The sequence below is a fragment of the Eptesicus fuscus genome, chromosome 1 (genome assembly GCF_027574615.1).
Source record: "Eptesicus fuscus isolate TK198812 chromosome 1, DD_ASM_mEF_20220401, whole genome shotgun sequence".
Classification (NCBI taxonomy): Eukaryota; Metazoa; Chordata; class Mammalia; order Chiroptera; family Vespertilionidae; genus Eptesicus; species Eptesicus fuscus.
In genome coordinates, this window is record NC_072473.1 from 2003059 (window position 1) to 2070583 (window position 67525).

Consider the following 67525-nt stretch of genomic DNA (forward strand, 5'->3'; position numbering starts at 1 on the left):
TGTTGGCAGCCGATAAATATCTGATTAATCCCGGGCCGAGGAGCCCTGGCCGAGCGTCCCATTTCGTGGGGGGATCGGCGTGCTTCCTCTCCTTATCTCCGTGCGTGCGTGCGTTCTGGGACAATTACCACGACGCCCTCATCAGCTGAACTCCATCGCACCTGCGCTTCCTGTTTTGTTAGAACGCAAATCCGAGATGAGGAGGGAACGAGAGAGCTTATCTCTTCCACCGACACCCATGGCTTCTGCGGTGAGGAGGGAGCCGCCAGCTGCGCCCGCTTACGTGCGAACCGCGCCGGGAAGCTAACGCGGGCCCGGCGTTTTAATTCCGTCTGTTGGGGGGTGGGGGTGCGAGGGACCCCAGCTTTCCCCGCGGACCTGAAGGAAGATGCTAATGTGACTGCCCCCGGAGGCGAGGAAGGGACAGCGTCAGGGGCTCTGCTGATAAATTTTGCAAAATTATCGTCGGTCACGGCACGGAATGTTCCGGAAAATTCTCCTTCCGGGGGGGGCATGGCAGGTAGGGAATTTCATTTCCCTTTGTAGACCCTCCCTTTACGCCAAAGGATATCTGTCCCCGAGATACAGAGTCTAGCGGGTTACAAGGGTCGACAGCAGTGGTTCTCGACCTCCCTAACGCCGCGTCCCTTCAATACGGTTCCCCGTGGTGGGGTGACCCCCAGCCATAAAATTATTTTCGTTGCTACCTCATAACTGTCATGTGGCTGCTGTTAATGAATCGTCATGGAAATATCTGTGCTTTCCGATGGTCTTAGGCGACCCCTGTGAAAGGGGTCGTGACCCACAGGCTGAGAACCGCTGGTCTACCTACATCGTACCTTATCGGAACCCAACACCCACCGCTGAGGACACGTTCAGCTTTCTCCCGCCCGGTTAGCGTGCGTACTGGACGTGTTCAATGGAAGAAACAGATCCCTAGGGGAGAAAGAACATGTGTGAAAACGTGTGCGGACATCTATATATATAAAAGCCCAGCGACCGGAATGGCGGAATGACCAGAACGACTGTTTTCCCCCTTAAAATGGAACCGCTCTGCCCTGGCTGGTGTGGCTCAGTGGATAGAGCGTTGGCCTTAGGATTGAAGGGTCCCGGGTTCAATTCCAGCCAAGGGCACAGGCCCGGGTTGTGGGCTCCATCCCCAGTAGGGGGCGTACAGGAGGCAGCCGATCCATGATCCAGTCACTATGACATACATTGCAGTGGCCAATCGGCCCGATCCGGCCCCTGATTGCAATCGCCCAACCTCCACAGCCTCTCTTTCCAGCTGGCCCCACCCCGATTGGACCCCCCCACCAGGATCAGGGTCGGGGCCGGCTGGCCAACTGCCTGCAGCCCCTCCCCCCTGCCTGCCACCACCCCTCCGCATAGGCCCCAATCGGGGGGCCATCAGCCAACCTCCCGGGGTCCCTCCCCCTGGCTGGCTGGCCAGCCCCCAATAGGCCTTGATCGCGGGCCAGGCCGAGGGACCCCACCTGTGCACGAATTCGTGCACCAGGCCTCTAGTCTATACTAATAAAAGGGTAACATGCTAATTAAACGGGACGTCCTTCCGGACAAAGCCACGGTGGTGGGGGCCGAGGCAGAGGCAGTTAGGGGCGATCAGGCTGGCAGGGGAGGGCAGTTAGGGGCGATCAGGCTGGTCGGGGAGGGCAGTTAGGGGCAATCAGGCCAGTGGGGGAGGGCAGTTAGAGGCAATCAGGCTGACAGGGGAGCAGTTAGGGGCGATCAGGCTGGCATGCAGAGGCAGTTAGGGGCGATCTGGCCAGCAGGGGAGAGCAGTTAGGGGCGATCAGGCTGGCAGGGGAGAGCAGTTAGGGACGATCAGGCCAGGAGGGATTAGAGCAGTTAGGGGGCGATCAGGCCGGCAGGCAGGAGAGCAGCTAGGGGGCGATCAGGCTGGTAGGCAGAGTGGTTAGGGGATGATCAGGCCGGCAGGCAGGTGAGCAGTTAGGAGCCAGCGGTCCCGGATTGTGACAGGGATGTCCGACTGCTGGTTTATGCCTGTTCCCGCAGGGACCTGGCCTACACCGGCAGTCGGACATCCCCCTGAGGGGTCCCGGATTTGAGAGGGTGCAGGCCGGGCTGAGAGACAACCCCCCCCCCCACCGCCCGCCAGTGCAACGAATTCATGCACCGGGCCTCTAGTTTAATAATAAAAGTGGAACACCTATGACACAACACGGTGAGACATTTTGCCTCCTAGGCGGTCCTTTGCTTTTACAATCTCCCCTGTACGTTATTTTGCTTGGTTCCTCACGCTGTTTAAAATTTCGCCGATATCTCTGCCGTGATCTCGCTCGGCGGTCCCCGGGATTCTGTCAGATCGACAGATCTCATGAGCGTGTCGCCACGGCAACAAACAGCGCAGGCAACGGTTCTGATGTTATACAGGTACCGACGAGCCCCTGAACATCAGAGCGGTTCCATGTCATTTATTTATTGTTTTTTTATATATATATTTCTTTATTGATTTCAGAGAGGAAGGGAGAGGGAGAGAGAGAGATAGAAACATCCATGAGGAGAGAGAATCACGGATCGGCCGCCTCCTGCACGCCCCCCGACTGGGGATGGAGCCCGCAACCCGGGCCTGTGCCCTTGGCCGGGAATCGAACCCGGGACCCTCCAGTCCGCAGGCCGACGCTCTATCCACTGAGCCACACCAGCCGGGGCAGAGCGGTTCCATTTTAAGGGAGAAAACAAACGTGACGAACGTAGGGGGTGCCGGAGACGCCACGGACAAAGTGCGGGCGCTACGTTGCCGATGTCAGCCGTGCGCCTGGAACGCCCGCACGGACAGGCCACGGCGGCCTCACCGCTTCACGTGTGGCGGGAAGGAGCCACGAAATCATGTTTCGGTGCGGAGGGGCCGACGTGGTTCCAGGTTTAGGAGTCTGCGCCGTGCGTGAGGGACAGCTCGCTTTGCAAAGAGGAGCTTCTGTGAGGCGATGGGTAACTAACCGTGCGTTCCCTCCGTCCGTCTGACCAGCAGCGAGGGGACCAGGCCGTGCAAGGGGACCAGTCCCGCCCTGGCCGGTGTGGCTCAGTGGACAGAGCGTCGGCCTGCGGACTAAAAGGTCCCGGGTTCGATTCCGGTCGGGGGCACATGCCCAGGTTGCAGGTTCGATCCCCAATAGGGGGCGTGCAGGAGGCAGCCGATCGATGATTCTCTCTCATCACTGATGTTTCTCTCTCTCTCTCTCCCTCTCTGAAACCAATAAAAATTACATTTAAAATAAAAATAAAGAGAGAAACAACAGCAAAACCAGAACCCCAAAACCCAACGACCCAATTTCAACGTGCCTTGAAATGACTGACGATTGGACCTGACGTGGAAAAAAAAAAACACGGAAAGCCGCCCGTATTTCCGGCATCTGGGAACATGGGACGCCTTCCCAGAACGCAGGAAAAATAGACGCAAATGGAGGGAGATTAAAATTATGACACGACAAAGGCGGGACTCCGCTGATAATTAAGCGTCCGTGACGGCCCTTGGAAAGCCAGCGGAGCGGGTATAATGGTCCAGGTCGGCGACAAAAGAAACGCTGACTCCAGGGGGAACGTGACGTGATCGCAGTGGGAGGGGGTTCGCGTGGGTTCCGGGGGGCGGGGCGGGGGGGAGTGAATAAACAGAGGCACACGGAGACAGGCGGTGCCCCCCCCCCCCGAGTTAGATAAAAGCGGGATGGCTCGGCAGCTGCCGGCTGGGGCCTTCCTTTGTTCCATGCTGCCCCCTGGTGGTCAGTACACAGCATAGCGAGCAGTGGAACTCCTGAGGGGACACTTTGCAGAGTGGGCTTTTATATATATATAGTCTAGAGGCCCGGTGCACGAAATTCGTGCACAGGGGGGGAGGGGGGTGTCCCTCAGCCCAGCCTGCACCCTCTCCAATCTGGGACCCCTCGGGGGATGTCCGACTGCCGGTTTAGGCCCGATCCCAGTAGGATCGGCCTAAACGGGCAGTTGGACATCCCTCTCACAATCCAGGACTGCTGGCTCCCAACCGCTCGCCTGCCTGCCTTCCTGATTGCCCCTAACCGCTTCTGCCTGCCAGCCTGATCACCCCCAACCACTCCCCTGCCAGCCTGATTGATGCCTAACTGCTCCCCTGCCAGCCTGTTTGCCCCTAACTGCCCTCCCTTGCAGGCCTGGTCACCCCCAACTTCCCTCCCCTGCTGGCCTGGTCACCCCTAACTGCCCTCCCCTGCAGGCCTGGTCACCCCTAACTGCCCCCCCCTTGCAAGCCTGGTCCCTACCAACTGCCCTCCCCTGCTGGCCATCTTGTAGTGGCCATCTTGTGTCCACATGGGGGCAGGATCTTTGACCACATGGGGGCAGCCATCTTGTGTGTTGCAGTGATGATCAATCTGCATATTGCTCTTTTATTAGATAGGATAGAGGCCTGGTGCAGGGGTGGGGGCCAGCTGGTTTGTCCTGAAGGGTGTCCGGGATCAGGGTGGGGGTTCCCTTGGGGCCTGGGGCGGCCTGAGTGAGGGGCCTGTGGTGGTTTGCAGGCCGGCCACGCCCCCTGGTAACCCAAGTGGAGGCCCCGGTATCTGGGATTTATTTTCCTTCTACAATTGAAACTTTGTAGCCTGGAGTGGAGGCCAGGGCTGGCAAGGGTGGGCGGGAAGCTTGGCTTCCTCCATCGCCAGGGCAACCCAAGCCTTCTGCAGTTTGGGGTGATCAGGCCTGCAGGCAGGGGGGCAGTTGGGGCGATCAAGCCAGCAAGGGGGGGGGCAGTTGGGAGCAAGCAGGCTGGCAGGGGGGCAGCTTGGGGTGAGACGGCCAGCATGGGGGGAAGTCGGGATGCTCAGGCTGGCAAGAGGGGGCAGTTGAGGGTGAGCCGTCCGGCAGGCAGAGTGGTTAGGGGGCGATCAGGCAGGCAGGCAGGTGAGCGGTTAGGAGCCAGCAGTCCCGGATTGCGAGCGGGATGTCCGGCTGCCGGGTTAGGCCCGACGGGAAAGGGTGCAGGCCGGGCAGAGGGACACGGCACCCGCCCCCCCTTCCCTGTGCACGAATTTCGTGCACCGGGCCAGTAGTCAGTCAATAAGACCAAACAAAAATAAAATAAAATAAACACGTCCACCCATCACAAACATTCACAGTCTGAGAAGAGGAATTAGGGAGAAAATACTGTGTTAAACGCAGGGCGACACAACAGATAAATAATTTATTTGAAAATCAATAGTGCGGCTTTTTTTTTTTTTTTTCTTTTCACTGGAGAACGCTGTAACGCAGAAAAGCACTTGACGAAAGACAGCGTGTCTATTTAAAAGGCACGGCGGGGGGATGGGGGGATTCTTCCATCTAAAAACTGTTAATCTGCCCCAACTGGTGTGGCTCAGTGGATAGAGCGTCGGCCTGAGGACTGAAGGGTCCTGGGTTCGAGTCTAGTCAAGGGCATGTATCTTCGTTGCGGGCACATCCCCAGTGGGGGGGCGTGCAGGAGGCAGCTGATGGATGTTTCTCTCTCATCGATGTTTCTGACTCTCTATCCCTCTGCCTTCCTCTCTGTAAAAAATCAATAAAATATACTAAAAATTAGAATAAAAAATAATAAATATATATATATATATATATTAACAAAACTGTTAATCCGTGGGGCTCGATCCCGAATGTCTGGGCAGCATTTGCCAAGCGGGTCCCACATTTCTCTCGTGGAGAGGGCGCCATTCCTTGAACGCGCGCGCGATACATATCTGATGTGCAATTAGTGGGCGATGATCGCGGCCGCCATGGAAGCTCTCCAAGCCGGCAGCTGCTCCGGAGGCCCAAGTGCACGGAACCACACGCCAGTGTTTTTCAGATGCCCCATCGGGGAGGCAGGGGGCTGCGCAGCTTCACGTTGGCTGATGGTCCGCCCAAGCGTGGCGGCCGGAGGGCCATGTGGTACCCACACAGCCATCCACCGGGTTTTCATGGAAATGCCGGCCTCCAGGGTCCAGAACATTCTTGCCCGAGAAGAAAGCAATATGGGGGGTAGATTTATTTTAAGTTTTTTATTGATTTCAGAGAGGAAGAGAGAGAGAGAGAGAGAGAGAGAGAGAGAGAGAGAGAGAGAGAAACATCCATGAGGAGAGAGAATCATGGATCGGCTGCCTCCTGCATGCCCCCGACTGGGGATGGAGCCCTGAACCCGGGCATGTGCCCTGATCGGGAATCGAACCCAGGACCCTTTCGTCTGCAGGCCGACGCTCTATCCACTGAGCCAAACCAGCTAGGGCTGGGTTTATGTTTGTAAACCTATTTTTAAAAAATAAGTGTTTTTGTTTTTTTAAATATATTTTTAGTGATTTCAGAGAGATAGGGAGTCGGAGAGAGAGAGATAGAAACATCCATGATGAGAGAGAATCATGGTCGGCTGCATCCTGCACGCCCCCTACTGGGTTTCGGGCACATCCCCGGTAGGGGGCGTGCAGGAGGCAGCTGATCGATGTTTCTCTCTCATCGATGTTTCTGACTCTCTATCCCTCTCCCTTCCTCTCTGTAAAAAAAATAATAATAATTAAAAAAAATAAAAATAAAAAATAAGTGTGTTTTTAAAATATATTTTTATTGATTTCAGAGAGGAAGGGAGAGAGAGAGAAACATCCATGATGAGAGAGAATCATGGACCGGCTGCCTCCTGCACGCCCCCTACTGGGGATCGAGCCCACAACCCAGGCCTGTGCCCTTGACCGGGAATCGAACTGTGACCCCCTGGTTCATAGGTCGTCGACGCTGAACCACTGAGCCATCCTGGCCGGCCCACACTATTCTTCCGATGCAGTCAAGTGGCTCTCCAATGAGCTGTGTTGAAAAATCACTGCTCCAGAAAATAATCCACAAGAAATGCCTTTTCCCTCTTAGCTCCCAGGGTTACCATGATGAGGAAGAAACGTACTCGCCTCCGAGGGAGACAGCGACGGCCGGCGGCACCGCTGTCTGGCGTGCGTGGCATGTGTCGCTGTTGGGGAGACCTCTTCTCCTTCTTTTTAAAAATATATTTTATTGATTTTTTTACAAGAGAGGAAGGGAGAGGGATAGAGAGTCAGAAACATCGATGAGAGAGAAACATCGATCAGCTGCCTCCTGCACACCCCCCACTGGGGATGTGCCCGCCACCAAGGTACATGCCCTCGACCGGAATCGAACCCGGGACCCTTCAGTCCGCAGGCCGATGCTCTAATCCACTGAGCCACACCGGTCAGGGCTCAAAAATATTTTTATTGTTTTCAGAGAGGAAGGGAGAGGGAGAGAGAGAGAGAAACATCCATGATGAGAGAGAATCATGGGCCGGCCGCCTCGTGCACAGCCCCGACTGGGGATGGAGCCCGCAACCCGGGTATGTGCCCTTGACCGGGAATCGAACCCGGGACCCTTCAGTCCGCAGGCCGACGCTCTAACCACTGAGCCACACTGGCCAGGGCTCTACAATTTTTTAAAACATATTTATTTTTTTAAATAGATTTGTATTGATTTCAGGAAGGATGGGAGAGGGAGAGAGAGAGATAGAAACACCCATGATGAGTGAGAACCGGTGATCGGCTGCCTCCTGCACGCCCCCTACTGGGGATCGAGGCCCGTCACCCACGCACGTGCCCTTGACCGGGAATCGAACCCGAGACCTTTCAGTCTGCAGACCGACGCTCTATCCACTGAGCCACACTGGCCAGGGCCAAACACACTTGCCAGGGCCAAAATATATCTTTTTTAAAAAATGAGAAGATGCCCTGACCGGTGTGGCTCAGTGGATAGAGCGTCGGCCTGCGGACTGAAGGGTCCCGGGTTCGATTCAGGTCAAGGGCATGCACCTTGGATGCGGGCACATCCCCAGGTGGGGGGCGTGCAGGAGGCAGCTGATGGACGTTTCTCTCTCATCGATGTTTCTGACTCTCTGTCCCTCTCCCTTCCTCTCTGTAAAAAACCAGTAAAATATATTTTAAAAAATAAAAAAAAATAAAAAAGGGTGAAGAATGAGCGTTCTGTCCTCCGCCCCCCAGGACGGAGGCCCTTTGTCATTGGTGTCCGTGAACCGACGCCGAGGGCCACGGCGTTCCTGTCCATGAACGTGTCCCCCTGGCCGTGGTTCCCGTGGCCTGATTCTGTCCGCCACGGGAGGACGCTCCTTTCAAGATTCTCGGATGCTCTGCCACCGCCTCATGCATATGCAGCAAGCGGTCCCGCCGCTGACATTTCCTCTTAATTGGCGAGCGCTTCCGAACGGCCCTCTTGACACCTCTCGGCATCGAGGGTTTGAGCAAATCAGACTCCCGTCCCTCCAAAGGTCACGGTCGTTCCGTGTGGTTTTTTAACTTCTCTTTGAGCCATTCCATCGGGTCAGGACTCGGGAACATTTGTTTTTCTTGAATATGTTTGTATTGATCTCAGAGAGGAAGGGAGGGGGAGAGACGGACGGAAAACATCCCTGAGGAGAGAGAATCACGGACCGGCTGCCTCCTGCATGCCCCCTGCTGGGGATGGAGCCCACAACCCGGGCCTGTGCCCTTGACCGGGAATCGAACCCGGGATCCTTCAATTCACAGGCTGATGCTCTATCCACTGAGCAACACCAGCTAGGGCTCTTTCTTTTTTAGAAAAATATATTTTTTTATTGATTTCAGAGAGAGAGAGAAGTGTCCATGATGAGAGAGAATCATGGGTCGGCTGCCTCTTGCACGCCCCCTGCTGGGGATCGAGCCTGCAACCCGGGCGTGTTCCCTTGACCGGGAATCGAACCCGGGACCCTTCAGTCCACAGGCCGACGCTCCATCCACTGAGCCACACCAGCCAGGGCTCTTTCTTTTTAAATATATATATTTTTATTGATTTTAGAGAGAGAGAGAGAGACGTCTATGATGAGAGAAAATCATGGGTCGGCTGCCTCCTGCACGCCCCCTGCTGGAGCCTTGACCGGGAATCGAACCCTTACCTCCTGGTTCACAGGTTGACGTTCAACCACGGAGCCACGCCGGCCGGGCCGTTGGCCCGTTTTCACCGGGAGCCGGCATCCAGCTCGAGGCCAGGAGCACAGCGGGAAATGGGTGGCGTTCTCCCCCTGGTTCACGATCATTGCCGGCTGCAAGGCGGGCCTCGACCGGGCGGCCACCATGTGGCTGAGAGGGCCTTCATTATGTGGCTGCGATCTTCCTCCTTCCCCTTCGATAGCAGGTGGGGGGGGGTGGGGGAGGCCACGTCGGCAGGTGGCTGAGAGGCTGCCCGTAATGACCTCCTTTTGGCAAAACTGCACTTCCTCCTTGAGTCAATAATTTCATTATTCGGCGGGGGGCTTTGCAAAATCCCCGTGCGTGTGTGTATGTGTGTGTGTGTGTGTTCAGTCTCCTTTTAACACGCCAGTTCCTGCCCGGCCGGCGTGACTCAGGGGTTGCGCGTCGACCTAGGAACCAGGAGGTCAGGGTTCGATTCCCCGTCGGGGCACATGCCCGGGGGTTGTGGGCTCCATCCCCAGTGGGGGGCGTGCAGGAGGCAGCCGATCCGTGATTCTCTCTTATCATTGACTAGAGGCCCGATGCATGAAATTCGGGGTCCCTCAGCCCGGATTCCGAGAGGGTGCAGGCCAGGCCGAGGGACCCCACCGGTGCACGATCGGGGCCGGGGAGGGACGCGGGAGGTTGGCCAGCCGGGGAGGGACCGCGGGAGGGCTCCAGGGCGTGTCCGGCCCGTCTCGCTCAGTCCCGATCAGCCGGACCCCAGCAGCAAGCTCACCTACCGGTCGGAGTGTCTGCCCCCTGGTGGTCAGTGCACGTCATAGCGATGGTTGAGCGGCCTTCGCATATCATTAGCATATGACGCTTTGATTGGTTGAATGGCCGACCAGAGGACCAGACACTTAGCATATTAGGCTTTTATTCTATAGGATGTTTCTCTGTCTCTCTCTCTCTCTCCCTCTGTGAAATAAATAAATAAAAACATATTTTTTTAAAATGCCAGTCCCTCTCAAAACTATTTATAAAATTTTAGAATAGTAGAAGCCTCCGCGGTGTCTCTCCTCCCAGCATGCCATGCTGCCCACATGATGGGAGATCATTCGTTAGAGCCAGAATTTTGACAAATGAGCCCTGCAGACCGATGGATTCCCCCCCACACACTGCATTGTGGGAAAAAGTCTTTAAAGACGGCAGGGCCGCTGAGCTCCAAAGCGGGGTCCCTTCCAGCGGAAGACAAGTCCCGCTGTTTCCTTGCCTCTGCGTCAGCTCGTATTTAATGTGCCGCTCGGGGGGCGGCAGAGGGAGAGCAAACACCAGGGGGATGTGACGGGGACGTGACTCGCCACGTGTGGCTGGTACCCACCTCCTGTAATGAGAGGAAACGCACAGAGAGTATGGAATCTATCTCCACGTGTGCAATGCAGTGACTTATTTATTTTATACACGGAGGGGCCAGATGGTGATGATCTCTGAATGCATAATCATCGGGCCACTCAGTGTGTATATATGTAGATTAGAGGCCCAGTGCATGAATTCGTGCATGGGTGGGGTCCGGCCAGCCTGGCCAGGGGGAGGGGACATGGGCGGTTGGCCGGCCTGCCTGCTGGTCGAACTCCTGGTCGAGGGGACCATTTGCATATTAGTCTTTTATTCTATAGAATAGACACGGAGTGGCCAGATGACTGTGCGTTCAGAGATCACCATCATCTGGCCACTCAGTGTGTGTGTATATATATATATATATATTAGAGGCCCGGTGCATGAATCCGTGCATGGGTGGGGTCCGGCCAGCCTGGCCAGGGGGAGGGGACGTGGGCGGTTGCCCGGCCTGCCTGCTGGTCGAACTCCCGGTCGAGGGGGCCATTTGCATACTAGCCTTTTATTCTATAGGATCGACACGGAGTGGCCAGATGATTATGCGTTCAGAGATCATCATCATCTGGCCACTCAGTGTGTATATATGTAGATTAGAGGCCCGGTGCATGAATTCGTGCATGGGTGGGGTCCAGCCAGCCTGGCCAGGGGGAGGGGACGTGGGCGGTTGCCCGGTCTGCCTGCTGGTCGAACTCCCGATCGAGGGGACCATTTGCATATTAGCCTTTTATTCTATAGGATCGACACGGAGTGGCCAGATGATTATGCGTTCGGAGATCATCATCATCTGGCCACTCAGTGTGTATATATGTAGATTAGAGGCCCGGTGCATGAATTCGTGCACGGGTGGGGTCCGGCCAGCCTGGCCAGGGCGAGGGGACGTGGGCGGTTGGCCGGCCTGCCTGCTGGTCGAACTCCTGGTTAAGGGGACCATTTGCATATTAGCCTTTTATTCTATAGGACAGACACGGAGCGGCCAGATGATGATGCATTCAGAGATCACCATCATCTAGCCACTCCGTGTATGTTTTTATTGGGCTCAGACAGGAAGGGAGAAGGGGAGAGAGAGAGAGACATCGGACGCACACATACCAACCGCCCACTAGATTTCAGCAGTAGCTCACCTTCCGGTACGGCACCAACTACTGCAGACACTGGCAATGCCCCCCACAGGCCAACCGGGCCCCCGTGCGATGGAATTGTCCTAAGCGAGATGCGATGGTTCCTCACAGCCGTGCTGTCAGGGAGGTTTGTTCCTCCTCTCTCTCTCTCTCTCTCTCTCTCTCTCTCTCTCTCTCTCTCTCATCATCATCTGAGAGCTTCTTACGCTCCCACCCAGAGAGTGTGAGCCCCGGGGCGGGCAGCGCGGATCCTGCCCGTCTTGGCGAGCGTGCCCACAGCCCGGCAGTGTTAATAAAGGCGTCTGGAATAAATGAATAGAGATGGAATGAAAATAAATCGGCCCGCGCTTCCGGCGGGTAACAGACGGTGCGATTCCAGTGCTAATATATTTAAATCTATGTGGGCTCCGCTTGGGCGCCACGCTCGAAGGAATTTTCATTGACCTTGGGATGGCGAGTTTCACGCATAAAATCTTTTCCGTTGTGCTGTCTCTTCTTGGGTCAAAAACTTAATGAATAATCATGGCATGCAAGGTCGTATAGGAAGAAGAAGGACATTAGAGCTCGGCCGGCGTGGCTCAGTGGTTGAGCATCGACCCGTGAACCAGGAGGTCAGGGTTCGATTCCCGGTCAAGGGCACATGCCTGGGTTGCAGGCTCGATCCCCAGTCGGGGGGCGTGCAGGAGGCAGCCGGTCCGTGATTCTCTCTCATCATGGATGTTTCTCTCTCTCTCTCTCTCTACCTTCCTCTCTGAAATCAATAAAAATATATTTTAAAAATCACCTTGATTTGGCCCTAACCGGTGTGTCCCAGTGGATAGAGCGTCGGCCTGCAGACTGAAGGGTCCCGGGTTCGATTCCCGGTCAAGGGCACAGGCCCGGGTTGCAGGCTCGATCCCCAGTCGGGGGCGTGCAGGAGGCGGCCGGTCCAGGATTCTCTCTCATCCTTCATGTTTCTCTCTCTCTTTCTCCCTCTCCCTTCCTTTCTGAAATCCATAAAAGAATTTAAAGAAAAATACGTTATTAACAGGACTCATCCCTAAGTTAATTTGCTTTTCTTATTATTAAAAAAAATAATAATCAGCCCTAACCGGTGTGGCTCAGTGGATAGAGCGTCGGCCTGCGGACTGGAGGGTCCCGGGTTCGATTCCGGTCAAGGGCATGTGCCTTGGTGGCGGGCACATCCCCAGTAGGAGGCATGCAGGAGGCAGCTGATCGATGTTTCTCTCCCATCGATGTTTCTGACTCTCTCTCCCTCTCCTTTCCTCTCTGTAAAAAAATCAATAAAATATATATATTTTTAAAACATAATAATCAATGTCGCCCTAACCGGTGTGGCTCAGTGGATAGAGCATTGGCCCAGGGACTGAAGGGTCCCGGGTTCGATTCTGGTCAAGGGCATTTACCTTGGTTGCGGGCCCAACCCAGGTGCTGGTTGGGGTTCATGTGGGAGGCAACCAACCCCTACCTCTCTCTCTCTCTCTCTCTCTCTCTCTCTGTCTGTCTCTCTCTCTCCCCCCCCCCCAGACCCTCCGACCCCTTCCTCCCTCTCCTCCACTCTCTCTACAATAAAATCCATGGAAAACAATACCTTCTGGTCCAGCCCCCAGCCCACGGCAGGTCACAGACAGCACAGGGCTTGTCTCCCACACTTTTCTGCGAGACTTTCTCCTTCCTCCCCGGGCCCCGCGGCCAACGTCGGGGTAAAATATGCGTTTCCCCGGGCAGCCCACCTGCCGGGCCATCTGGACGGAGGCCCGCCGGGCAGACAGGTGATGGCTAATGAGGTCCCTGGTGCGGCCGCCTCCAGATGTGCCTGGTGGTCCCCGGACGGTACAGCCAGATGGACCCCTCCCTCCTCCCCCCCTCTCCTCCTCCTCCTCCGCCTCCTCCGCCTCCGGCATGGCTCAGGAGACAGGAAGGGAGACGGGGAGAGAGAGACATAGAAACATCCATGATGGGAGAGAATCATGTATCGCCTGCCCCCCGCCCGCCCCCCCCCCCACACTGGGGATGGAGCCCGCACCCCGGGCATGGGCCCTTGGCCAGGAATCGAACCGTGACCTCCTGGTTCCTGGGTGGGCGCTAACCGCTGGGCCACACCGGCCGTGCCCTCCCATCACCGTTTGCTGAGAATTTAGTATATGCCAGGGTCTGTGCTAAGATGCTTCGGATGCAAAAAAAGGGGGACAAGTTAGGCAGGCCCCCAATGCTGGGGGTGCTTGCTAGTCACAAACAAGGTTTAAAGATCGAGTTTCGTGACAAGCATAATGAGAATATTGCGCTCGGCCCGTGGTCGGCAAACCCGTGAGTCCCCAGAGCCAAATCTCAACAGGACGGCGAAGGAAATTCCTTTGGAGAGCCACATTTTTTAAACGTAAACTCCTTCGAACGCCACGTCTTCAACACAGACGCGCCCAGGCCGTGGTGTTTTGTGGAAGAGCCACCCTCCAGGGGCCCGAGAGCCGCCCGTGGCTCGCGCGCCGCGGTTTGCCGTCCACGGCGCTAGGGTCCCGGGAGGGCCTTGGGCACCGCGTCGGAGCATCACCCCACAGTCACCGCCCTCCCGCCTTCAAATAATGGTTCCGCCCGGCCGGCACGACTCAGTGGTTGAGCGTTGACCTAGGAACCAGGAGGTCAGGGTTCGATTCCCGGTCAAGGGCACAGGCCCGGGTTGCGGGCTCCATCCCCAGTCGGGGGCGTGCAGGAGGCGGCCGATCCGTGATTCCCTCTCGTCATGAATATTCCTATCTCTCTCCCTCTCCCTTTCTCTCTGAAATAAAAAAAAAAATCAATATATCCCTCTCCCTTCCTCTCTGATATCAATAAAAAATCTATATATCTCTCTTTCTTCCTCTCTGAAATCAATAAAAAAATATTTTTAAAAATTCTATCTATATATAAAAGCCCAGTGACTGAAGGGGACTGACCAGAATGACCGGTCGACCGGTTGCTATGATGTGCACTGACCACCAGGGGGCAGACGCTCAAGGCAGGAGCCGGCCCCTGGTGGTCAGTGCACTCCCACAGCAGGTCGATCCCCGCAGGCCACGCCCCCACCAGTGCACAAATCCGTGCACCGGGCCTCTAGTAAAAAATAAAAATGGTTCCACCTGCCCTGGCTGGTGTGGATCAGTGGATAGAGCGTCGGCCTGCAGACGAAAGGGTCCTGGGTTCGATTCCCGGTCAAGGGCACCTGCCCGGGTTGTGGGCTTGATCCCTAGCAGGGGGCGTGCAGGAGGCAGCCGGTCCATGATTCTCTCTCATCATGGATGTTTCTATCTCTCTCTCCCCCTTTCCTTCCTCTCTGAAATCAATAAAAATATATTTTAAAAAAGAGAGAGAGGATCTAGCCAACGGATGACACAGTCATTGTTGAAAGGGACCAAGATGTAGGTAAACTGTGAACGATTTACGTATTTAAAGCGACATCGGCTGCAATATTGGAAAGTCTCCATCGTGGCTGAAAGATAAGAATACGTCCTGGTTGATGGAATCCATCGATTAACGTTTTTAACGCGGGGTGGCTGTCACCGTTTCGGATTTACGGAGGTGGAGCGCACGCACGGCTAGGGAATTTTTATTTATTGCTCGCTAACCACGCGCCGTCAGACACTGCGGTAATAGAGAAGCAATTGTGTTTTTCAAGCAGAAATTATTTTTCTGTGAGATGGTCGATGGCCCTGAAATTAGGTAAAATATAATTAAGACTCATGCCGAGAAGGAGAAATAAAGAGAAAATCGTTTCAAACGCAGCGCCGATTATTCCGTTGCGCTGTGTTCACGCGAAGGCGCTTTGGGAAATAAATCACGTTAAACACAGACGGACGGCTCCGGAGCTGGGGATGTTGCAAAATTGGGTAAGCGTCGTGTTTGCAAACCTACACACGGAGAGGCCAGATGATGAGGATCTCTGAACGCATAGTCATCTGGCCGCTCCGTGTCCATCCTATAGAATAAAAGGCTAATATGCAAATGGTCCCCTTGACCGGGAGTTCGACCAGCAGGCAGGCCAGCCAACTGCCCACGTCCCCTCCCCCTGGCCAGGCTGGCCGGACCCCACCCATGCACGAATTCATGCACCGGGCCTCATATATATATATATATATATATATATATATATATATATATATATATATATCTCACACACACACACACACACACACACACACACACTGAGTGGCCAGGTTATTATGCGTTCAGGGATCATAATATTCAGGCCACTCAGTGTATATCATGACCCTTCAGTGCTCACAAAATCACATAAGTGTCATATTTTTATTTTTTAATTTATTCTTATTGTTGTTTTTTGTTTGTTTGTTGTAGTGGATTCTCACCCGAGGATATTTTTCCATTGATTTTTAGGGAGAGAGTGGAAGAGAGAGGGAGAGACAGAGAGAAACATGGATGTGAGAGAGAAACATCGATGGGTTGCCTCCTGCACGCGCCCCGACCAGGGCCCGGGCCGGGGAGGAGCCTGCAACCGAGGTACGTGCCCTTGATGGGAATCGAACCCGGGACCTTTCAATGTGCAGGCTGATGCTCCATCCACTGAGCCAAACTGGCTAGAGATATTTATTCTTATTGTTGATTAGAGGCCCGGTGCACAAATTCGTGCATGGGTGGGGTCCCTCGGCCTGGCCTGCGGGATCGGGCCGAAACCGGCTCTCCGATATCCCCCGAGGGGTCCCGGGTTGCAAGAGGGTGCAGGCCAGGCCGAGGGACCCCACCGGTGCACGATCGGGGCCGGGGAGGGACGCGGGAGGTTGGCTAGCCGGGGAGGGACCGTGGGAGGGCTCCAGGGCGTGTCCGGCCCGTCTCGCTCAGTTCTGATCGGCCGGACCCCAGCAGCAAGCTAACCTACCGGTCAGAGCGTCTTCCCCCTGGTGGTCAGTGCACGTCATAGCGACTGGTTGAGCGGCCTTAGCATATCATTAGCATATTACGCTTTGATTGTTTGAACAGACGACCAGACGCTTAGCATATTAGGCTTTTATTATATAGGCTAGTATTACAGATGTCCCCCCATACCCCTTTGCCCCCCTCCACCCAGCCCCTGACCCCTCCCAGGCCTTCCCTGCCCTGTGGTCTGTGCCCAGGGGTGAGGCATAGATGCATATATGTCCTTTGGTTCATCTCTCGTCTTCCCACCCACCCTCCCTCTGGGATCCACCAGTCTGTTCCTTGCATCCATGCCTCCGTTTCTGTTTTGTCCGTCCGTCCATGTTGTTCATTCGATCCCACCTACGCGTGAGATCATGGGCCACTCGGCCTCCTCTGACGGCTTCTCTCCGTTAGCTCAACGAGGCTCTCGGGTCCCATTTCCCGAGGATGGCGGACAACACGCCGTGATTCTGAACTGTGCTGGGCTCCGTATTCGGAAACGCCGGCCCGTGGCGTGGGCGAGGCTGACTCCCGCGGCTGCCACTCCTGACGGCCGTCGGAGCAGGGACGTGACCGGAGGGGACGTGTGGGAGGAATGCCTGCACGTATGGATTTGCGGTCGGTCGGCGCCGTGTGGGGCAGAGCTGATGGCATGGCAAGCTTGGCCACGTGAGCCGTCTCTCCGCAAATAATAACCGCGGTGGCGGCTGCGATTGCTTTCCTGATCTGCGGCGGTCGCTTTTCTTCCGGCTTCGAGTTCTGCGATTTCAGTCGTGTTTTGCTCTGGTGCAGACACGGCTGAGGCGAGGACAGCCTCAGTACCGGGACCTTCCCTGATTGCTGGCTCCTCGACGATAAAAATGACGGACCGGAACCCTTTGTACAATGGATATCTACTAATAAAAGGGTAATATTCTAATTAGACTGGACAGACCAGACATCTTCCGGACGTCCTCCCAGATAAAGCCACAGTGGCAGGGCCGAGGTAGAGGGGGATAGGGGTGATCAGGCCGGCAGGGGAGAGTGGTTAGGGGCAATAAGGTCAGCAGGGGAGAGCAGTTAAGAGTTGATCAGGCTGGAGGTCAGCAGGGGAGAGCAGTTAGGGGCCATCAGGTCAGCAGGGAGAGCAGTTAGGGGTGATCAGGTCAGCAGGGGAGCAGTTAGGGGCCATCAGGTCAGCAGGGGAGCAGTTAGGGGTGATCAGGAGGGCAGGCAGAGTGGTTAGGGGCAATCAGGAGGGCAGGCAGAGTGGTTAGGGGCGATCAGGAGGGCAGGCAGAGTGGTTAGGGGTGATCAGGTCAGCAGGGGAGCAGTTAGGAGGCGATCAGGTCGGCAGGGGAGCAGTTAGGGGCGATCAGGAGGGCAGGCAGAGTGGTTAGGGGCGATCAGGCAGGCAGGCAGAGTGGTTAGGGGTGATCAGGCAGGCAGGTAGAGTGGTTAGGGGTGATCAGGCAGGCAGAGTGGTTAGGGGCGATCAGGCAGGCAGGCAGAGTGGTTAGGGGTGATCAGGCAGGCAGGCAGAGTGGTTAGGGGCAATCAGGCAGGCATGCAGAGTGGTTAGGGACAATCAGGCAGGCAGGGGAGGGCAGTTAGGGAGCGATCAGCCCAGCATGGGTGCAGTTAGGGGCATCAGGCAGGCAGGCAGAGGTGATTAGGGGTGATCAGGCCGGCAGGCAGAGTGGTTAGGGGAGATCAGGCAGGCAGGCAGAGTGGTTAGGGGCAATCAGGCACGCAGGCAGAGTGGTTAGGGGTGATCAGGCCGGCAGGCAGAGTGGTTAGGGGTGATCAGGCAGGCAGGCAGAGTGGTTAGGGGCAATCAGGCAGGCAGGAAGAGTGGTTAGGGGTGATCAGGTCAGCAGGGGAGCAGTTAGGAGGCGATCAGGCAGGCAGGCGAGTGGTTAGGGGCGATCATGCAGGCAGGCAGGTGAGCAGTTAGGAGCCAGCGGTCCCGGATTGCGAGAGGGATGTCCGACTGCCGGTGTAGGCCCGATTCCGGAGGGACATCCCCCGAGGGGTCCCGGATTGGAGAGGGTGCAGGCTGGGCTGAGGGGACGCCCCCCCCGACCCCCCTCCGTGCACGAATTTCATGCACCAGACCTCTAGCTTATAAATACAAGAGGGGACGTAATTATAGGCATCTTCTCTTTAACGTTTACGGAGGTGAGGTCGGCGCACGACACGGCGTGGGCCTCCAGCGTGTCGGCCTGAGATGCCCTGTGGATTGGGTGAGCGTGGCGTTTGCAAACCGTCTATCGGGGCCCTTTCCTGCTTGGAAAAAATCACGTCAACGTGTCCCATTTTGTTTATTTATTTAGACGTGAACTGCACGTGTGTACGGCACACGTCACCCACGGAAAACCTGAGAAGCAGCCGGCTGGGGTGGGGAGTGTCCGGCCCAGGAGATCATGTGGGTCTGGCCCTGCCTGGGCCATGGGGTGAGTTTACTCCACGTCTGACCCCGTGGAGCGGGCTCCTGGGTAAGTGGGTGATGTTTTACGGCCGTGAACGGTGCTATACATGTCCCGATGGCCCTCGGCGGGACACAGGGTCCCCCCCGCCCCCCCGATGCCACGACCCTGCCCCCGAGGCTTGGCCAGCTTCTGGCTCTCACGGGCGACATCGCAAACCGTCCTGTTTGTTTAATCCCGCCGGGTCTGTGAGAGCCCCGCTGAGCGTGACAGTCCCATCCATCTCCTCTAACTGTCCGTGGAGGCGGTGGGACGCCGTGGTCACAAAGCGGAGTGTTCCTGAGAAGAGGAAGCGAGAAAGACGGGCGGAAGGTTCAAGGACAGCCATTCGGGGGCGCCGGGGGATTCGCCCCGACAGGGACCTGGGGACGGAGGGAGCCGCCGATCGCCGCCACCGCCCCGCACGCATCCCGGGACCGGCGTCAGGAAGCCTCCTTAGACGTCCCGCACACCAGTTCCCCCGCACCCCGAAAGGCGTCCCCTGAAACGGAGGAGCCCACAGGACCGGGGGGGGGGGGGGCAGCGGGGGACGGCCGTGTACACCCAGCACGTCAAACTCACAGGCGGACACGGGCCACGTCCACAAGGTGTACGTGTGCGTGGGCCGCAGACAAACAAAAGCTTCCATTTTCATAGAAATGTAGGTTTACACGGAGCGGCCAGATGGTGATGATCTCTGAACGCATAATAATCTGGCCACTCCGTGTCTGTCCTATAGAATAAAAGGCTAATATGCAAATGGTCCCCTCGACCGGGAGTTCGACCAGCGGGCAGGCCGGCCAACCGCCCATGTCCCCTCCCCCTGGCCAGGCTGGCCGGACCCACCCATGCACGGATTCATTCACCGGGCCTCTAATATATATACCATATTTTCCGGCGTATAAGACGACTTTTTAACCCAGGAAAATCTTATACGCCCAGTCATCTTATACGCTGAAAATACGCTAATTGGTGTGTTTTTTTTGCTATACTGATGGGTGAGAGATGATAGTACCATATTTTCTGGCGTATAAGACGAGTGGGCGTATAAGATTTTCCTGGGTTAAAAAGTCATTTTATATGCCGGAAAATATGGTATATATATATATAAATACGGTATATATATATATATATATATATATATATATATATATATATATATACTGAGTGACCAGATTATTATGCGTTCAGAGATCATAACCATCTGGCCGCTCCGTGTACATCCTATAGAATAAAAGGCCAATATGCAAATGGTCCCCTCGACCGGGAGTTTGACCAGCAGGCAGGACGGCCAACCGCCCATGTCCCCTCCCCCTGGCCAGGCTGGCCAGACCCCACCCATGCACGAATTCATGCACCGGGCCTCTGATATACATATATATATATATATATATATATATATATATATAGAGAGAGAGAGAGAGAGAGAGAGAGAGAGAGAGAGAGAGAGAGAGAGAGAGATGTGCTGAAGACAAAGGGCTAAAATACATGAGTCATCGTTCCCATAAAATAATAGGACATTTTAATGAAAATTAATGTTTTTTCTTGAACATGAACTCACCAGCTCGTGCCTAACCGCCCCTTAGCCATTAAGAGTCACGCTCCACAGACCCCATGGAAAGAGACTGAGGATTCGAGTCTGAGGGAGGGCACCCCACACACCCGTCCTCCGAGTGACCGGCCACCCCTCAAAACGTGGGAGACCTGCCGTCGGCGCCACGTGATGGGAAATCGTAAATGAATGAGCATCTGGATTCGCTTTCTTTTTAAAATAAAAAATACATATTTTTTTATTGATTTCAGAGAGGAAGAGAGAGGGAAAGAGAGAGAAACATCCATGAGGAGACAGAATCATGGATCGGCTGCCTCCTGCACGCCCCCTACTGGAGATGGAGCCCGCAACCCGGGCATGTGCCCTGACCAGGAACCGAACTGTGACCTCCTGGTTCATAGGTCGACGCTCAACCGCTGAGCCACACTTGCCGGGCGGTATTTACTTCTTTTTTTTTTAAATTTAATATATTTTATTGATTTTTTACAGAGAGGAAGGGAGAGGGAGAGAGAGCTAGAAACATCGATGAGAGAGAAACATCCATCAGCTGCCTCCTGCACGCCCCCACCTGGGGATGTGCCCTCAACCAAGGTCCATGCCCTTGAGCGGAATCGAACCCGGGACCCTTCCGTCCGCAGGCCGACGCTCTACCCACTGAGCCACGCCGGCCGGGCGGGACTCACTTCTTATCCCCGAGGCTACGAGGTTGGCTTGGGTCTCCGTGCTTTGCAGGAGTTTATCCACGTGAGTGCATCCCGCGTTCTGTCCGTAATGACGCCGCCAGCTTCTAATAAGATGCAGCGTCTTTCTTTGCGGCCGGTGGACACGTAACTATTCAAAACCGCGCACGCCGTGGCCGAGACCGGTCGCTGTGACGGAAGCCTGAGGGTGTGTGCCCACCTCATCCCCGATCCCCCGCCGACTCGGCCGGCACGGGGCTCCGCGGCGTGTGCCCGGACGCCCTCTACGCGAACCAGTTCTCCTTGAGCAGGAACGCCACGGCGTCCGCGAAGCCGCGCCGGTGCAGGGACTCCATCTCCCGCTGGCTCGGCGGGAACAGGGCCTGGCTGAGCCGCACCAGGTTGGCCACGGAGAGCTGGGGCGGAGAGACAGGGCGGAGCAGTAGGGTGGGGCTGAGCGGGTCGGTAACCTGATGATTAGCAATCTTATCCAATAAGGAGGGAATATGCTAATTGACTGCCATGCCCTCAAAGATGGCGGCAACCACAGCCAATAAGGAGGGAATATGCTAATTGACTGCCCCACCCTCAAAGATGGCGGCACCCACAGCCAATAAGGAGGGAATATGCTAATTGACTGCCCCGCCCTCAAAGATGGCGGCACCCACACCCAATAAGGAGGGAATATGCTAATTGACTGCCCCACCCTCAAAGATGGCGGTGCCCACAGCCAATAAGGAGGGAATATGCTAATTGACCCTCACACCGTCACAAAGGTGGCAGCACCCACAGCCAATAAGAAGGGAATATGCTAATTGACTGCCCTACCCTCAAAGATGGCAGAGCCCACAGCCAATAAGGAGGGAATATGCTAATTGACCCTCATGCCATCACAAAGATGGCGGCACCCACAGCCAATAAGGAGGGAATATGCTAATTGACTGCCATGCCCTCAAAGATGGCAGTGCCCACAGCCAATAAGGAGGGAATATGCTAATGGACTGCCCCGCCCTCAAAGATGGCGGCACCCACAGCCAATAAGGAGGGAATATGCTAATTGACTGCCCCGCCCTCAAAGATGGCAGCGCCCACAGCCAATAAGGAGGGAATATGCTAAGTGACTGCCCCACCTTCAAAGATGGCGGCACCCACAGCCAATAAGGAGGGAATATGCTAATTTACTGCCCCGCCCTCAAAGATGGCACCGCCCACAGAGGTGTGATTGATGGGGCATCGCCTTCCCCTGATCGCCGGGTCGCCTCCCGCCCCTGAGGGCTCCCGGATGTGAGAGGGCGCAGGCCGGGCTGAGGGACCCCCCTCCAGTGCATGAATTTTCACGCACCGGGCCTCTAGTTAAACAATAAATAAAAAATAAAAAAATCAAGGAGGGCCCGGCCGGGGCAGCTCCGTGGTTGAGCGAGAACCTAGGAACCAGGAGGTCAGGGTTCGATTCCCGGTCAAGGGCACATGCCTGGGATGTGAGCTCGATCCCCAGTAGGGGGCGTGCAGGAGGCGGCCGGTCCATGATTCTCTCTCCTCATGGATGTTTCTCTCTCTGTCTCTCACTCTCCCTTCCTCTCTGAAATCAATAAAAATATACACTGAGCGGCCAGATGATGATGATCTCTGAATGCATAATCATCTGGCCACTCAGTGTCTATCCTATAGAATAAAAGGCTAATATGCAAATGGTCCCCTCGACCGGGAATTTGACCAGCAGGCAGGCCGGCCGACCGCCCACGTCCCCTCCCCCTGGCCAGGCTGGCCGGACCCCACCCATGTACGAATTCATGCACCGGGCCTCATACACACACATACATATATATATATATATATATATATATATATATATACACACACACACACACACACACACTGAGTAGCCAGATTATTATGCGTTCAGAGACCATAATAATCTGGTCACTCGGTGTATTTAAAAAAATAAAATAAAATAAAATACATAAATTAAATAAAATAATAAAATACAATAAATTAAATTAAATTAAATAATAAAATAAAATAAACACACTGAGTGGCCAGATTATTATGCGTTCAGAGACCATAATAATCTGGTCACTCGGTGTATTTAGTAAAATAAAATAAAATAAATAAAATAAAATAAAATAAAATAAAATAAAATAAAGTAAAGTAAAGTAAAATAAAATAATAAAATAAAAATAAAATAAATAAAATAAAATAAAATAAATAAAATAAAATAAAGTAAAATAAAATAATAATAATAAAATTAAAATAAAATAATAAAATTAAAATAAAATAAAATAAGAAACTTGCCGCTGAGAACACGCCGTTTGTACAGAGGACGTTACGGGAGCTCACGACCCTCGGGGGCACGGGGAGGGCTTTAGGGCCGGTGCTCGCACGCCCGCGCGCGCCCCCACTCACCCGGATGTCCTGGTTGGCGACGGTGACGTAGACGCCCGGCTGGCCCTCGTCCTGCGGGGAGACGTCCGGGCGGCCGCTGAAGGGCGAGACGGTCACCGTGCGTCCCGCGGGCAGGACGGGGAGGCTGTCGGTGAGCCCGCCGTCCACCCACGTCTGCGGAAGGAGACCGCGGTCACGCCGGGGCCTGACCGTGATTCCGTCTCATCATGGATGTTTCTCTCTCTCTCTCTCCTCTCTCTCGTCCTCTCTGAAATCAATACAAATATATATATATTTTTTTTTATAAAAAAGAAGTTAACGCGAGTGTTTTGAGGAGGATGAGGCTCAGCTTGGGCGGATGCCGGTGAAGGCGTCCGAGGCCCTGTCCTAGGGCCGGGACGTGTCCTCGAATCACAGTGGGAATCCACTGTTTACGCTGACGTTTCACCGTCCACCACTGCGCACGATCCTATATAACAAAAGCCTAAAATGCAAATCAACCGAACGGCGGAACGACCGGTTGCTATGACACGCACTGACCACCAGGGGGCAGACGCTCAACACAGGAGCTGCCCCCAGCCCGCAGGCCCCCGACCAGCCCAGGCGGGTTCCAGCAGGGGGGCCCCTGATCGCCCCACAGATCGGCCCTGATCGCCAGCCAGGCCCAGGGACCCTGCCTGTGCACGAATTTCATGCACCGGGCCTCTAGTTTTATTATATCCCTGGAAAGCGACATTTTGTTTCCTTTTAAAAATATGTTTATTTTAACCTTGCTTGGGGGCATGTCCCCCATTTCATTTTGGTATACGTTTATTTTTTTAACACAAACGCGTGGACTTTTTAACCTCTAGTCGGCGAAGTCACTTTTTTTTTTTAACAAGGACAAAATCTTGTTGGCCCCCTAAAACTCAAAGCTCAGCACACGGCCAAAGTCAGTTTCAGGTGAAAAAGTTTAAAAGTAGAACTTAATCGCGACTGCTTCCCAAGTCATCGTTTTGCTAAGTCCTGTGTAAAAGAAATATTAACTGTCCTCGTCTAAAGAAAACTTTCCTGTAACACGATTATTGATTTTCCAGAGGCTGTCCCTACGAAATTTTTCTTTCCGCGTATTTCCATATAGTGCCCCAAACAAAAGTTACCGAAATGTTCAATCTGTGAGATTCCATAGGTTTGGTAACACATTTTTGTAGGTAAAAATAAATAAATATTTAATACCGGAGGCCCGGTGCACGAAGATTCATGCCAGAATGGGCCTTCCTTCCCCTGGCTGGCGGCACCACCTTCGCTCAGGCCCAGAGGTGCCTTTCCGCCTTCCCACGCTGCCCAGAGGCCCGGAACGGCCGGGGGCGGTGCGGAATGCCTGCGTCTCGCCCCTGGCCACTCGGCGCCTGTGTATGCAAATTAACCCGCCATCTTTGTCAGGTTAATTTGCATACTCACTCCTGATTGGCTGGTGGGCGTCGCGAAGGTACGGTCAATTTGCATCCTTCTCTTTTATTAGTGTAGATTGGGGGGAAAATATACATTTCTATTGATTTCAGAGAGGAAGGGAGAGAGAGAGAAACATCCATGACGAGAGAGAATCTTGGATCGGCCCCACAACCCGGGCATGTGCCCTTGACCGGGAATCGAACCCTGACCTCCTGGTTCCTAGGTCGACGCTCAGCCACCGAGCCACGCCGGCCCGGCTAGGGACCAGAATTTTCTGTCTGGAACTTAAGTAGAACCACGACCCCACTTTGGACTGATCTGGGACCACCCAATAATTATAACATTGGGTCCTTCACAGGGGACGTGTCCCTACGGGAACCCCGGTCACCGGTCAGGGATCAGAACCTACCTGTCCTTGGTACTCCACGGGTTTCAGGCCGGCGTAGAGCGGCACGAAGCTGCTGGCCAGGAGGACCTGGGGGAGGAAACGGAGAAACGGCTCAGGCACGGAGAGGCGCTCACACGCAGACACGAGATTTGGTGTGTGGTGATTTCCTGCAAATTTCCACGTCGTCAAGAAGAATTTCTTAAATCGCTCCGAGAAAGGAAACGTTACGGACAATTCAAGTGAGCAACGGGACGCACTTAAGTAGAAGAAGACACAGTGGATGCCAGAAGGGACTCTAGAGAGGTGTGTCTGGCTCAGCATTGAATGGCCTTCCCCTGCCTCTCCCTCAAATTCAATTTTTTTTTTTTTTAAGAAGGTGCCGTCGGCCTGCGGACTCAAGGGTCTCAGGTTCGATTCCGGTCAAGGGCATGGACCTGGGTTGCGGGCACATCCCCAGTAGGGGGCGTGCAGGAGGCAGCTGATCGATGATTCTCTCTCATCTGCCACCCATTTCTCTTCTGTGAAAAAGCAGTACCTGGCCCCGGGCAGTGTGGCTCAGGGGTTGAGTGTCAACCTAGGAACCAGAAGGTCATGGTTCGATTCCCGGTCAAGGGCACATGCCCGGGTTGTGGGCTCGACCCCCAGTCGGGGGCGTGCAGGAGGCGGGCGATCCATGATTCTCTCTCATCACTGATGTTTCTCTCTCTCTCTCCCTCTCCCTTCCTCTCTCTGTGAAAGCTACCTAATAAAAGAGTAACATGCTAATTGACCGTACCTTCACGACGCCCACCAGCCAATCAGGAGTGAGTATGCAAATTAACCCAACAAAGATGGCGGGTTGATTTGCATACACAGGCGCCGAGCGGCTGGGAGCGGGGGAAGGAAGGCCCATTCTTGCAAGAATCTTCGTGCATCGGGCCTCTTGTAGAAAAATAAAGAAAACATAATACACGTACAGCGTCTTACCTAACCCGCCAAGTATCAGCTACGTTCGTTGAAGGAGCTGTTATTGCCACTCAACGGCACGGGAGACCTGCTTCCAGAATAGACACGGGGCGCTGGGCGTGGCGAGGCGCACGCGGGACTGCCCGGGAGGCCTCTGCAGGCACGTGTGGAGGCGGTGGATCCGCTCACGGGGCACACGGCTGACTGAGCACGGGCCAGCTCAGCCAGGACAGGAAACCACGGGTGTGAGGGGCACAGCGTGCCGACTTCCTCCCACGGGAACGCGTTACCTTGATGAGGTCCTCCCGGGAGGAGAAGCTGGACACCAGGGCGTTCTCCCCGGTCCTGGTGCTGGTGATGGAGACGTGCAGGCGGCTGTGGGCCAGCTCGTGGGCGTTGGGGGGAAGGATCGACTCCATTCCGCGTCTGGGGGAGGAAACCTGGCCCATGTCACTCCCCGCTCAGTGTCATTATTATTTACTCGTGAAATATACATATTTTTTCATTTAATTTATTTTATTTTTTATAATGTTACATGCAATAAACATTAATATTTCAAGAAAAACGATTTTAAATATAATAATGTTACATGCAATAAACGTTAATATTTTCACACACAAAAAGATTTTAAATATAATATTACCAAAACTGTACTAACATAGTATAATAGCACAAAAGTATATTTCCTACAGCTTTTGTGATTTTAAATATGTTTTCATAGATGTCAGAGAGGAAGGGAGAAGGAGAGAAAGAGAAAAACATCGACGATGAGAGAGAATCATGGACCGCCTGCCTCCTGCACGCCCCCTACTGGGGATGGAGTCCACAACCCGGGCCTGTGCCCTGACCGGGAACCGAACCCGGGACCCTCCAGTCCCCAGGCCGATGCTCTATCCACTGAGCCACACCGGCCAGGGCCTTTTTATTTATTTTAAATGGGATCCCTGGGCCCTGGCTGGTGTGGCTCAGTGGATAGAGCGTCGGCCTGGGGTCTGAAGGGTCCCAGGTTTGATTCCGGCCAAGGGCACATGCCTGGGTTGCAGGCTCGATCCCCAGTCGGGGGCGTGCAGGAGGCAGCCGATCCCATGATTCTCTCTCCTCGTGGATGTTTCTCTCTCCCTCTCCCTCTCCCTTCCTCTCTGAAATCAATAAAAATTAAAAAAAATTTTAAAAAAGGGTCCTCGACGCTGCCTTCCCAGCCGTGGGGCGTGCCCGCGGGGACGCACACGCATCCATACCTCAGTCGGGCCATGAAGTCGTAGCCGGGGGTCACGGCCCCCAAAGTCTGCCTTCGCGTCTCCTCGGCGAGCGCGTAGGTGAACTGGCTGCATTCCTGAAAGAGGACGGAAACGGGCGGCGTGACATTTCGTCGAGAGGATCCTTCTGATTCCAGGGCGCTGTCCCGATCCCACCGGCACGCCCCACGCCCGTCTCCCGGGGACACGCTCCTTCCCTCACCCGCCGTTCCTGGTCCCCAAGCAAGCCACGTGTGGTCCCCGATCCAGCTTTGTTTTGTTTTTCCTATTTTTATTGATTTCAGAGAGGAAGCGAGAGAGACAGAAACATCCATGATGAGAGAGAACCATGGGCCGGCTGCCTCCTGCACGCCCGCCACTGGGGATGGAGCCTGCCACCCGGGTACATGCCCTTGACCGGAATCGAAACCAGGACCGCAATCACTGGTCATTATTATTATTTTTGTTATTAATCCTCACCCGGGGATATTTTTCCACTGATTTTTTACAGAGAGGAAGGGAGAGGGATAGAGAGTCAGAAACATCGATGAGAGAGAAACATCCATCAGCTGCCTCCTGCACGCCCCCCACTGGGGATGTGCCCGCCACCAAGGTCCATGCCCTTGACCGGGAATCGAACCCGGGACCTTCAGTCCGTAGGCTGACGCTCTACCCACTGAGCCACACCGGTCAGGGCTCCATTGGTTTTTAGAGAGAGTGGGAGGGGAGGGAGGGGGAGAGACACAGAGAGAGAAACACGGATGTGAGAGAGACTCATGGATGGGTTGCCTCCTGCAGGCACCCCGACCAGGGATGGAGCCCGCCACCCAGGTACATGCCCTTGACCAGAATCGAACCCAGGACCCTCCGGCCCGCAGGCCGACACGCTGTCCACTGAGCTAAACCGGGCAGGGCAACAGCCCTGATTGCGAGCGACCGCCCGGAGAGCGGAGGGAGGCGTCCTGAGGGCTGTCCTTGGCCAGCACCGAGTCAGAGTCTGGGGCGGGTGGTCGTGGGCGGGTGGCGATGACTGGGACCCGCCTCCGTGAGCTCAGGGTCACGGTGGGTTACACGCATCACCTCCCACGTGGCAGGTAAGAGAACAGGCTGAAGCGATTAAGCATCTTCCCTGATGCGCCGTGAACAGTGAGGGCCATAGGCAGGGTTGGAACCCCGGTCTGTCATCCATTCATTCATTCTTTCTTTCATTCATTCATTCATTCATTCATTCACAGTATGGTGAGAGTGCCTGAGAGGGAGCCAGAATCAAGCCACCCTCCCCCCTCATCATGTCCACATCCTCGTCCCCCGGGCCTGTGACTGTGTGACCTCCGGGGGCAGAGGGCGATGACCCTGGATGACCCAGGCGGGCCGGGGGTCACCCAAAGGGTCCCTGTCAGCCAGGGGTTGGGAACCTCTGTCCCGGGGGCCGTAGGAGACCCTCGGGATCCTGGGATCTGGCCCCGCCAAGGCCTCAGGGGCGCCTTCATCCAACGTTTGGCCCAAACAGAGCAGGCTGATGTTTTCCCCCCCATCGTTCAGCGCGTTGAAACGTATTTATTTTTACGCGTTCGTTTTCGACGGCCGTGGGCATTCACGATTATGTCGCAGCCGTTTCCGACGGACAGCAGAGCGATCAGGCCGTCACATACTTTACGAAGCAATGCCCTCGATACTTGCAGTAACAAACCCCCCCCACACACACACACAATACACCGCATGAGCAGGTGTGCCTCTGAATTATGCATGTGTGCACGCGCTCAGCGCGAGACGGATCGCCCTCCCGGGTGTCACAACACCGAGGCGCGTGAGAAACCTACACCCTCCGGGGCGGGTAGCAAACAGCTGGCTCGGAAACCTCAAAGCCGTCCCGGGGGGAGGCGTGGTTCACGTGGTAAAAAGGGATCAGGTAACCTTCAGCCGAAAGGATGAACAGGGACTGGGGAAAAGGAAGAGTGAGGATGCCCTGAGTGAAAAAAGAAAAAAAGAGAGAGAGAGAGAGAGAGAGAGAGAGCCATTCTCCACCCCCCAATGTGCACAGCAGCAGCAAGGACTTACACTCGCCCGGCCGGCGTGGCTCCGTGGCTGAGCGTCGACCTAGGAACCAGGAGGTCAGGGTTCGATTCCCGGTCAAGGGCACGTGCCCGGGTTGTGGGCTCGATCCCCAGTAGCGGGCGTGCAGGAGGCGGCCGATCCATGATTCTCTCTCATCATGGATGTCTCCCTCTCTCTCTCTCTCTCTCTCTCTCTCTCTCTCTCCATCTCTACAATCAATACAAATATATACATAATATATATACACATATATATAATGTATATATGTGTGTGTGTGTGTGTGTGTGTGTGTATATATTATTTTTTTTATTTTTTTTTTTTTTTTAAGAAAGTAGTCCTGGCCGGCTTGGCTCAGTGGATAGAGCATCAGCCTACGGACTGAAAGGTCCCAGGTTCCATTCCAGCCAAGGGCACATGCCTGGGTTGTGGGCTTGATCCCCAGAGGGGGCGTGCAGGAGGCAGCTGATCCATGATTCTCTCTCCTCATTGACATATCTCTTTCTCTCTCTCTCTCTCTCTCTGTCTCTCTGAAATCAATACAAATATATATATATATATATATATATATATATATATATATATATGTATATATATATGTATATGTATACACACATACACACACACACACACATATATATATACATATATATATTTTTTTTTTTTTTTTTTAAAGAAAATAAGCCCTAACCGGTGTGGCTCAGTGGATAGAGCGTCGGCCTGCGGACTCAAGGGTCCCAGGTTCGATTCCGGTCAAGGGCATGTACCTTGGTTGCAGGCACATCCCCAGTAGGAGGTGTGCAGGAGGCAGCTGATCGATGTTTCTCTCTCTCATCGATGTTTCTAACTCTCTCTCCCTCTCCCTTCCTCTCTGTAAAAAAGATCAATAAAATACATTTAAATAAAATAAAATAAGGCCTCATCTTTTCTGTCTCACTGTCACCCAGGACTTGGGGATTTCTCCCCCAAATTCGGAGCACAGATCCCTGATGATTAAACGTTTTACCCGTTTCTGTTCCCCAGGCAAAGCCGGCAGCTAGCAGAGCGTGAGCCTCTGGCGTGGTTGCTGGACCTCGGTTTCTGGCCGAGGGAGGCGGCCGGGCGGCCACGTCATTACCTCTATTTTCTCCGGTGCCGTGAGCAGGACCGAAGCCACCAAGGATCCCGCCGAAGCCCCCGCAAAGGCCTTGACCTCCTTCAGCAGCCTCTGGCCGTGTTTGTGGAAGGCCGATGCTGCCCCCAAGTGGTAGATGCCCAGGAAGCCGCAGGCAGCAAAGGACAGGTTGATGTGCTTCATTCCACCTGCAAAATTGGCCACACACACACACACACACACCACCAAAAAAAAAGAAAGAAAGAAAGAAAAAAAAACACAGATAAATGCTCCAAGTTGGTATAATGAGCTAATCATGACGCCAAGCCTTTCTTTTCATAGACAATGCTTGGTGCTGAGCACCGATTAGCACAATTAAAGGCTCATCCAACGCCCAAATCGTCCAAGGATTCGTTTTCCCTACCTCTCCCACCTGGACCCCCCCCCCCCCCCCCAAGTTTTATTCATGAAAAGATGAAGTTACAACAGTCCGTATCTGTTCAGGGCATTGCATAATATGCCATTTATTCATTCGATCGCGCCTCCACTGCCTGGCAAAGAGACGGGTGGGTGGATCCGTGCCAATTGGGAAGGCACCTGGTCTTTATTTCTTGACCTTTTTGTCGCTTTGGGGCGGGGGGGAGTGGGTGTGGGGGGGGGTTGCTGTATTGCGGGGACCTCCAATCATGGGAGCAGGGCGCATCCCCAAGGATGCACACATTTGCATTTTGCAAAGGCATCCGTCCATTGCAAAGGCATTGATCCATTGCAAATGCATCGGTCCATTGCAAATGCATTGATCCATTGCAAATGCATCCGTCCATTGCAAAGACAGAGCCCTGCTCCGTCCCCTCCCATCTCCACTTGGGGCACCCACGTTTTCTTCAGAGCAAACACAAAACAAAACTGGATGCTCCCGCAATTATTCAATCACGCGATGAGATTGTTCACCCCCCCGAGGTTCTTAGGACAATCTGAGGTCAGGACTGGCCAGGGCGCTCGCTGGAGGCTCCAAGGAATAAATGGCACCCGCACCACCTGATGATCTAGGGAGCCCCAATTCCGGGGCCATCAGAATAGGTGCAAGGCCCGGGCCCCCCCCCCGCCCCCAATTCGGGAACCGACAACCTTGGTTCTGCAGCATCTGGCTGGGCCCCGTGGGGGACGCAGCTCGGCCTTTGCAGCTGAGCCTCAGCTTTGCAGATGGAGGGGGTGGGGGATGGGGGCTCAGCGGCCAGGCGGCCGCCCCGGGCCGCGCATGCGCAGTGTGCACCCGCGGCCTGGAGGAGACAGCACCCAGGTGGCCGCCAGGCCAGGCCCAGGGTGACAAAACCAGCCCGCGACGCGCACCCGAGCAAGGTCTGGGGGCCGAAGGCCGCCCCCACCCGGCTCCGCCCTCACCCCGCTCCGCCTACCCATGCAGGCTTGAGGCACTTCCGGGTTGGACGCCCCACCTCCCCGCCGCAACCGGAAGGAGGGGCCAGGCCGTCACTCAATGCGGCTCCGCCTATCCATGGAGGTCTGCGGCACTTCCGCGTTAGAGGCCCCGCCCCCTCCCGCCTTAACCGGAAGGCGGGGCTGAGCTGTCACTCAATGTCTCTCCGCCTACCAACGCAGGCAAGCGGCACTTCCGTGTTGAACGCCCCACCTCCCTTCCTCAACCGGAAGGCGGGGCCAGGCCGTCACTCAATGGCGCCCCGCCTACCCATGCGGGCTTGAGGCACTTCCGTGTTGAACGCCCCACCTCCCCCCCTCAACCGGAAGGCGGGGTCAGGCCGTCACTCAAAGCGGCTCCGCCTACCCTTGCAGGCAAGCGGCACTTCCGTGTTGAACGCCCCACCTCCCTTCCTTAACCGGAAGGCGGGGCTGAGCCGTCACTCAATGCCGCCCCGCCCTACCCAAGCAGGCTTGAGACACTTCCGTATTGAACGCCCCACCTCCCTGCCTTAACCGGAAGGCGGGGCCCAGCCGTCACTCAATACAGCTCCGCCTACCAATGCGGGCCTGAGGCACTTCCGTGTTGAACGCTCCACCTCCCTGCCTTAACCGGAAGGCGGGGCCGGGCCGTCACTCAATACGGCTCCACCTACCAGGCCCGCCTACCCGCTCGGGTCCGTGACGTCACCGCGCCGACGCGAGGGTCCGCTGGGCCCCGCCTACTCTATTTAAATGGCTGGACTCATCATGGCGGCGCGCACTGGGCCGCTAGACCCAAGGGTCCCCGAGTTCGGGCAAGGGGGCCAGGCTGTCTCGTCCGGAGCCCTGAATTCTTGCATTTCAGTCCCCGTGCGCCGGTTAGCGCCACCTGCGGGCAGGCCCTCCCTTGCGAGTCCGCTGACCCTGAACGACCCTCGGCAGCGGGGCACCGGAAGTGCTTGGCCCTCTTCGCGTCTGCGTCCCGGAAGTGGTTCTTCCCCTACCCCGCCCACCAGCCTCGGGGCGGAAGTAGTTCTTCTTTCCCTTACCCCCCACCCTCGGGGCGGTCCAGCTGTCCCTGTGGGCGGGCCCCAGGGTGGGGACTAGGTTGTGTCCCGGGTCGGGGATGCCGTGTCGCGTTTCTGGGCCCATCGATGATTTTTATGGGATTTTTTTATCGGTAAGGCCGGGCCGCGGCTCGGGGAGCGGCCACTTCCGCAGTCAGCCGCGGGCTGTGTGACCTTGGGCGGGCTGCACAACCTCTCTGGTCTCCAGGTGAATCGTCAAGCTCCTGCCCCATGGCGCGCCCTCCGCGCCCAGCCACGGGGTGGACAGGCTTGGGAAGCAGCTTTGCGTGGTTCCAGGACGCCGACCCGTCCTTTCTCTCCATCAACAACGCCTCCCCGCTTCACCCTAAGAAGCGACCCGGCAGGCATCTCCGGCTTCCGCGTTGAAGGTTCACCAGTCCCCCTGCCGTCCCCCTTTTTTTTAAATCATTTTTTTATTTTTCAATTACAGTGGACCTTCATTCGTTTCAGATGTGCACCCCTGGGGTTAGACATTATAAATCTGATCGTCCCCCCAAAAAAAATCTCATACCCCTCCTACCACACATAGGTATCCTATATAATAAAAAGGCTAATATGCAAAATGTCCCCTCCACCGGGAGTTCGACCAGCAGGCAGGCCGGCCAACCACCCATGTCCCCTCCCGCTGGCCAGGCTGGCCGGACCCCACCCATGCACGAATTCATGCACCGGGTCTCTAACACACACACACACACACACACACACACACACACACACACACGGATCCATGCACCAGTGGGGTCCCTCAGCCTGGCCTGCAGGGATTGGACCGAAACCAGCTCTCCGACATCCCCTGTGGGATCCCGGATTGCGAGAGGGCGCAGGCCAGGCCGAGGGACCCCACTGGTGCACGATCGGGGCCGGGGAGGGACGCAGGAGGTTGGCCAGCCGGGGAGGGACCGCGGGAGGGCTCCAGTCTCGATTGGCCGGACCCCAGCAGCAAACTAACCTACCGGTCGGAATGTCTGCCCCCTGGTGGTCAGTGCACGTCATAGCAACTGGTCAAACGGTCGAACAAACGGTTGGACACTTTGCATATTAGGCTTTTATTATAAAGGACCATATATAGCCCTAACCGGTTTGGCTCAGTGGATAGAGCATCGGCCTGCAGACGCAAGGGTCCCAGGTTCGATTCCCGGTCAAGGGCATGGACCTTGGTTGCGGGCACATCCCCAGTGGGAGGTGTGCAGGAGGCAGCTGATCGATGTTTCTCTCTCATCGATGTTTCTAACTCTCTATCCCTCTCACTTCCTCTCTGTAAAAAATCAATAAAATATATTTTTAAAAAATAAAATAAAATAAAGGACCATATATATGTATATGTACACATGCATATAAACTTTGGACACTTTGCAAACAATTAAAGTAGACATCCTCCGGAATTGTCATTTACGATTGGATACCTCTGAGAATCTTTGCTAACCTATAGGTATTCCTCACCTGGCATAAGAACTAAATATCACACTATGTGCATTACAGAAAAGCAGTTTGAAAATGTAGCATTTATTTATAAGCCTCGTGTTTTTTTTTTCTGTTTTTTTAAAAATATATTTTATTGATTTTTTACAGACAGGAAGGGAGAGGGATAGAGAGTCAGAAACATCGATGAGAGAGAAACATCGATCAGCTGCCTCCTGCACACCCCCTACTGGGGATGTGTCCGCAACCAAGGTACACGCCCTTGACCGGAATCGAACCCGGGACCCTTCCGTCCGCAGGCCAATGCACTATCCACTGAGCCACACCGGTTAGGGCTATAAGCCTTGTCTTAAGCCTCATTGATAGAAACGTTAATGATGAGAGAGAATCATGGACCGGCTGCCTCCCGCACGCCCCACACTGGGGATTGAGCCCACAACCCGGGCATGTGCCCCGACCGGGAATAGAACTGTGACCTCCTGGTTCATAGGTTGATGCTCACCTGGTCTGGTCTTATTTTTATTATTCTTAATCACGATGACATGGATACCAAAAACATGTAGATTATTAGATCAAACTACTATTTTCAACTCGTTGAGCATTTGCATGGAGCTTTTGATTATTTTCCAGTGTTTTAAATACGTTGAAAAAATATGAATTATTAAGGTGACAGTGAAATTATGTGGTTAAGAGGGAAATGCAGTAATTTAGAGTACATTTCTGTCTCTAGATGAAAACTATATCCTTAAGAGATTCAGTGCCTTGGAACTGAGTACGTTTTAACATTCTAATTCATTTTTCCTGCAATTTATAGAGCTGGCATTACTAAAATATTCATATCCCTGAGCTAATGTGGCATAACAAATTTAATTTTCAAAACAAGGATGACATGAATAGAACATGATTCATAATCACTATTTTTTTTCCTTGAGCCTCCTGTGGTAGGCCGTCCATGAGGAAGACAGACTAGCCGGCTGTATAACGCCGTGAAATTGCCAAATAAATACACACTTAGGAAAAGTCGTAAAACAAAAAAAATATAAAAATCCAGAAAAAAAAGAACATTTGCTCAGGATATTTCTTTTCCGTTGTTTCTCAGCGGAATAGGCTACAACCCCACTGCCCTGGTCAGAGTGGTTTGAAATGTGTGGGGGTGCAGAGCCAGCATAGCTCCATGGTTGAACATCGATGTGTGAACCAGGAGGTCCCGGGTTCGATTCCCGGTCGGGGGCACAGGCCTGGGGTTGTGGGCTCGATCCCCAGGAGGGGGCGTGCAGGAGGCAGCCGACCCATGATTCTCTCTCCCTCTCCCTTCCTCACTGAAATCAATCCTATAGAATAAAAGCCTAATATGCTAAGTGTCCAGTCGTCCGGTTGTCCGTTCAACCAATCAAAGCGTAATATGCAAATGATATGCTAAGGCCGCTCAACCGCTTGCTATGACGTGCACTGACCACCAGGGGGCAGACGCTCCAACTGGTAGGCTAGCTTGCTGCTGGGGTCCGGCCGATCCGGACTGATGGAGACGGGCCGGACACACCCTGGAGTCCTCCTGCAGTCCCTCCCCGGCCCCGATCGTGCACCAGTGGGGTCCCTCGGCCTGGCCTGCACCCTCTCGCAATCCAGGCTGAGGGACCCCCCCACCCCACTCTCCCTGAGTGCACGAATTTAAAATATATTTATTTTTTTTAAAAAAGTAATGCACAGGGTTGCTTTGGAAGGTTATTTTGACCAGGAAAGTCTTCAAACCACCGCGTAATCTGGGACCTGAGAAAGGGTGGGGGTTTGGGGGCGCACTGGGTAGGAAGAACCCCAGACTGCACCGCACCCCGGAACGGTTCCCCAGGTCCCCGGGGGGCCCAGCTCAAAGGTTGCCTGCAGCGGGGACGGGATGGGGCCGCTGGGCCAGATTCTAGTTCTGGGGCCCGGCCGGCGGCTTCCCCAGGAGGCGTGTGGCCTCGATGTAAACACGGGGACCCTCTAGTCCTGACCGGGTTGCTCGGTGGTTAGAGCGCCGGCCCTCAGACCGAAGGGCCTCGGGTTCGATTCCGATCAAGGGCGGGCGCCCCGGCGGCAGGCTCCATGCCCGGCGCGTGTGCAGGAGGCAACCGGTTGTGACATCGATGGTTTCTCTCCGTGCCCCACGCTGTGACCATTCGAGGCGTTCTTGTCCACGCTTTTGAGATGTCTGGGAATCGCTAGCCCTTTGCAAACCCCCAGCCCTTTGCAAACCCCCAGCCCTTTGCAAACCCCCAGCCCTTTGCAAACCCCCAGCTCTTTGCAGACCCCCAGCCCTTTGCAAACCCCCAGCTCTTTGCAAACCCCAGTCCTTTGCAAACCCCCAGCCCTTTGCAGACCCCCAGCCCTTTGCAAACCCCCAGCCCTTTGCAGACCCCAAGCCCTTTGCACGCCCCCAGCCCTTTGCAGTCCCCCAGCCCTTTGCAAACCCCCAGCCCTTTGCAGACCCCCAGCCCTTTGCAAACCCCAGTCCCTTGCAAACCCCAGCCCTTTGCAAACACCAGCCCTTTGCAAACCCCCAGTCCCTTGCAAACCCCAGCCCTTTGCAAACCCCAGCCCTTTGCAAACCCCCAGCCCTTTGCAAACCCCCAGCCCTTTGCAAACCCCCGGCCCTTTGCAAACCCCAGCCCTTTGCAAACCCCAGCGTGTTAACGCCAGTGATTTTTACCCGTCGCTTAGTGTTGTATGCAGGCGTGAGCGGGGGCTGCAGGAATCAACGAGACTGTGACGGATGCAAGAAATCTCACGCGTGTGACTTGGGAGGAGTGGACGATGAGCCGTGTCGAGGAAAAAACAAAAAACAAAACAACGGGCCGCGTGTTACCTTGACCAGCGTGGGGAGGCCTGCGTGGCGTCCTCGCCACCTCAGAGACCTCAGGTCGCCTCCCTGGAGGGTCTGACATGGGAACGTTAGCTGAAAGCGTGGATGGAGGGCCGTCACCTCCCAGGCCGGTGTATCCCCTGATGTGGGAGGTCCATCTTTCCCTGCACGGGGCCTGTCTGTCTGTCTTTTTGCATCTATGGTCACGTGTCCCTGTGAAAGGTCGGGGTGCATTGTAACTGCCCTTTTTCCGGGCCCCTCGGGGCACAGGCACCTCTCTGCGGAGACCCCAAATCCCCTCGTTGTTATGGGGTTAACTAGAGGCCCGGTGCACAAACATTCGTGCAAGAGTAGGCCTTCCTTCCCCCGGCTGCCGGCACTGGCTTCCCTCCGGCACCCGGGACCCGGGCTCCTTCCCTCCTCCGGCCGCCCACAGGCACCCGGGACCCGGGCTGGCTTTGCTCCAGCCCCAGCTTCATCAGGAAGGACGTCTGGAAGACGTCTGGTCTAATTAGCATATCACCTTTTTATTCGTGTAGAGTGTTGACTGTTAACTATCCTGCACCCACTTATGTGAAAGAAGCAGGTGTCTATCATTTTACTTTTCACCCAATCCCAGAGGTTTCCCCGCGTTGCTTTCTCCCGCCTCCCTAGTCCATCCCCAAAGGGGCTGGTGATATACAAAGGGCTGGGGATTTGCAAAGGGCTGGGGGTATACAAAGGGCTGGGGGTTTGCAAAGGGCTGGGGGTTTGCAAAGGGCTGGGGGTTTGCAAAGGGCTGGGGATCTGCAAAGGGCTGGGGGTTTGCAAAGGGCTGGAGGTTTGCAAAGGGCTGGGGTTTGCAAAGGGCTGGGGGTTTGCAAAGGGCTGGGGGTTTGCAAAGGACTGGGGGTTTGCAAAGGGCTGGGGGTTTGCAAAGGGCTGGAGGTTTGCAAAGGGCTGGGGGTTTGCAAAGGGCTGGAGGTTTGCAAAGGGCTGGGGTTTGCAAAGGGCTGGGGGTTTGCAAAGGGCTGGGGGTTTGCAAAGGGCTGTGGATTTGCAAAGGGCTGGGGGTTTGCAAAGGGCTGGGGGTTTGCAAAGGGCTGGGGGTCTGCAAAGGGCTGGGGGTTTGCAAAGGGCTGGGGGTCTGCAAAGGGCTGGGGGTTTGCAAAGGGCTGGGGGTTTGCAAAGGGCTGGGGGTTTGCAAAGGGCTGGGGTTTGCAAAGGGCTGGGGGTTTGCAAAGGGCTGGGGGTGTGCAAAGGGCTGGCGGCTCTGGTTTCTGCAACTCTGGTTAGAATCCAAGGCATTTGTACTCTTGCAATGACCTCATTTAATCTCTCCATCATCACAGGCAGCTCCCAGATGTGGGGGGGAGGAGGGGGGGGCAGGATGGGCCGCATTTCCACGGAGGTGAGCCCCCAGGTCCCGCGTGCACCTCCCAGCCAGGTGAGCAGGTGCTTTCACGGAGAACAGAGCGTGACGAATATTTCTTATCATCATATTCTCTTCCTGCCCCTGGCATGTGTCCCCCACACCTCAGGCGGACGGGGGAGGGGAACGGGCTGAGCCCCCAGGTGTGGAGGCGTGAGCCCGCGTTAGTGACCCTAAGCTTTCCTCCCGGCTCCTCTCACCAACATCCGACCCTCAAAGGGCCCCTCAGACCCCCTCGCTCCTTCCCATCTGTCCTCCCCTTTGTCCCCACATCCCTGCCTCTGTTTGGGGTGGTGCCCTCTCGGATCCTGTTTGAATGCTGTTCCTGTGTCTTGGGGAACCCTTGGGCCAGCGTTCCCGCCCTCATGAGGCAGGGTCATGCTTCATCTGAAAGGCCTACAGGATTGCGGAGGCCGTGGTGGGAGGCAGAGATAATGAGCTCATGGCTCCCTGGGCTCCCAACGCCCTCTCTCTTCTTTTGAGAACCTGACGGGAAGCCGCCAGATCTTGAAAGTCAGGCTTTATCCCAGAAAAAAAATAAAGGGATGGATAGCCGGGCCTCCATATCAAAGGAGGAAGGCCAGGCCTCGCGTAAGCCCCTAGAACAGAGGGAGAGGCCGAGGCCGGGGTCAGCTCCTTCCTCCTGCAGCTGCTGCTGAGATGGCAAAGGGTTTCTGCAGAGCCTCAGGGAGTAAAAAAATTAAAATAAAAATAAATTGACCGGCGTGGAAACCCCAGCCCCTGCCAGAGGCTTAAGCAAGTGTGTGTTTCGGATCCGGAAATGTGGATGCAAATCATGCTCATGGGTCAGAGAATCTTTTGATGTTTTTAAAGTAACAATTAAAAATATATTTTTTAAAAAAAAACACACACAAAACATTCTAGCCCTGGCTGGTGTGGCTCAGTGGATGGAGCGTCGTCGGCCTGCGGACGGAAGGGTCCCGGGTTCGATTCCGGTCGAGGGCGTGTACCTTGGTTGCGGGCACATCCCCAGTGGGGGGGCGTGCAGGAGGCAGCTGATCGATGTTTCTCTCTCATCGATGTTCCTAACTCTCTCTCCCTCTCCCTTCCTCTCTGTAAAAAAATCAATAAAATATGTTTAAAGAAAAAAAAAATCAATAAAATATATTTTTTAAAAAAAAAAACATTCTAACTCTGCCCTGGCCAGTGTGGCTCAGTCGGTTGCGGCATCGTCCCGCACACCGAAAGGCTGCGGGTTTGATTCCGGGTCAGGGCACGTCCCCAGGTTGTGGGTCCCCTAAGGGTTGGGGGCTCCAGGCATAGGGAACGCCCGGCCCTCGGGCCGTATATGGAACAGGAAATCGCTGGGTCTGGCCCCAGCCGAGCCGTTAGGGGTGAGTTCAAACAGAGCGGGCTCTGTGTGTAAGCTGATGATTTTGTTTTGTTTTGTTTTGTTTTGTGGTTTTTTTAAAATATATTTTATTGATTTTTCCAGAGAGGAAGAGAGAGGGATAGAGAGTTACAAACATCGACGAGAGAGAATCATCGATCAGCTGCCTCCTGCACACCCCCCACTGGGGATGAGCCCGCAACCAAGGCACATGCCCCCGACCGGGAATCGAACCCGGGACCTTTCAGTCCACAGGCCGACGCTCTATCCACTGAGCCAAGCCGGTTTCGGCTAAGCTGATGATTTTGTATGGCCGTGACTGATGTGAAATATCCAAGGGTCCATGGCAGGAGACCGGTTCCCAGCCCTGCACCCATCTCCTCGCGGCCATAGGAGGGCACTGTCCCCTCCCCACCCTCCCAGAGGTCTGGTGCCCTAAGATTTCTGTAAACGGCTCCCCCTGGTGGCCGGAGTGTAGAACAGCTCTCCCCTGCCGGCCTGATCGCCTCTAACTGCTCTCCCCTGCCGGCCTGATCGCCCCTAACTGCCTCCGCCTCGGCCCCGCCATCATGGCTTTGTCCAGAAGGACGCCTGGAAGGCCATCCGGAAGATGTCCGGTCTAATTAGCATATGACCCTTTTATGCGTATAGATAGAGATATGTTTTTATTGATTTTTGAGAGACAGGGAGTGTGTGTGAGGGAGAAACATTGATGGGAGAGAGAAACATTGATAGGTTGCCTCCCCCTGTGCACTCCCAGCTAGGGATCACGCCCACACGCTGGGCACGTGCCCTGACTGGGAATCGAACCCGCGACCTTTCTTTTTTTTTTTTAATATATTTTACTGATTTTTTACAGAGAGGAAGAGAGAGGGATAGAGAGTTAGAAACATTGATGAGAGAGAAACATCAATCAGCTGCCTCCTGCACACCCCCTACTGGGGATGTGCCCGCAACCAAGGTACATGACCTTGACCGGAATCGAACCCGGGACCCTTGAGTCCGCAGGCCGACGCTCTATCCACTGAGCCACACCGGTTTTGGCGTACCTGCAACCTTTCCATGGGACAACGTTCCAACCGACTGAGCCGCACCGGCCAGGGCAACCACGGCGTTTTTCTCCGTGGGAGCACCTCGATATCTCACCAAGGTTTGACGACACTTACAAACCGCCAGAGAGAAAAAAAAAAAAAAGCATACGAAATGGCAACTATCACACTTAAAAACGACAGAGCCAGTCTACCGTCTTTTCTGTTCAGAACATATGCTTATCGTGCCCAAAGAAAGGGGCCTTCAGAAAAAACTCTCTTTTTCCTTACATGACGTAAAATATTGATTTTTATGATGGCCATGGAGATAATGATAACTAAAGGCCGTGGCGCTTCTTCAGTTAGATGCAAAAGACGGACAAATCCTACAGCGTCTCCGATTGCCAGAGATTGGATAACAGTGTGTCCAGATTAAAAAAAAAAAATCACCGAATGATGATCGTTTCTTTCTCTCTGCACGCGGCCTCTCACTATTAAAAGGCATCTCTGGGCTGCTATGATGGGCTTAGCAGGGTTCTTTGTATCCAGTAGGATGGCATTGTGCTGTGTCTTTAAAAAAATACCCCAACTGTTCCCAGGAATCTTGGGTAATGGCGCCCCCTGGTGCTGAGAGTACACAGTTGCCCGGCTCCTGCTGAATAACAGCGCCCCCTGGTGCTGGGCGTACACAGTTGGATGGCTCCTGCTGTATAACGGCGCCCCCTGGTGTCGGAAGAAGGTATTTTCAGAAAAAAAAAAAACAACACTTTTTTTCTCTACATCAGTGGTCAGCAAACTCGTGAGTCCACAGAGCCAAACATCAACAGGACAACGATTGAAATTTCTTTGGAGAGCCACATTATTTAAACATAAACTTCTTCGAACGCCACTTCTTCAACATAGACGCGCCCAGGCCGTGGTATTTTGCGGAAGAGCCACACTCCAGGGGCCAAAGAGCCGCATGTGGCTCGCGAGCCGCCGTTTGCCGACCACGGCCCTACGTGAAGTGACATATTGATTTTTGAGATGGCCGTGGAGATAATGATAACTAAAGGCCATGGCGCTTCTTCAGTTAGATACAAAAGACGGATAAATCCTACAGTGTCTCCGATTGCCAGAGATTGGATAACAGTGTGTCCGGATTAAAATAAAAAAAATCACCGAATGATGATCGTTTCTTTCTCTCTGCATGCGGCCTCTCACTATTAAAAGGCATCTCTGGACTGCTATTATGGGCTTAGCAGTGTGTTTTTTTGTTTTTGTTCAATAGGGATGGCATTGTGCTGTGTCCTGAAAAAATACCCCAACTGTCCCCAGGAATCTTGGGTAATGGCGCCCCCTGGTGCTAGGAGTGCACAGTTGCCCGGCTGCTGCTGTATAACGGCGCCCCCTGGTGCTGGAAGAACGGACCTTCAGAAAAAAAAAAACACTTTTTTTCTCTACATCAGTGGTCGGCAAACTCGTGAGTCAACAGAGCCAAACATCAACAGGACAACGATGGAAATTTCTTTGGAGAGCCACATTTTTTAAACGTAAACTTCTTCGAACGCCACTTCTTCAACGTAGACTCGCCCAGGCCGTGGTATTTTGTGGAAGAGCCACCCTCCAGGGGCCAAAGAGCCGCATGTGGCTCGCGAGCCGCCGTTTGCCGACCACGGCCCTACGTGAAGTGACATATTGATTTTTGAGATGGCCGTGGAGATAATGATAACTAAAGGCCATGTTAGATACAAAAGACGGATAAATCCTACAGTGTCTCCGATTGCCAGAGATTGGATAACAGTGTGTCCGGATTAAAATAAAAAAAATCACCGAATGATGATCGTTTCTTTCTCTCTGCATGCGGCCTCTCACTATTAAAAGGCATCTCTGGACTGCTATTATGGGCTTAGCAGTGTGTTTTTTATCCAGTAGGATGGCATTGTGCTGTGTCCTGAAAAAATACCCCAACTGTCCCCAGGAATCTTGGGTAATGGCGCCCCCTGGTGCTAGGAGTGCACAGTTGCCCGGCTGCTGCTGTATAACAGCGCCCCCTGGAGCCGAGAGAACACAGTTGCATGCTCTCCTGCTGGATAAGGGTGCCCCCTGGAGCCAAGAGAACACAGTTGCATGCTCTCCTGCTGGATAAGGGTGCCCCCTGGTGACGAGAGAACACAGTTGCATGCTCTCCTGCTGGATAAGGGTGCCCCCTGGAGCCGAGAGAACACAGTTGCATGCTCTCCTGCTGTATAACGGCGCCCCCTGGAGCCAAGAGAACACAGTTGCATGCTCTCCTGCTGGATAAGGGTGCCCCCTGGAGCCGAGAGAACACAGTTGCATGCTCTCCTGCTGGATAAGGGTGCCCCCTGGAGCCGAGAGAACACAGTTGCATGCTCTCCTGCTGTATAACGGCGCCCCCTGGAGCCGAGAGAACACAGTTGCATGCTCTCCTGCTGGATAACGGTGCCCCCTGGAGCCGAGAGAACACAGTTGCATGCTCTCCTGCTGGATAAGGGTGCCCCCTGGAGCCGAGAGAACACAGTTGCATGCTCTCCTGCTGGATAACGGCGCCCCCTGGAGCCGAGAGAACACAGTTGCATGCTCTCCTGCTGGATAATGGCGCCCCCTGGAGCCGAGAGAACACAGTTGCATGCTCTCCTGCTGGATAAGGGCGCCCCCTGGTGCCGGGAATGCAGAGTTGCACGGCTGCTGCTATTTCTCTTGTTCGGTAACTACAGAGAACAGTGTCAGGACAGGAATGTGAGCGTAGCCGAGCTCGGGAGAAGAAGCTAAACACTGACCCCGTGTCAGACAGAAACCGGACAGCACGCAGTTGTCCAAGGACAAGATGAGTGGGCCCATCAGGCAGCAGGCTGGTGGCCTGGAAATATGGGGTGCCCTCCTTCTGTACGTGGGGGTCACAGTCAATCGTGTGGGTACAGTCCCGTCTCCAAGGAGAGGGTCACAGGAGTCCTTATCCCCCTTCTTACTATCCCTCCTCCTCCTCACACCCTCCTTCCTCCTCAACCTTCCCTTCTTTCTCTTCCTCCTCCTCCCCCTCCTCTTCCTCCTTCTCTTCCTTCCTCCTCCCCCTCCCTCCTCCTCCCGCTTCCTCCTCCTCCTGCCATCTCCCTCCTCCCCTTCTCTTCCTCTCCCCTCACCCTCCTCCCCCCTCCTCCTGCCCTTATTTCTCTTCCTCCTCCTCTTCTTCCTCCTTCTCTTCCTTCCTCCTCTTGCTCCTCCCCTCCCTCCTCCTCCCCCTCCTCTTCCTTCCTCCTCCTCCTGCTCCTTCCACTTTCCCTCTTTCCCCTCCTCCCCCTCCTCCTCCTCCTCTTCCTCCTCCTGTGCCTCCTCCCTCTCTTCCTCCTCTTTGTCTTCCTTCTCCTCCTTCATCCTGCTACTCCTCCCCCTCCTCCTCCTTCTTATCCCCTCCTCTCGCTCCTCCCCTTCCCCCTCCTTCCCTCCTCTTCCTCCTCCTTCTCTTCCTCCTCCTCCCCCCTCCTCCTCCTTCTCTTCCTCCTCCTCCCCCCTCCTCCTCCCTCTTCCTCCTTCTCCTGCCATCTCCCTCCTCCTCCTTCTCTTCCTTCTCCCCTCACCCTCCTGCCCCCTCCTCCTGCCCCTATTTCTCTTCCTTTTCCTCCTCCTCTCTCTCCTCCCCTCCCCGCTCCTCCTCCTCTTCCGCCTCCTCCTCCACCTCCTCCTCCTCTCCAAGTGTATTGGTTGATCCACAGCACACGCCCTCCCCTCCTCCAGGCGCCACCTCAGCATCTGCTTCGAACACACCCCACCCGTGGCTCGCACCCTCTACAGAAACGCTGTGTCAGCAGCAGGATTTTGGGGGGTGGGGGGAGTGGCCAGATACTTTTCTTATTGTCAACCTGTTTGCAAACACCTTCCCTTGCAGAATCCCACTATGCGCACCCAGAGTCGAGTAGACGTCTGAGATCATTGCACCTAGAACAGCAGAACGTCTGGGTGACTTACTGACAACACCAGAGGCCCGATGCATGAAGATTCGTGCAAGAATGGGCCCTCCTTCCCCTGGCTGCTGGCACGGCCTTCGCTCCGACGCCAGAGCCGCCTTCCCGCCTTCCCATGATGCCCAGAGGCCCGGAGCGGCTGGGGCGGTGCAGAACGCCTGCATTGTCCCCATGGCGATGACGCAAGCATCCTGCCCCACCCCCGGCCGCTCGGCGCCTGCGTATGCAAATTAACCCGCCATCTTTGTTGGGCTCATTTGCATAGGCACTCCCGATTGGCTGTTGGGTGTCGCGAAGGTACGGTCAATTTGCATCTTTCTCTTTTATTAGTGTAGGTAACTAAGGTGCTGTTTTAGAGCAAGGAGAACTGTGCAGTCATGCCCGGGTCTGTTTTAATTTGCCCTCCGATGGCAGGGTTCTTTTCAGCGGCATAATGAAGAGAAAGGGCACGCACGGCCGCGCTTGAATTGGTATCTTTTATTCCTTTACAGGTGGTTTGTGTCTGTTTATTACATCCGCTGGGCAACCAGCTTCCCTTTCTGGAAATTTGTATAATGTCCTGTAGTATTTTCTCCTTCTCCTCCTCCTCCTCCTCCTCCTCCTCCTCCTCCTCCTTTTCCTCCTCCTCCTCCTCCTCCTCGTCCTCCTTCTTCTTCTTCTTTTCTTTTTCTTCTTTTAAATATATTTTTATTGATTTTTCACAGAGAGGAAGGGAGAGGGATAGAGAGTTAGAAACATCGATGATGAGAGAGAAACATCGGTCAGCTGCCTCCTGCACGCCCCCTACTGGGGATGTGCCTGCAACCAAGGTACATGCCCTTGACCGGAATCGAACCTGGGTCCCCTCAGTCTGCAGGCCGACGCTCTATCCACTGAGCCACACCGGTCAGGGCTAGTGTTTTCTTCTTAAAACAAACCTGAAGAGGCGTGGCTGGTTGCGCTAAATGGATAGAGCATCGGCCTGCAGACTGAAGGGTCCCGGGTTCGATTCCGGCCAAGGGCATGCACCTTGGTTGCCGGCACATCCCCAGTGGGGGGCATGCAGGAGGCAGCTGATCGATGTTTCTCTCATCATCGATGTTTCTAACTCTCTATCTCTCTCCCTTCCTCTCTGTAAAAGATCAATAAAATATATTTTAAAAATAATAAAAATTTAAAAATAAAACAAACCTGAAGATGTACGTTTTCCACATTGTATGCCATCTGAATGCGTGCTGCAGAGCTACCGTGATTTCCATGGGAACTATCCTCGCAGACTTCTGTGACTTTATGCGTAACCAGCTCTAACCCGAGAAGAAGAAAGATTTGCTGAAAAGCCTCCTGCGGCTCGCAGAGCCCCCATGGGTCCAGCAGGGGGCGCTGTTCCATCGCGTAACAGGCCAGCCCCCTCCCCTGCAGGCTTCCTTATGCCCTGCCCTCTGGCTTCATGCAAAGCTTCTCGACTTAATGTTTTAAAAATTTTAAACATTATTTTAAATTTATTTAGAACAAAATTTTACAATTTCCCCCAGTGTGACAGCAAAACACGTGTGTTCATGGTAACGTCTCCTGGCGACTCATCTCGTTCCGATATTTTAGAAAAATATATCGTTTGAACTTTTGCAGTTGAACATCACATTCTTATTTTTAGTACAGGTTTCTGGATTTTACTTTATGTACTTTTTAATTTTTTAATATTTTTTTAATTGATTTCAGAGAGGAAGGGAGAGGGAGAGAGAGAGATAGAAACATCCAAGAGGAGAGAGAATCATGGATCGGCTGCCTCCTGCACAACCCCTAATGGGGATGAGCCCACAACCTGGGCACGTGTCCTGACCGGGAATTGAACTGTGACCTTCTGGTTCATAGGTCAGTGCTCAACCACTGAGCCACACCGGCCAGGCTCATTCCTATATTTTAGAGAAATATATAGTTTGAACTTTTGCTGTTGCACATTGAATTCTTATTTTCAGTACGGTTGTTTTTTTAAAATATATTTCAGAGAGGAAAGGAGAGGGATAGAGAGTTAGAAACATCGATGAGAGAGAAACATCCATCAGCTGCCTCCTGCACACCTCCTACTGGGGATGTGCCCGCAACCAAGGCACATGCCCTTGACCGGAATCGAACCCGGGACCCTTCAGTCCGCAGGCCGACGCTGTATCCACTGAGCCACACCGGTCAGGGCAGTACAGTTTTTTTTTAAAGGGCATTCAAATAGCAAAATTATGCCTTAGCTTTTTAGAGTTTATTTTCATTATTATTATTATTATTATTATTATTATTATTATTATTATAACTATCGGCTTGGTGCATGGATACGTGCACATTGAAAGGAAATTAATTGGAAGGTGGCCAGTGGGGCAGGACTGGGCGAGTTGGGCCAGACACACCCTGGAGCCAACCTCCTGCCATCCCTCCCTGGCTGGCCGCACTTGGGGTAACTCCATGGCTCGAAGGGCGTCTGGGGAGTGAACGGGGTCCCTCCGGCAGGTGGGGTCCCTTGGCCTGGCCTGTGAGGATTGGGCTGAAACCAGCTCTACAGTGTCCCCCGAGGGGTCCCAGATTGTGAAAGGACAGTTTTGGGGGGATGCACCCCGGAATCGGGCTCCCTCCTCTCTGGTTCTGGGTGTATCACCTGAGAACCCTATTGCCAAGTCACCGCAGCTCAGCAGCTCCTGCGTTGAGTGTCTGCCCCCTGGTGGTCAGTGTGCATCATAGCAACCGGTCGAAGCGTCTGCCCCCTGGTGGGCAGTGCACGTCATAGCTACCGGTTGGAGCGTCTGCCCTCTGGTGGTCAGTGTGTGTCACAGCTACCGGTCGGAGCGTCTGTCCCCTGGTGGTCAGTGCACATCATAGCTACCGGTCGGAGCGTCTGCCCCCTGGTGGTCAGTGCGCATCATAGCTACCGGTCGGAGCGTCTGCCCCCTGGTGGTCAGTGTGTGTCATAGCTACCGGTCGGAGCGTCTGCCCCCTGGTGGTCAGTGCACATCATAGCTACCGGTCGGAGCGTCTGCCCCCTGGTGGTCAGTGTGCGTCACAGCTACCGGTCGGAGCGTCTGCCCCCTGGTGGTCAGTGTGTGTCATAGCTACCGGTCGGAGCGTCTGCCCCCTGGTGGTCAGTGCACGTCACTACTACCCATCGGAGCGTCTGCCCCCTGGTGGTCAGTGCACGTCATAGCTACCGGTCGGACATCTCCCCCCTGGTGGTCAGTGGACGTCATAGCTACCGGTCAGAGCGTCTGCCCTCTGGTGGTCAGTGTGTGTCATAGCTACTAGTCAGAGCATCTGCCCCCTGGTGGTCGGTGCGCATCACAGCTACCGGTCGAAGCATCTGCCCCCTGCTGGTCAGTGCACGTCACAGCTACCGGTTGGAGCGTCTGCCCCCTTGTGGTCAGTGGACGTCACAGCTACCGGTCGGAGCGTCTGCCCCTGGTGGTCAGTGCGCGTCATAGCTACCGGTCTAAGCATCTGCCCCCTGGTGGTCAGTGAGGGTCACAGCTACCGGTCGGAGCGTCTGCCCCCTGGTGGTCAGTGTGCGTCATAGCAAGCAATTGGAGCGTCTGCCCCCTGGTGGTCAGTGCGCGTCATAGCTACCGGTCAGAGCGTCTACCCCCTGGTGGTCAGTGTGTGTCATAGCTACCGGTCGGAGCGTCTGCCCCCTGGCGGTCAGTGCGCGTCACAGCTACCGGTCGGAGCGTCTGCCCCCTGGCGGTCAGTGCGCGTCACAGCTACCGGTGGCAGCGTCTGCCCCCTGCTGGTCAGTGCGCGTCATAGCTACCGGTCAGAGCGTCTGCCCTCTGGTGGTCAGTGCGGGTCACAGCTACCGGTCGGAGCGTCTGCCCCCTGGTGGTCAGTGGACGTCACAGCTACCGGTCGGAGCGTCTGCCCCCTGGTGGTCAGTGCACGTCACAGCTACCGGTCGGAGCGTCTGCCCCCTGCTGGTCAGTGCGCATCATAGCTACCGGTCGGAGCGTCTGCCCCCTGGTGGTCAGTGTGTGTCACAGCTACCGGTTGGACGGTCTGACGGTTGCTGAGGCTTTTATATGTATAGACTTTTATTATTATTATTCAAGCAATGCTCCCCAGGTGTGCTGGGCCCTCCTGAATGGAGCTGGTTTGTGCCCTGCAGGTAGAGACGCCGGGGATGCTGGGATGCCTGGTCCCAGGCAGGAGGCCGCCTCGGGTCAGCCGCAGAGGCGGCCGCCTTGGCAGAGCCCTCGCTCTGGCCCCCTCCCAGGACCGGGCAGCTTCATCCTCCCCTGAAACCTGGCGTCCGTCCGTCCGTCTGTCTGTCCCCGTGAAAGGCCTGAAGTTCGGACTCCGTGGCCGACTTGGACTTACATTTGACGTGAGCGGAGAGCTGGCCCTCTCCCCTCCTGGGTGAGGATTCAAATGCAAATCGGCGTGGCCGGCCGCCCGGGCCCGGGGGAGTGGGGCCGTGGGAATCCAGGCTCCCGGATGGACGGGGTGGAGGCACATCCTGTCTGCTCTCCTCCCAGCCGTCCTCATCCTGAAACCCGCCGTCCGTGCAGGCCCAGCTGGTGTGCACCCGCCCCAGAGCGTGGATTTCAAAATCCAGCCCTCCATCCTCATCCCCGCGCCCACCCCGAGCACGGGAATTCTGCCTGGGTGTGGTGCTCGTGATCTCCAGTCCCCAGGCACTCACTTCCGTCAGAACACAGCGCCCCCTGCTGCCTGGGTCTGGGCGGGCTTTCCCTGGGACGCACTCTCCTGACCCTCCACTAGGGGGCGAGCGTGAGGCAGCGGATCAATGCCTCATTCTCACATCGATGTTTCTCTCTCTCTCTCCCTTCCTCCCTCTCTAAAATTAATTTTAAAAATATGCTTTTTTTTTTTTTTGCTGAAACCAGTTTGGCTCAGTGGATAGAGCGTCAGCCTGCGGACTGAAGGGTCCCGGGTTCGATTCCCGGTCAGGGGCATGTACCTTGGTTGCGGGCACATCCCCAGTGGGGGGCGTGCAGGAGGCGGCTGATCGATGTTTCTCTCTCATCGATGTTTCTAACTCTCTATCCCTCTCCCTTCCTCTCTGTAAAAAAAAAAAAAAAATCAATAAAATATATTTAAAAATATACATTTTTTTAAAAAAAGAAATAACGCCCTAACCGGTTTGGCTCAGTGGATAGAGCGTCATCCTGTGGACTGAAAGGTCCCGGGTTCGATTCCGGTCAGGGGCATGTACCTTGGTTGCGGGCACATCCCCAGTGGGGGGCGTGCAGGAGGCAGCTGATCGATGTTTCTCTCTCATCGATGTTTCTAACTCTCTCTCCCTCTCCCTTCCTCCCTGTAAAAAAAAAAAAAATCAATAAAATATATTTAAAAATATACTTTAAAAAAAAAGAAATAACATTATTATCATTCTAAGGCAATGGAAATTTTTTAAATATATGTTTTTACTAGAGGCCCAGTGCACAAAATTCGGGCACCTGGGGCGGGGGGTGTCCCTCAGCCTGGCCTGCACCCTCTCGCAGCCCAGGAGCCCTCGGGGGATGTCCGACTGCGGCTTCGGCCTGGGGAGTGGGCCTCAGCTGTCAGTCGGACATCCTTAATGCTGCCGTGGAGGGTGGGAGAGGTTCCCGCCACCGCCGCTGTGGATCCTGCGTTGAGTGTCTGCCCCTGGTGGTCACTGCACGTCATAGCAACCGGTCATTCCGCCGTTGGGTCGATTTGCATATTAGCCTTTTAGTATCGAGGATGGATTTCAGAGAGAGGGAGAGAGAGAGAGAGAGAGAAACATCAGTGATGAGAATCATGGATCAGCTGCCTCCTGCACTTCCCCCCATTGGGGATGGATCCCACAACCCGGGCATGTGCCCTTGAGCAGGAATCGAACCCGAGACCCTCTGTTCCACGGGCCGATGCTCTAACCACTGAGCCAAACCAGCCAGGGCACTAATCTGCTTTTTTCCCCTCTACCCCCCGTGGTCGGCCAACCGCGGCGCGCGAGCCACGTGCGGCTCTCCGGCCCCTGGAGGGTGGCCCTTCCACAGAACACCACGGCCCGGGCGCGTCCGTGTGGAAGACGTGGCGTTCGAAGAAGCTTACGTTTAAAAAATGTGGCTCTCCAAAGGAATGTCCATCGTGGTGCTGTTGGTATTTGGCTCCGTGGACTCCTGCGTTGGCCGTATCCTGAACAGCTTCTATGCATGGGGTCACGTCCGTGACCTTGTCGTGTCTGGCTTTTCGTGTTTTAGAGACGAAAAGGTCGGTCCCTCCCCTTTAATATTTGATTAAGGCCCCCCCCCCAAGCCGTAGAACGTACAGCGACACCTTACGCATGTGCCGCCCCACGTCGCCATCTCACCTGGGCCTTTGAAACCCACGTGGCCTTCGCAAAGAAGCTGAGCGGACCTGGAATGTTCCTCATGGCGTTTCGCCGAATTCTCCCATCTTTTTTTTTTTTTCTTTTTCTTCTTTTTCTTTTTCTGGAAAACGCATCACACTGAGATGCCTTTGGAGTAAGAACGGCCTGAGGTTAATTTTTATTTATTTTTACTTATTTATTTTTAAATATATTTTATTGATTTTTTTACAGAGAGGAAGAGAGAGGGATCGAGAGTTAGAAACATCGATGAGAGAGAGAAACATCGATCAGCTGCCTCTTGCACGCCCCCCACTGGGGATGTGCCCGCAACCAAGGTACATGCCCTTGACCGGAATCGAACCCGGGACCCTTGAGTCCGCAGGCCGACGCTCTATCCACTGAGCCACACCGGTTTCGGCATATTTTTATTTTTTTAAAACAGGAAGCCACGTTTTGTGAAAGGATGCAGCAATCTTTAGTTTCCAAACGACGGATTCCTATTCCATATCGGGGAGATTCATATCATTCAGAACAGCTCAGACGAAGGGATGTTTCATGTAAATGTAATCTGGGAGGTGTTTTCCGTTTGCTCAGAGGAAATCGTGATGCTTGAGTGGACACTGTGGGTGTTGGGGATTGGGGTGCTGTTTGTGGGGGGTGGGGGGTCATCCCGGGCCTCATAGGATGGATAGCTGCGTCTCTGGTCTCCACCCACCACCTGCCAGTGGCATCTCCCAGTCCTGACAAGGAAAATGATCCCCCCTCCATCCAGCGTGGCTCAGTGGCTGAGCATCAACCCGTGAACCAGGAGGTCAGGGTTCGATTCCCGGTCAAGGACACAGGCCCGGGTTGCGGGCTCGATCCCCAGTAGGGGGCGTGCAGGAGGCAGCCGATCCGTGATTCCCTCTCCTCGTGGATGTTTCTCTCTCTCTCTCTCCCTTCTCCCTTCCTCTCTGAAATCAATACAAATATATTTAAAACATTTTTTTAAAAAAATAATAAAATATCCCATATGTTATGAAGGCCCCGTCCCGGGGAACGGAAGGCTAGAGAAACAATGCTGACCCCGATTGGAGCAAATGGTAGACTTTGTATCACGAGATGGGTTCCAGGAGAGTTTTCGACATGGACAGCGTGACATGCATTGGATTTTCAGTCTAATTTCCAAGAGCAAAAAAAACCACGCTGGCTGTAAACTGTCGTATTTCTAGAGTTAGATTTCTCAATTTCTTTTCCATGTAGATTAAAAGAGATGCTATAGGAATGACACGTTTTTTGTGGTTGTTAAATTTCATCAGAGTTTGGACAAAGAATCATTCCTCTTCATTAAAAAAAACACACATATATATATTTAAAAAATATTTTTTATTGATTTCAGAGAGGAAGGGACAGGGAGAGAGAGAGAGAGAAACATCAATGATGAGAGAATCATGGATCAGCTGCCCCCTGCACGCCCCACCCCCCTGGGGATCGAGCCCACAACACGGGCATGTGCCCTTGGCCGGGAATCGAACCCGGGACCCTTCAGTCCGCAGGCGGGCACTCTATCCACTGAGCCACACCGGCCAGGGCAACTTTTGTCAGTTCTGTTCTGTCCACTCACCACTCCGGGGCCTGAACTTCAACAAACTGCAAAGAATTGGGAATGGGTGTGTATTAACTACCCCCAAAACCCCTCTTGCTGGACCGCAGAATATCCTATCTAATAAAAGGCTAATATGCAGGTTGACCGTCACTCCAACACACAAGACGGCTGCCCCCATGTGGACACAAGATGGCCACCACAAGATGACCAGCAGGGGAGGGCAGTTGGGAGGGTCCAGGCCTGCAAGGGAGGGCAGTTAGGGATGGCCAGGCCAGCAGGGGAGGGCAGTTAGGGGGGACCAGGCCTGCAGGGGAGGGCAGTTGGGGGTGACCAGGCCTGCAGGGGAGGGCAGTTAGGGGGGACCAGGCCTGCAGGGGAGGGCAGTTGGGAGGGTCCTGGCCTGCAGGGGAGGGCAGTTGGGGGTGAACCAGGCCTGCAGGGGAGGGCAGTTAGGGGGGACCAGGCCTGCAGGGGAGGGCAGTTGGGAGGGTCCAGGCCTGCAGGGGAGGGCAGTTGGGGGTGACCAGGCCTGCAGGGGAGAGCAGTTAGGGGGGACCAGGCCTGCAGGGGAGGGCAGTTGGGAGGGTCCAGGCCTGCAGGGGAGGGCAGTTGGGGGTGACCAGGCCTGCAGGGGAGAGCAGTTAGGGGGGACCAGGCCTGCAGGGGAGGGCACTTAGGGGCGATCAGGCTGGCAGGGGAGCAGTTAGGCATCCATCAGGCTGGCAGGGGAGTGGTTAGGGGGTGATCAGGCTGGCAGGCAGAAGCGGTTAGGGCCAATCAGGCAGGCAGGCAGGTGAGCGGTTGGGAGCCAGCAGTCCTGGATTGTGAGAGGGATGTCCCAGATTGGAGAGGGTGCAGGCTGGGCTGAGGGACACCCCTACCACCCCCCCCCCCCCCCAGTGCACAAATTTCGTGCACCGGGCCTCTAGTGTGTGTATGTATTAATATGTTTTTATTGATTTTTTTTTTAGAGAGAGAGGGAGGGATAGGGGGAGAGAGAGAAACATCAATGAGCGAGAAACATCGATCAGCTGCCTCCTGCACGACCGAGCTCGCAACCCGGGCACGCGCCCTTGACCTGGCATCGAACCCGCCACCTTTCGTGGCGCGGGCGGGCACTCTATCCACCGCGCCACGCCGGACAGGGTGGGCCGCGGGATATTCTTACCGAATTTGCCGTGCATGGAGGGGAGGGGTTGGGGAAGCCCCTCATCGTATCCGGGACTCCGCTGCGTTCTGGGGTCGGCCGGCCGCGGGGCGGCCACAGGTGCCGGGAAAGGAATGCGGGGACGTTTCTGAGGGGGCTGTTTGCCCATCCTGCGAGTGTTTGCTTTGCTGAGGCTCTCGACATGCCTCCACACATATTCTGTGGCCACGCAAGCAGGCGTGTCTTTTGGAAATCCCCACTCGGCTTTTTTAAGATCGCTCTTATTCGATTATTTGCCTAATTGGGGGCGGGGGGGTTGGCGGAGAGAGAGAAGGGTTTGGGAAATGCATTTCAAGGAGGCGGTCAGCTACCAGCTCTTTTTTTTTTTTTTACATGTTCATTATAACATTTATTTTCATATTTAAATTTTTTTTTGGTCTTCATTTATTTTATTTTATTTTTTTAAAATTTCTTTATTGATTAAGGTGTCACATATCTGTCCTCATCCCCCCATTCCCATCCCCCACCCCTCCCCACACATGCCCCCACCCCCCTGTTGTCCTTAACCATTGGTTAGGCTCGTATGCATGCACACAAGTCCTTTGGTTGATATCTCCCCCGCTTCCCCCACCCTCCCCTACCCTCCCTCTGAGGCCCGACATGAGCGAGATCATGTGTCACTAGAAATACACTTATAAGAACCGAATGTGAGACGAGCAATAATAGTTATGCTGACAGGCAAATGAATCAGTCTGTAGTGAGTTTCTTTCTGGACCAACAGTTCTTTTGAGACCCAATTTCAATGTCCACCGGTTCCTTATGTGTACATGTCGGCACTGACCCCTCAGCTCTGGATGGTGGACAAATGGTGGTAATGCAGGTCCGACTCCCTCTGGTTTGGTCTCACCCGGATGCAGGGGCGCGGCTTCACCCGGACTCAGGGGCGTGGCCTCTCCCGGACCCGGGACCCAGCCTCACGCGGATCCAGGGGCGCGTGGCCTCACCCGGACCCAGGGGCATGGCCTCACCCGGACCCGGGACCCAGCCTCACCCGGATCCAGGGGTGCAAGGCCTCACCCAGACCCGGGATCCAGCTTCACCCGAACCCAGGGGCGCATGGCCTCACCCAGACCCGGGATCCAGCCTCATCCGGACCCAGGGGCGCGTGGCCTCTCCCGGACCCAGGGGCGTGGCCTCACCCAGACCCGGGACCCAGCTTCACCCAGACCCAGGGGCGCACGGCCTCACCCGGACCCAGGATCCAGCTTCACCTGGACCCAGGGGCGCGTGGCCTCACCCGGACCCAGCTGTGTGCGGCCTCACCCGGTCCCGGGATCCAGCCTCACCCGGATCCAGGGGCGCACGACCTCACCCTGACCCGGGACCCAGCCTCACCCGGATCCAGGGGCGCACGGCCTCACCCGGACCAGCTACCAGCTCTTGGGTGCCTACAGGAAGACAGCTGAGGTTGTGAAAATGCCACAGATCCCGGAGACGCCCCCCGGGAACTATGAGGACGCGCCCGTCTGACTGTGACGTGGAGATGACGGCTCCTGGCGGAGGGCTCAGAATTGGACACGATGGACCCGCAGAGAAGACCTGGAGGAAACCCCCAGGCAGATGCGAGAGCTGTTTGCAGCCATCTGATGGGGTGGCGGCTTCTCTTCCCCCTGCCGTTTCCTGTCTCGCTGTCAGAAGCCATGGAGGGCGGCCCGTGGGAGGGTGAGAGCAGGAGGCAGGCCTTGGTGGGGGCGAGCAGAGCAGTGTCTGCTCAGCTTGGGGGCCGAGGAGAGGGGGCCTCGCCGGTGTGGCTCAGTGGATAGAGCAGCCGGCCTGCGGACCCAAGGGGTCCCGGGTTCGATTCCGGTCAAGGGCATGTCCCTTGGTTGCGGGCACATCCCCAGTAGGGGGCGTGCAGGAGGCAGCTGATCGATGTTTCTCTCTCATTGATGTTTCTTTTTTTTTTTTTTAATATATTTTATTGATTTTTTACAGAGAGGAAGAGAGAGGGAGAGAGAGTTAGAAACATCGATGAGAGAGAAACATCGATCAGCTGCCTCCCGCACGCCCCCTACTGGGGATGTGCCTGCAACCAAGGTACATGCCCTTGACCGGAATCGAACCCGGGACCCTCGAGTCTGCAGGCCAACGCTCTATCCACTGAGCCACACCAGTTTGGGCTCATTGATGTTTCTAACTCTCTATCCCTCTCCCTTCCTCTCTGTAAAAAATCAATAAAATATATATGAAAAAAAAATTATTGATTTCAGAGAGGAAGGGAGATGGAGAAAGAGAGAGAAACACCCATGAGGAGAGAGAATCACGGATCAGCTGCCTCCTGCACGCCCCCTCCTGGGGATGGAGCCCGCCACCCGGGCCTGTGCCCTGAGCAGGAATCGAACCCTGACCTCCTGGCTCCTAGGTCGATGCTCCACCACGGAGCCACGCTGTTCCAGCATCTTGTCTACCTGCCTTTCATTGCCTCCTTTGTGGCCACGGAGCCTTCGACCTGCACGGGCCTTGTCAGCGCCTCTGTTCCCTGAGGTCGTGTGGTGGGCTGAGGGCAGGTGCCGGTGGGAGGAGGCCGTGATTGCGAATGAATGGAGAGACGCGGGTCCCGCTCGCCGAGGTCACCCCGAGAACGGGCCTTCGTTCCCCGACCCGAGGCGTGGACGGACTCGATGGTGCGTGAGCTGGTGGCCCCTCTGGTACAGCCGTGTGCGTGGCCGTGTCACGTCTGCGTGGGTAGGTTCCGGGGACTCTGGCCGCTGCCTCACCCGTGAATGTTATGACAGGGGAGAGAGAGGCATCTTCTGGACCTACTGTGTGCTGGTTCCAGGAATTAGAAATTGGGGGGCAAGAGGGGGTCTCTCCCAGGGGGGGTCACACTCGGTGCACATGGACTGACGTGAGCTCAGGGAGGACGGAATTGCTCTGTGGGCCCACGTGGCTTCCTGACTCAGAGCTGAGAGAGAAGGGGTGCCATCTGTCATCGGGCTTCTCATAATAGTTAAACCCCTGAGGAATGTGCCTGCCGCCCCCCGGCCCCCCCAACAAGCCGGCTGTGAGGACCCATTCATGGGCCGGGAGACGCTGTCCAGGCCTGTTGTCGGGCTGTCTGTGGCGACACAGAGGAATTCTTTCCTCCCTGAAAGGGGATATGGGGCCGCGGCTGGGACACGCACCTGGCAGCGAGGAATCCCGGGGTGGGAGCCATCTGAGGCCCCCCCACCCCCCCGTGCCCCCCGATACCATCGGGGTCTTATTGCAGCGTTTCCATCCCGGAGGTGGGATTGCGGCCACGGTCTGTGTCTCAGTGGGCGAGGACAGGTGGGGGTGAGTGTGAGCACGGCTGAGGGCTTTATGCAGTCAGGGAGCTCACGCTGTACATTGAAGCCGGCTTCTTCAGCCCCGTGGCTCAGTGGATAGGGCGTCGGCCTGCGGACGGAAGGGTCCCGGGTTCGATTCCGGTCAAGGGCATGGACCTGGGTGGCGGGCACATCCCCAGTGGGGGGTGTGCAGGAGGCAGCTGATCGGTGTTTCTCTCTCATCGATGTTTCTGACTCTCTCTCTCTCTCTCTCCCTTCCTCTCTGTAAAAAAATTCAATAAAATATATTTTAAAAAATAAAGCTAGCTTCTTTAAATATATTTATATATTGGAGGCCCGGTGCATGAATTCGTGCGTGGGTGGGGTCCGGCCAGCCTGGCCACGGGGAGGGGACGTGGGCGGTTGGCCGGCCTGCCTGCTGGTCGAACTCCCGGTCGAGGGGACCATTTGCATATTAGCCTTTCATTCTATAGGACAGACACGGAGCGGCCAGATGATGATGCGTTCAGAGATCATCATCTGGCCACTCAGTGTATATTTATGTAATTAAATGTATTTTTTAGGAGAATACACACTGGGCCTTGGTTTTGAGGGGTTTTAAAGATGGGGCATTTTCTGCCAGCGTGGCTCAGTGGTTGAGCATCAACCCGTGAACCAGGAGGTCAGGGTTCGATTCCCGGTCAAGGGCACCTGCCCGGGTTGCAGGCTCCATCCCCAGTAGGGGGCGTGCAGGAGGCAGCTGATCCATGATTCTCTCTCATCAAGGATGTTTCTCTCTCTTCCTCTCCCTTCTGCTCTGAAATCAACTATATATATATATATATGAAATCAACAGTATATATATTATTGTTGATATATATATATATGAAATCAATAATATATATATTATTTTGTGGGGTTTTTTTTAAAGATCTGCCCTGACTGGTGTGGCTCAGTGGATAGGGCGTCGGCCTGCAGACTCAAGGGTCCCAGGTTCGATTCCGGTCAAGGGCATGTGCCTTGGTTGCGGGCACATCCCCAGTAGGGGGCGTGCAGGAGGCAGCTGATGGATGTTTCTCTCTCATTGATGTTTCTAACTCTCTATTCCTCTCCCTTCCTCTCTGTTAAGAAATCAATAAAATATATTTTTTAAAAAATTTTAAAAAAAGGTCTTCAGTTATGCTTAAAGGAACAATACAAACATCTGTCGGACTGGATGCACGTCCACTTACATATTTCCGAAGTGAAGTAACGTTGGAATGTCCCAAGTGGTCCGTGCCGACGTGGCCTGCTTCGGCGTTACAAGAAAACAAACCTCAGGGTGTGTGTAACATGGGGCCTTCTCGCCAGGTGCCGAGTATTGCCTTTGGCGCCAGGAAATTTGGGATTTTTACGATGGCCGTGGCCGCAGGAAATTTCAGGGGCGCCGTTTCACAAGTATATACTTTTACTTCTTACTCACAGGCCGGCTTCTGGCTCTCTGAAGTCTAACTTTGTGAATTCACGTCAACTATTTGCAACACCCTCTCTCATGTTCTCATGGTTCTTGGCTCCCAGAGGTTCCAGCAGAGCCAAGCAGCAGAGAAAAGTGAGTCTTACGTAAAATTCAGAAAATCCTGGGTCTGCCGAGTGCCTTCCCCCCTTCGCTTTGCCGGGAAATGATAGTTTGGATTTGACCCAATTCGAAACGGAATTTTCTTGTCCCGAGTCTCCTCTCTTTTTCAGCATTTGATGAGCCGGTCAACGCGGCTCAGGCGCCCGGGAAGAGAGGGGGGTGTCCACGGGATGAACGTGCTCGCGTGTCCCGGTTTCCACGCTTTCAGAGAGCGACGGGACCGAGGTACCGGGTCACCGCCTTCTCCTGGTCCACGGGGCCGTGGCATTCGTTTTGCACAGACTGAGCATGAAGAACAACAGCAAACATTTAATTTCTAATTCCTGGAACCAGCACACAGTAGGTCCAGAAGATGACTCTCTCCCCCGTCAGGGTCTATCACAGGTGTGAGCACACAGTAGGTCCAGAGGATGACTCTCTCCCCCGTCAGGGTCTATCACAGGTGTGAGCACACAGTAGGACCAGAAGATGACTCTCTCTCCCCTGTCCGGGTTTATCACAGGTGTACGCACACAGTAGGTCCAGAAGATGACTCTCTCCCCGTCAGGGTTAATCACAGGTACCGGCACACAGTAGGTCCAGAAGATGACTCTCTCCCCGTCAGGGTTAATCACAGGTACCGGCACAGAGTAGGTCCAGAAGATGAATCTCCCCATCAGGGTTTATCTCAGGCACCAGCACACAGTAGGTCCAGAAGATGACTCTCCCCCCTTCAGGGTTTATCTCAGGTGTGAGTACACAGTATGTCCAGAAGACGACTCTCTCCCCATCAGGGTTTATCTCAGGCACCAGCACACAGTAGGTCCAGAAGATGACTCTCTCCCCGTCAGGGTTTATCACAGGTGTGAGCACACAGTAGGTCCAAAAGATGACTCTCCCCCCGTCAGAGTTTATCTCAGGCACCAGCACACAGTAGGTCCAGAGGATGACTCTCTATCCCGTCAGGGTTTATCACAGGTGTGAGCACACAGTAGGTCCAGAAGATGACTCTCTCCCCCATCAGGGTTTATCTCAGGCACCAGCACACAGTAGGTCCAGAAGATGACTCTCTCCCCATCAGGGTTTATCACAGGTGTGAGCACACAGTAGGTCCAGAAGATGACTCTCTCCCCCATCAGGGTCTATCACAGGTGTGAGCATACAGTAGGTCCAGAAGATGACTCTCTCCCCATCAGGGTCTATCAGTCACCAGCACACAGTAGTTCCAGAAGATGACTCTCCCCCCCCCTTCAGGGTCTATCAGTCACCAGCACACAGTAGGTCCAGAAGATGACTCTCTCCCCATCAGGGTCTATCAGTCACCAGCACACAGTAGGTCCAGAAGATGACTCTCTCCCCATCAGGGTCTATCACAGGTGTGAGCACACAGTAGGTCCAGAAGATGACTCTCTCCCCCATCAGGGTCTATCACAGGTGTGAGCATACAGCAGGTCCAAAGGATGACTCTCTCCCCATCAGGGTCTATCAGTCACCAGCACACAGTAGTTCCAGAAGATGACTCTCCCCCCATCAGGGTCTATCAGTCACCAGCACACAGTAGGTCCAGAAGATGACTCTCTCCCCATCAGGGTCTATCAGTCACCAGCACACAGTAGGTCCAGAGGATGACTCTCTCCCCATCAGGGTCTATCAGTCACCAGCACACAGTAGTTCCAGAAGATGACTCTCTCCCTCATCAGGGTCTATCAGTCACCAGCACACAGTAGGTCCAGAAGATGACTCTCCCCCCATCAGGGTCTATCACAGGTGTGAGCACACAGTAGGTCCAGAAGATGACTCTCTCCCCATCAGGGTCTATCACAGGTGTGAGCACACAGTAGGTCCAGAAGATGACTCTCTCCCCATCAGGTTAATCACAGGTACCAGCACACAGTAGGTCCAGAACAGGGGTCCTCAAACTTTTTAAACGGGGGCCAGTTCACTGTCCTTCAGACCGTTGGAGGGCCGGACTGTAGTTTAAAAAAAAACTATGAACAAATTCCTGTGCACACGGCACATATCTTATTTTGAAGTAAAAAAACAAAACGGCAAAAACACCCGCATGTGGCCCGCGGGCCGTAGTTTGAGGACGCCTGGTCCAGAAGATGACTCTCTCCCCCCTCAGGGTTTATCTCAGGCACCAGCACACAGTAGGTCCAGAAGATGACTCTCTACCCCCTCAGGGTCTATCAGGCACCAGCACACAGTAGGTCTAGAAGATGACTCTCCTGTCAGGGTTTATCTTAGGTGTGAGCACACAGTAGGTCCAGAAGATGACTCTTCCCCCCCCCTTTCAGTGTTTATCACAGGTGTGAGCACACAATAGGTCCAGAAGATGACTCTCTCCCCGTCAGGGTCTATCAGTCACCAGCACACAGTAGGTCCAGAAGATGACTCTCTCCCCATTAGGGTTTATCACAGGTGTGAGCACACAGTAGGTCCAGAAGACGACTCTCTCCCCATCAGGGTTTATCATAGTCACCAGCACAGAGTAGGTCCAGAAGATGACTCTCTCCCCCTCAGGGTCTATCAGTCACCAGCACACAGTAGGTCTAGAAGATGACTCTCCCGTCAGGGTTTATCTTAGGTGTGAGCACACAGTAGGTCCAGAAGATGACTCTCTCCCCATCAGAGTTTATCTCAGGCACCAGCACACAGTAGGTCCAGAAGATGACTCTCCCCCCCCTTCAGGGTCTATCAGTCACCAGCACACAGTAGGTCCAGAAGATGACTCTCCCCCCCCCCTTCAGGGTCTATCACAGGTGTGAGCACACAGTAGGTCCAGAAGATGACTCTCTCCCCCCTCGGGGTCTATCAGTCACCAGCACACAGTAGGTCCAGAAGATGACTCTCCCCCCCTCAGGGTCTATCAGTCACCAGCACACAGTAGGTCCAGAAGATGACTCTCCCTTGTCAGGGTTTATCACAGGTGTGAGCACACAGTAGGTCCAGAAGATGACTCTCTCCCCATCAGAGTTTATCTCAGTCACCAGCACACAGTAGGTCCAGAAGATGACTCTCTCCCCATCAGAGTTTATCTCAGGCACCAGCACACAGTAGGTCCAGAAGATGACTCTCTCCCCCTTCAGGGTCTATCACAGGTGTGAGCACACAGTAGGTCCAGAAGATGACTCTCCCCCCCTTCAGGGTCTATCACAGGTGTGAGCACACAGTAGGTCCAGAAGATGACTCTCTCCCCCGTCAGGGTCTATCAGTCACCAGCACACAGTAGGTCCAGAAGATGACTCTCCCTTGTCAGGGTTTATCACAGGTGTGAGCACACAGTAGGTCCATAAGATGACTCTCTCCCCCGTCAGGGTTACTCACAGGTGTGAGCACACAGTAGGTCCATAAGATGACTCTCTCCCCCGTCAGGGTCTATCAGTCACCAGCACACAGTAGGTCCAGAAGATGACTCTCTCCCCCGTCAGGGTTACTCACAGGTGTGAGCACACAGTAGGTCCAGAAGATGACTCTCTCCTCCCTCAGGGTCTATCAGTCACCAGCACACAGTAGGTCCAGAAGATGACTCCCCCCTCCCCATCAGGGTTTATCACAGGTGTGAGCACACAGTAGGTCCAGAAGATGACTCTCCCCCCGTAAGGGTTTATCACAGGTGTGAGCACACAGTAGGTCCAGAAGATGACTCTCTCCCCCTCAGGGTCTATCAGGCACCAGCACACAGTAGGTCCAGAAGATGACCCCCCCCGTCAGGGTCTATCACAGGTGTGAGCACACAGTAGGTCCAGAAGATGACTCCCCCTCAGGGTCTATCAGTCACCAGCACACAGTAGGTCCAGAAGATGACTCTCCCCCCCTTCAGGGTCTATCACAGGTGTGAGCACACAGTAGGTCCAGAAGATGACTCCCCCCTCCCCATCAGGGTCTATCACAGGTGTGAGCACACAGTAGGTCCAGAAGATGACTCTCTCCCCCTCAGGGTCTATCAGTCACCAGCACACAGTAGGTCCAGAAGATGACTCTCTCCCCCGTCAGGGTTACTCACAGGCAACCAGCACACGGGTAGCTCACTCTGTAACACCGAGGGTGTGAAATGATGAGGATCCGCTCCGGCACGTGGGCGGGCGGGTGTGCGACACCCAGAAGGAATGTGGGGTCGCGAACAGAACCGAGCGTCCGTGACACGAGCCGGCCCCGTGGAGGGAGGAGGCGGCGCCGTCACCCTCCGTCCAAGGCCTCGCTGGGATCCGGGGATCCGGGGAAAGCGCGGGCGTCCGTTTCACGAGGCCCAGAGTCCTGGAGATCCTGCCAGGAAATGTCTCAAGGGGGGAATTCACCGCCTGATGGACGTCGGCTTCGGCACCAGCTGCTGTCGACCGGCCGCCGTGTCCGCCCCTCTCTCCCCGTCTTCACGTGTGTCTTTGGTTTTGGGGCGTCGTGAAGAATTGCACTCGGTTCCAACAGCCCTGCCCGGCTGATGGATGTGTCTCTCTCATCGATGTTTCTAACTCTCTGTCCCTCTCCCTTCCTCTCTGTAAAAAATCAATAAAATATATTTTTTTATTGATTTCAGAGAGAAAGAGAGAGGAGGAGAGAGAGAGACACATCCATGAGGAGAGAGGATCATGGACCGGCGGCCTCCTGCACGCCCCCCACCTGGGCATCGAACCCACAACCCGGGCCTGTGCCCTTTGACTAGGAATCGAACCCTGAACCTCCTGGTTCCTCGGTCGATGCTCAGCCCCTGAGCCACGCCGGCCGGGCGAGTCCGTTTAGCTCTCTTCTCCCCCAAAATTAAATGACTTTAATTTTTTTCCCCGGGGGAAATCCACGTATCATGATTCCCCCACAGGTGACTGGCTGTGGGGTAGGAGGGCAAAGGTGGGTTGAAATGAAGGACAAAATGGGGAATGGAATCTCCAGAAAAAGAAAAAAAAAAAGAGGAAAAGGAAAAAGAGGCCCTTATCAGGTTCATTTATTTCTGGGTCTGTCCTCTGAAACAGAACGACCGGGACGTGAAAAATGCTGGGACGCCCTCCCGGGGGGGGGGGGGGGGGGGGAGATGCATCTGATGAAATCGCTTTTGGGGCCACGTCCCCAGCTCTTCACGACGTAGGAACCGTATCGAGGTCTGAGTGAGTGTGACCCAAACGCCGGGGGGACGTGAATAATGCCCGCAAGTGCACACCCGAGGACGCCCGGTGACTCACGTGGTGGCCGTCACGGCCGGTTCCCGTCCAGCAGAGAGCCACCGTCACGGCAGGAAAAAAATATATATATAATATCGTGAATAAAACCTCGCTGTTTGCCCGCAAATTTCCCTTTATGACTCTCTCCCCCATCAGGGTCTATCAGTCACCAGCACACAGTAGGTCCAGAAGATGACTCTCCCCCCCTTCAGGGTCTATCAGTCACCAGCACACAGTAGGTCCAGAAGATGACTCTCTCCCCCTCAGGGTCTATCAGTCACCAGCACACAGTAGGTCCAGAAGATGACTCTCTCCCCCCCTTCAGGGTCTATCAGTCACCAGCACACAGTAGGTCCAGAAGATGACTCTCTCCCCCTTCAGGGTCTATCAGTCACCAGCACACAGTAGGTCCAGAAGATGACTCTCCCCCACTTCAGGGTCTATCAGTCACCAGCACACAGTAGGTCCAGAAGATGACTCTCTCCCCCTTCAGGGTCTATCACAGGGTCCTCGGAGCAGCAGCCCGCACGCCCCGCAGACGCCCTGCCTCTGAAACAGAACGACCGGGACGTGAAAAATGATGGGACTCCCTCCCAGGGGGGAGATGGGACTCCCTCCCAGTGAGGATACGGCTCGGGGAGGGAGGAACTGAACAGAAATCACTGGGACCGGCTGGCGTGGCTCAGCGGTGGAGCGTCGACCTAGGAACCAGGAGGTCACGGGTTCGATTCTGGTCAAGGGCACATGCCCGGGTGGCGGGCTCGATCCCCAGTGGGGGGCGTGCAGGAGGCAGCCGGTCCATGATGCTCTCTCTGATCATGGATGTTTCTCTCTCTCTCTCTCCCTCTCCCTTCCTCTCTGAAAGCAATAAAAATAAATTTTTCTTGGTCGGTGTGGACCTGGGTTGCGAGAGGGTGCAGGCCAGGCCGAGGGACCCCCCCGGTGCACGATCGGGGCACAATCAGGGCCAGGGAATGGCCTAGGAGGTTGGCGAGCTGGGGAGGGACCGCGGGAGGGCTCCAGGGCATGTCCGGCCCAACTCACTCAGTCCCGGTCTGGACCCCAGCAGCAAGCTGACCTACCAGTCGGAGCGTCTGCCCCCTGGTGGTCAGTGCGCGTCATAGCGAGCGGTTGTTCTGCCGTTTGGTCTATTTGCATATTAGCCTTTTATTATATAGGATGTTTCTCTCTCTCTCTCTCTCTCATCCTCTCTGAAATCAATAAAAAAATATACACGGAGTGGCCAGATGATGATGATCTCTGAACGCATAATCATCTGGCCACTCAGTGTATATCCTTTATAATAAAAGGCTAATATGCAAATGGTCCCCTCGACCGGGAGTTCGACCAGCAGGCAGGCCGGCCAACCGCCCATGTCCCCTCCCCCTGGCCAGGCTGGCCGGACCCCACCCATGCACGAATTCATGCACCGGGCCTCATACACACACACACACACACACACACACACACACACACACACACACACACACTGAGTGGCTAGATTATTATACGTTCAGAGATCATAATAATCTGGCCACTCAGTATATATATATTTCCTTTTTTTTTAAGAATAAATTATTTAGCTAAGATAAGCACAGGAGAGAAAACGACTATGTACGTATCCATAATCTTAGGCATATTTTGCTGAAACCGGTTTGGCTCAGTGGATAGAGCGTCGGCCTGCGGACTGAAGGGTCCCGGGTTCGATTCCGGTCAAGGGCATGTACCTTGGTTGCGGGCACATCCCCAGTGGGGGGTGTGCAGGAGGCGGCTGATGGATGTTTCTCTCTCATCGATGTTTCTAACTCTCTATCCCTCTCCCTTCCTCTCTGTAAAAAATCAATAAAATATCTTTTTTAAAAAAATAATAATCTTAGGCATAGTTTCTATCTAGATTTGATGAACGTTTATTTTCTGGCGAGTCGAATGAAGCCAGTTCCACATCCTTTCCGTGTCTGTCATCAATATAACTGTTTATGCATCGCGTGGTGTGTGTGAGTATGTGTCTTGGTAGGTGGGAGAAGCCAGATTGCATGTGCGTGTGTGCACGTGCGCGTGTGTGTGTGTGTGTGTGACTGAGGGCTCTTAGCATGAGCTCGATTGGGCTTGACGGGAATGGGACCTGTTCTGAGTTCAGCGCGAAGAATCAAGCCCACGTGTGTCAGAGAAGGAGCAGAAAGGCGTCTGAGGGTCGTGTGCACTTTCCCGCACGGCCCTTCATCCGGACGCAGACTCACAACCACCGTGATCCGATCAGACAGGCGGGCTGACTGGGGTGGGATGGGGCGGGGTTCGGCCGGGCAGATGTCCAAGACGTGAGGTCTTGGCTCGACGGGCGGCCTGGGTGCTAATTGCTCAGGGGACCGGGCGTGTCAGAAACCAGGAAACCTGCCCGCCCGCTGCCCGGCTCCGAGCCCCCCCCGGGTCTGGGCCCCACGTGTCCAGATTGCTGGAGTCCCCCTGGCTCCCCCACGCACATGGGAACCCGAGACCACTCAGGTGGTTTTTGTTAGAGCACTTCTTTCCTTTTTATTTAAAAAATATATATATATATACGGTATTTTTATTGATTTCGGAGAGGAAGGGAGAGGGAGGGCGCGAGAGAAGCATCCATGAGGAGAGAGAACCGTGGATCGGCTGCCTCCTGCACGCCCCGCACTGGGGATCGAGCCTGCAACCCGGGCCTGTGTCCTGACCGGGAATCGAACCCTGACCTCCGGGGTCATATAGGTCGATGCTCTCTGATCAGATTCTCTCTGATCATGGATGTTTCTCTCTCTCTCTTTCTCCCTCTCCCTTCCTCTCTGAAATCAATAAAAATATACACTGAGCCCTAGCTGGTGTGGCTCAGTGGATAGAGCGTTGGCCTGCAGACTGAAGAGTCCCAGGTTCGATTCCCGGTCAAGGGCATGTACCTTGGTTGCAGGCACATCCCCAGTAGGAGGTGTGTAGGAGGCAGCTGATCGATGTTTCTCTCTCATCGATGCTTGTAACTCTCTCTCCCTTCCTCTCTGTAAAAAATCAATAATATATATATATATATATATACATATATATATATACACACACACACACACACACACACACACACACACACACACTGAGTGGCCAGATTATGATGATCTCTGAACGCATCATCATCTGGCCACTCCGTGTCTATCCTATAGAATAAAAGGCTCATATGCAAATGGTCCCCTCGACCGGGAGTTCGACCAGCAGGCAGGCCGGCCAACTGCCCATGTCCCCTCCCCCTGGCCAGGCTGGCCGGACCCCACCCATGCACGAATTCATGCACCGGGCCTCTAATATATGTATCTACTTCTATATCTATATCTATATCTATATCTATATCTATATCTATATCTATATCTATATCTATATCTATATCTATATC

General features: G+C 54.6%; 1 protein-coding gene across 4 annotated transcripts; it reads right to left on the minus strand.

The window, feature by feature from the left end:
• Positions 1 to 18626: 18626 nt before the first annotated feature.
• PNPLA4 (patatin like phospholipase domain containing 4) lies at positions 18627 to 31956 on the minus strand. Of its 4 annotated transcripts, none has more exons than XM_054715392.1 (7): positions 31661 to 31934; positions 30557 to 30741; positions 27391 to 27485; positions 26443 to 26578; positions 25229 to 25294; positions 23410 to 23562; positions 18627 to 19074 (listed from the first exon to the last, which is right to left on the minus strand). In XM_054715392.1, exons 1-7 carry the CDS (start codon positions 31674 to 31676, stop codon positions 19057 to 19059), a joined length of 669 nt encoding a protein of 222 aa, XP_054571367.1. In that variant the 5' UTR covers positions 31677 to 31934; the 3' UTR covers positions 18627 to 19056. The 4 variants fall into 4 exon arrangements, with proteins under 4 accessions (XP_054571367.1, XP_054571366.1, XP_054571363.1 ...); XM_054715391.1 differs by lacking the exons at positions 18627 to 19074; positions 31661 to 31934 and adding exons at positions 20794 to 21422; positions 31948 to 31956; XM_054715388.1 differs by lacking the exon at positions 18627 to 19074 and adding an exon at positions 20794 to 21422.
• Between the last annotated feature and the right edge of the window lie 35569 nt (positions 31957 to 67525).

Coding starts and splice junctions, on each gene's coding strand:
- PNPLA4 (XM_054715388.1), bottom strand. Junction 27,486..30,556: donor CGGCACCGGAGAAAATAGAG/GTAATGACGTGG, acceptor GTCCTCTTTCAG/GAATGCAGCCAGTTCACCTA. Junction 23,563..25,228: donor CCGTGGAGTACCAAGGACAG/GTAGGTTCTGAT, acceptor CTCCTTCCGCAG/ACGTGGGTGGACGGCGGGCT.